This window comes from Salvia hispanica, chromosome 3 (assembly GCF_023119035.1).
Source record: "Salvia hispanica cultivar TCC Black 2014 chromosome 3, UniMelb_Shisp_WGS_1.0, whole genome shotgun sequence".
Taxonomy (NCBI): Eukaryota; Viridiplantae; Streptophyta; class Magnoliopsida; order Lamiales; family Lamiaceae; genus Salvia; species Salvia hispanica.
In genome coordinates this window covers 39,092,027-39,162,844 of record NC_062967.1, presented here as the reverse complement: position 1 = coordinate 39,162,844, position 70,818 = coordinate 39,092,027, and the positions used below count along the sequence as shown (strand labels likewise).

Here is a 70,818-nt window from a genome sequence, read left to right as displayed (position 1 = left end):
CAGGCCATTTAGTGTTGTTACCACGGTTGTCTCTCAGTTCTTCTGATTTAAAGTTGCCTTTTAAGTTTCAACGTCGACAATTTCCATTGATTGTGTCTTATGCAATGACAATTAATAAAAGTCAGGGACGGTCTTTATCTCATGTTGGTCTGCTTTTGAAAAATCCTGTGTTTACTCATGGGCAATTTTATGTTGCTATCTCAAGAGTTACAAGTCGCAGTGGGTTAAAAATATTAATAGTTGGAAGAGAAGAGGAGCATTCTGATGTTACCGACAATGTTGTATACAAAGAAGTATTTCGTAATGTATAATATATTTGTATCTATTTTGTCTTTGTTGATAATTAATGATTTTGTTAGAGTGATATCATTACTTTGGTGGTTATCCTTAACATTTACATATGTATCGATTGCTGTGTTTATTTATTTGGTTTCTATAGTGTTGAAAGCCATTTGTCATGGATATAATTCTGTGGAAATATATCATATCATTAAAGTATTTTGTTTGATTTTAGTATAAGTTGATTATTGCGTTTGTTGGTTATTTGTCTGATTCATAATTTAAATATAGATTTGTTGAAAGATATGGTACTGCTAAAGATTTCTTTCTATGAATTGAAAGATATGTTACTATTAAAATATTGTGATTTTATAAACTAATGTTAATAATTAATTTTGAATATCAAAGGTATATGTAAAAAATGTTGGATATATTGAAATAATATATCCAACTTTGATTTATAGTATAATATTTGATTATATATTCAAGTTAAAGTTAAATTTCAGTAGTCCAAAATGATTGAAAGCTCTGATGTTGCATGGACGTGTTTATCATTATCATAGATACATATGATAAAGTAGAGGTGCTCAAAATAAATTGTTTCAATTTAATGTTTATTGATACAAAATATGATTAAAGTATTTTGTTTGATTTTAGTATGAGTTGATTATTGCGTGTGTCGATTATTTGTCTTATTCATAATTGAAATCTAGATTTGTTGAAAGATACGGTACTGCTAAATATTTCTTACTATGAATTCAAAGATATGTTACTATTAAAATATTTTGATTTTATAAATTAATATCAATAATTAATTTTGAATATCATATGTATATGTAAAAAATGTTGGATATGTTGAAATAATATACTAATATTGATTTATAGTATAATATTTGATTATATATTCAACTTAAAAGTTAAATTGCAGTAGTCCAAAATGATTGAAAGCTTAGATGTTGCATTGATTTGTTTATAATCATATATACATATGATAAAGTAGAGCTGCGCAAAATAAATTGTTTCAGTTTAATGTTTACTATTACAAAATATTTAATCAAATTAACCAAAAAGAGAAGCAAAGCTGTTGATTTTAGGAGTAGGTACCTGAATGCAAAAGAAAAATACAATGTTAGTAATTTGTTAAAGAATGATGATAACTTTAGTATCATGATGGAATATCATATATTTTTATATAAAATGTATAAAAAATTTTGCTACCTGTCCTTATGGTTGAATAGCAACTCTGAGAACAATGTATGGATCTTCCAATATCCAAAAAGTGACAACTTTGCCCATTCTCAACTTATTTTCTTCGTAAAAGATTCTCCATCCATTAGTGAAAAAAATGCGGCATCCAATTTTTGTTAGCCTCATTGCATAATGATGTCCATTGATTGTGAGAAATACCTTTTGGTTTTCTTCTTGGCTGAGTTGTTTTGTCCAGAATGAGTACAGAAGTTCCTTCAATAAATAAATTTAATAATATTATATAAAATTGAGTGAGTATATTAAAAAAAAATATTTCTGTAGATTTAGCTCGGTTAATAAATAATACTATTAGAAATATAAGGTTAGGAAGTTACCAATTTATATTTGTTGTTTTCCTGAATTATCACACTGAAAGAAGGTCTTCCTTGGTAATTCAAATAGTAATCTTCATACAGCAATATACCTGAGAATTTTCAATATAAATCAAATATTTGTTAACTTATTAGAAATAATATTTCTTTAATAAAATTTTTGTTTAGTTTTAGTTTAAGAATATATTACCTGGGATGGTGGGTGGACTCTTGATACTTCCACTTGTGTCAAAGATATCAACTTTGAATACTCCATTGTCGTTGTATACTAGAACTAAACTATCTTCTTCTCTAACTTTATTATCATCAAGAAATTCTTTCCAACCATTTGTTAAGACATAATGATTGTGATTGTGATTATAATGGGCTTCGATTTCCCATTGAATTGGAGTTGAATCCATTGCTATTTTGTTGTCGGTTGGAATGTTGCAGTCTGCAAATTCTGTAGGTAGTTTCTGTAAAAGTTTAACAAATTTGTTTTAGTTAATTAAGAAAGTAATGAATTGGTTTTTACAGTTTAATAGAACAATAGAAACTGGTTTTGAATATTACCATGGTATTTCGTTCGAGTGTCGTGTATCTATGTATGCAGAATTGTCATTTTACTCCCAAGCTTGTGTTTGTTGATGATGTTTGGCTTGAAGTAGACATTTTGAATCTGTAGTTGTTTTCTTTCAGAGAAGTTTTAATAGGGGAATGAGAGTTGTGTAATTTGAAACGATTGGTTGGTAATGTGAATAGTTTGATTGGTTGGGAATGTTAATAGATTAACAGGGATGATGTAATGAGTATGTGAATATTCTGAATTTTGAAAATAGGGTTTTTGTTTTCAAATCTTATTTAATATAAGATTGCAAATATATATAATTATATTTTGTAAATTCATTTGATGTTATTATTAGTAAATATCTCGAAATTGTTTAGTGAGTTATATTTTTGACAAAATAAAAGAATTACCTTAATTTACGTAATGTTTTTTAAAAGTTATTCATATTCCATTTTAATATATGATTGTAAAAGTTATTCATGTTCCAAAATAAAAGAATTATCTTAGTAGATTACCTTATTATATGGTTGCAATTCACATTCTATTAAAAGTTATTTCCCTTTTTAAAATAAAGGAATAAAACATCCAGTTATTTTTACGTAACGCTCTTTGTATGTCGTACAATAATTGTCACTCTCATTCTTGTCCTTTAAGAAATATAACGAGAAGTTAGTTAGAAAAGTTAGTGGACTGTGTGACCTATTTATTACTCCCTCTGTCCCATTAAAAATGAAACGTTTTCCTTTTTTGTTTGTCCCATTAAAAATGAAACGTGTTTTTAATTTGTTAACTAAATATATTTATTATTTTAATATTTAATTAACACATCAAAATTACTAATATAATCTTATTTTGGTTGTACAAAATTTGGTTGTTTATCATAACACATCAAAATTACTAATATAATCTTATTTTGGTTGTACAAAATTTGGTTGTTTATCATTACTCTTTCCTAAAATGGAAACAATTCTATCTCTACTTTTGCATCTCTCTTACTTTACTCTCTCCTCATCAACTCACAGAACAACACTACATAAAATTCTGTGTGGATTCCCAAATGTTTCATTTTAAGTGGTGCGGAGGGAGTTTTTATGGTAAAAACTGTGACAATAATTTTGGGATGAACTGAAATGGAAAAGAGTGACAATTATTCTGTGATGGATAGAGACGTGGAGTGATTCCTAGGAGTACTTTTTTCTCTATGTTATTAATTTTTCAGTTCCTATATTTGTTTAACTTAAAATCAGAGTTTTGTTTTATCCATAGATATTTTAACTCAGGTTTTGTTCTTTTTGTTTTGTTTTTCATTTCCGATATTATTTAGTTTTGTTTTTTTGTTTTATTCAGAGATATTTTAACTCAGGTTTTTTAATCAAGAATAAATGCTTGTATATTTTGATTTTATGAATGATTAAATTTATAGTATATACTGTATATTTTTCGTAGCATGCATTGATGTTATTTTACATAGGTACAAATCAATTTTGACAATGCATGTATTTTGGGAAGATGTGTTTTCTTGAGGTTATGGATTGCGTATATCACCGACTAGCAATGAAAATATATTTTGGATTTTGTCAATATTGATGTGAAAGTGTAGTCAGTATGTCGTAGGGTCATAATGGATTTGTGTAGTAGGTGTCATCATTATATGTAGATTTGTTTTAGATTTGGTTAATTTTCAACATTGAATGGACTTGTATTGTTTATTTACGGAACATAAATTTAGGTTTAAAGTTAATATATATGTATTTGGAAAATTTTGAATATATAGTACTCCATATTTGATTTGTAATGGTGGTATTAATTTTATTATGAAAAATAATAATATTTTAAACAATATATATAAATGTAATTCATATTTTATTTAGCAAATCATATACTACTACTAAAATAATTAGCAAAATATCCAATGCAACAAGTTAAATATATATACATAATATAGTTACAATAATTTGAAGCGATGATGATTTTTTGTATTTTGTTAATTTTTATTTTGATTGGATGAATGAATAAATTTATACTAATAAATATTTGATATCGTAGTATATATTGATAATATTTTACATAGATATATGTCAGTTTTGACTATGCGTGAATTCAGGGAAGATTTGTTTTATTGAGATTGATCACATTTTACTATATCCGATGAGATATGAATTTTTTTTTGGATTTTATCAGTAGTTATCAATTGGCGACAAAGTCGTAATTGATTTCAGTAGTAGAGTAATTGTCATTATTATGTGTATTTATTTTAGGCAAAAATAAATAGCAAAATAGGCAATGTAACAAGTTAAATATAAATCCATAGTATAGTTACAATAATCTGAAGAAAGTTTAATATACTGAAGTTGTTGAATCATTCATACGTAATCTGCAAGATATTTGGGACGAGATGTTTTCCGAGGTACTCTAGACTGTGATGATGGAACAATGTCTTTCTTTTCTGTTGTTGTGGTGCCATCATTGGATTTTCCAATGTTTTTAGTTACTTCATTTGATGGTTGTGTAAAATCTGCAGCAAGATAGTTCATGTTAGTATATATACAATTATAAGTAAGATTATCATTAATTAATTGGATAAGGATATAGAATAGAACAATGATTAAAAAGAATCGCACCTTTAGGGAAATTAACCTTCATCCGAATACCATTGTTTTCAGAGAAATGTATTATGAATGTATCCTCACCAACATATATGAAAGTCAATAAAGTAGGAATTCCAATGTTGTTATCAACCAAAAATTTCTTCCAACCCATTGATAGATAAGTTCTGGTATGGTGGCATTTTTTCACTTTTTCTAAGTGAATTTTCCATTCTGAATTTGGAGAAATTTTTAGGATGCATTTTTCTGGTATTATATTTCCGTACATATCTTCAAATTGTTGTGGAAATGCATGTGATATACAAGTGACATATAAAAGTTATATAAGTAATTAAATCGCTATTTCAATTACCTATTACAATAATATAATGATCATTGACAATGCAGACATCATTTTAAATTAAACGATGATTATTTATATCAAATGTATGATTAAAGTTAATGTAACGGTTGAGTAATAGTTTGGTTACATTAAAGGTTGAAAAAAAAAATTAGAAAATTATTCTGCAATATAATTATAGATATTTTTTAGTAAAAGCTGATATTTTGTATGATGTCACAAATAATATTGCTAAAAAATATTTGCTGATATTTATGTAACATGAATAAATATTAAAGTTTTACTCGCGATAATCATGACATAATTAAAATATTTGTTGCAGATGAAATGTATAAATTGTAAAGCAAACAATTCTTACCATCATTTTTGCATGTCTGGAAGGGTTGTACACTTTGTGGAAAGTTGGTCTCCATTTGCATAGTATTGCTATTGTTTCAGAAGAAACTTTGGTTGTGCTATAATATTCAAAATAACAAATGTCAGGTTTTATATGTTGATATGAAATTTCGAATATATTTAAACAGATGATGTTAAACATGAATGAAGTAATATTGTAATAAAATTTTTTCTTAAATATTTAAATTCTTACCGTGTTATCTCTTCAGAGTCCTCATCTTCATCATCATATACTGCCTTCATTATTTTTTTCTTGTGATTTTTGGTTTGATTTTTGTTCCCATTTGCTTGATTGTGGTGTTAAAGTAATGAAGTCTTCAGGATTGTATGTTGCTCCATCTTCAATCCAGCCATAGCACGGGCGATTAGCTCTCGAAATGTCTGGGTGTGTATAATTTGACATTGTATGTTGAACAAATATTTTTTTGGTAGCAATATGAAGTATAAGTAGTATATTACTATTAAATAGTAGGAGTTCTTTTTATACGATGTGATTAGTTGTGAAATGACATGCGGTCAGTTTTTGCCATCATTGTAAATATTTTTTCTTTTCAATATCTCTTACAAGAGCTAGCAGTCTTTTTATTTTACTTTGATTGTTTTCAATATATATATAAGAACTTGGTCATGAATTAGATTTGTGTAAAATTTAAATTTTGAGTTAAACTTTATTTGAACTTAAAGTTTAACTGAGATTACGTATTATTTAGTTGAGGTTCAAATTATAAAAAAAATGTATGTATAATTCAAGTTTTGCACCTATAATTTTATTTATGTACTATAAAGTAGAAAACTGAAATTTGTGATTTAATTAGTTGATTTTAATCTTTGTGGATAAGTCATATTTTGATCAAAGTTAATTATTTATTGGTTGTTTACCCTTAATTTAATACTAATGTAATTTTATTTTTGATTACAAGATGCATACAATAAGATTTGCATTTATAATTTTAATTTAATGTTATTAGTAGTACTTCTGTCGTTCCAAGTAATTTAATTTCTACTACCAGAGGTGCATATAATATTTATTGGATTGAACGTGTCATCATTGAGTAAATAGAGAGTCGGGGTGATATAATTAGTGGTATACATAGGGTTCTATATTTATAGATGTAATAATTAACTGTTATTTTCTTTTGTAGGTTCAGAAATTATTCATTGTTTTCAAGACAAAATTGTATGTTTTGTTACTAGGAGTACTATTAATTATAGAGATATATAGAGAAGTGTGTATATTGAATTATACGAAGAAATATACGTTTTATGCTACCCTAGACATAATTTACTGTGTGGACATTTAAGATTGATTTTCAAATTTATATTAAATGTAAATTACTTATTTATAATTCATCCGTGTAAAAATACTTTAACTAAATATTTGTTGTAAAATATTCTTCTTTATTGTATTTTGTCTTTGTTTGTTTTAATTTATTGATTTATTCTCTCTATTGATTTCATGTGTGTTATTTAAAATTATTGGTAACTGTGTCTACTTTAAAAAGTATAGTTGTGCTCTTGCCGATTTATTTTCTCCTTTTCCTTTCTCTGTTAATAGTGAAAAACATTTCTTAGAAGATTTTCAGTTTCGACGCAAAGAAAAGCAAACAGAGTTAAAAATTTGTATTGTTTTGCTTGAGGAAGAAAATTTTGTATTCTTTACAAAAATTGGTAGTATTTCCAAGTGATTTCTTATAATAAATTTTATACGAAAAAACGCTTAAATATTTGAAGTATTCAGATTTTTAATGGATATTGTAGTAGTACTATTTTAAGTTTGTAATTGTTTGTGTAAGAAAATTTTGTATTCTTTACAAAACTTGGTAGTATTTCAGAGTGATTTCTTATAATAAATTTTATACGAAAAAACTCTTAAATATTTGAAGTACTCATACTTTTAATGGATATTGTAGTAGTACTATTTTAAGTTTGTAATTGTTTGGATAATAAAGTCTGATTTTTTGTAGTATAAAATGTCAACTTCTGATGGGGAATCTTCTTCAAGCCATACCTTTGATTTTCAGCCGAAGATCTGCCTTCGTGTGGACAGGAATTTCAATTTAAATGCATTAGTAAGATCTTAAAATTAGGATTCCAATATCTGATTATAATGCCATTTATCAAAATATTGTTTATTGAAATAATTATTTGATATTTTTTTTTTTTTTTTAAATTTTAATAGGTACTGCCTCCTAATTTTCTAAGAAGTGATTCGTGCTTAATACCTAGAGCGTGTAAAATAATGATGTTTTCCACTCAATTTCAATGGGAAGTTGAAGTTTATTTTCGTCACAGATGTTATTTTTTGTTATATGGATGGAAGAATTTTATTACTGAGAATAACGTTGTAGTGGATGACACAATAACTTTGGAGTATAAAGGTGGTGGGTTGTTCATGGTTGATATCTACGCGAGTTATGGCTTGATCAAACCTGCACCAAGATTACCAAGTAATTATTTTAACTACTTATAAGTTGATTTCAATTTAAATATGTATAATGTTTAATTATATTTAATAATTGAATCTTATTGGTGTAATTATAGGTATTTTACAAAGTTCAGCATTCCTTCAGAGCCGTTTGCATAGACCTTCTTTTAGTGTAGTCATACAAGAAGAAAAGCGTTATGAATTGGTAATTTTTTATGCTGTATGATACTCTTTATTACTATAATATATTACTCTTTATTAGTAATAGTATTATTTATGAGTAAGGTATGTTTCTAATAGTTTATTAATAATATATTTCGTTTTATATATTTGTTTATAAAAAATATGTTTTTTTTTATCAAAGTAAATCTCTTAGATTAACATATTTTGGTTGTTTCGATTGTTTTATGTATGATTAAAAATTTTAATTTGAATATTATATCGATATTTTGTTTTTCAAATGTAGGAACTACCATTTTCATTTTGGAGACAACATCTACCTGAAAGCGATGAAGAAATTCATCAAGTTGTTCTTACGTGTGGTTTGCGATATTTTTCTATGAAAGTAACAGAATGTGATGATGATTTGATAAGTTTGCATAGTGGTTGGAGAATTTTCTATGATGAAAATGGTTTGGAAATTGGGAGCATAGTTACTTTTATGCTCTTACCAGATCCGTACATCACGTTCAAGGTTACTATTGAACCTTGATATTTCAAACTTTGATGATGTAAATTATTTTCATTGTTTGTGTAATTTTTGTTTGTCATAATTCTAAGATGTTTGTGTTTAATAGTATGAGTGTTTAACTAATTATTAATTATTTCGTATGAGTATATGTTTAGCTCTTTGGTTTTGAGATGTTGTAGATGTTGGATTATCATTGTGGTCTAAGATGGAAGTTTTGGCGTTGTGGCTTATATAGTATGTTTATATGTAACAAAAGTTATAACAGATTCGATGATAATACATTTATGTTAGTCATTTATACTCTAATATTTATTGCAGTGATTGAATCTATGATATATAGTATTGTTTTATGCGTGTATGTATGAGATATATTTTTGGAGTTTAGAGTTTTAATGTATTATTTGGTTACATTAAAGGTCGAAAAAAAAAATTTAGAAAACTATTCTGCAATATAATTATAGATATTTTTTAGTAAAATCTGATATTTTTGTATGATGTCACCAATAATATTGCTAATAAAATTACAGATTCTATTTTATTATTGTAAGGTAAAAAAGGATTGAATTCTTGTGATGATATGCATAATATTCAGTGTCATATTAAATAAGTAAATATATGTTCATCTACTATATAAATTATTAAATAATTATATGTTTATGTATTTAAAAAGTTTTTGTCATTAATATTTGTCGATTCGTTTTAGATTGATTGTTATGTTTTCAATGTAGTTCAGTTGTTTTGTTTTGTGTATGTTGTATGTTTTTGTATGCAATTATTTATATTTATATTTATGTTTACATTTAATTTATATACTTTTAATAATTGGATGAATAGTAGTAGTAATATTAATTGTATACTTTACTTACAACAATTTTGAAGTAATTTCGATGGATTTAATATTATACTAGCTATTTATGTTTAACTATATGAAAATAGTAACTAATACAAGAAAGTAATATCATACTATAATAGTCAAATAAGGTATAATAGTGTATTGATAGTAATAAATATAAAAGCATAAATCTATTTTATTGGTTAAAACTTAATAACAACGGATGGTGCATAAATATTGGTTAAATAAGTGACTTCATCCTAAATTTCTCCTTAAAACCGAGAATTTAGGGTGTAGGTTATCTCTATACCATTACCATTTGATAAATATTTCTATATCACTATATTATCGAAATTTAACAAATGTTTTTTGCATTTATATGTAATTTGCAAGATATGTATTTATCCCAGTTTCTGCACTATTATTTATTTAGTTTAACATAATTCATGATATATTTATGTAATTTAGATGTTTATATTCGTAGTAAACTTTGTGTCATTAATAATTGCACCATAGATATAATACAAAATATATGCTAATTGATGAGTGCATACTGTATATTGTCTTCTGCTGGTAGAGTAGTTAATACATAATCAATTGAAAATACATATTGTTTGTTGCACAAATTACAGTTTTTGAAATCCACTTACTTGATCAGCAATTCTCCAAAGCATTGTATTTTGTCATCGTCGTCACTGCAAAAGATATAATGATAGTCTTTTTCAAAAGTTTTTATTTATGATATTGATAATGAGGTTAATTATAAAATGGAGTTAGTAAGGTATGTTTTCCTCTTACTAATGTTGCTATTAAATATTTATTTAATACTACAATAAAAAATTAAAATCTTAAACATTGTATTTTGTCATGATTAATGGAGATTGCTGCATAACATATAGTGGAAGATTATTTTTTTTATTTATCAATCAAAGAAATACATGAATTATAGACTATTTATCTTTACCTCAGCCATAGTAACTTTGAACTTGATGGTAGGGGTATTCCTTATCAACTGAAAACTCAATTTCATTCCAGTGTGGAATGAGTTTTCATGGAAGAAATTTGACCATCCTGTTGATACTGTGACTCTATCTTTAGTGGTCTTCAAATATGTTTGTCACTTTCTCCCTTGGAATTCAAAGATTGCGACTTCAACATCTTTGTTCATCACATGTGTCCTCCAGAATTGTATTGGTATGTGCTATAATGTTAATTACATTAATTTATCAATTTCAATTGTTTAGTTTATAAATCAATATACTCAATGATTATTAAATGTATTTATGAAATAAAAATGTAAATTCTTACCAATTTTTTGTGATTTGATGTTGCCATGGTTGATTTGAAGTCTGAAGATGATGGTCTGTCTATCATGACGATAGCTCCTTCTATAAAGTAATGATTAAAACATGGAATATTAAAATGTATATTAACAAAGTTGAATTTATTGTAATTTCTTACCCCATTCTGGTTGGTATTCCTTAGCGCATTGCGTAGTTCCATCATATATTTCCACATAGAAACAATTGGGTGAAATCAGATCAAAAGTCAAGATATCTCCTGCTCTCAAGTGGTTATCTTTGTGGAATTTCTGCTATCCATTGTCCAAGCACATTTTTCTGTTTTCAAGTTGTTTGATTGCTACTATCCAGTAGTTATTAAATCTGTTTTTAAGCTCGCATATTGGGCCTATCTCAACTTGGTATTTCTCTTGAAATTTTTCTGGAAAGATCTGTTGTAGGGAGTATTATTTAACATAAATAAAATTGTCTATTTGAATGTTGATGATACAAGGAATGTTATTTCAAAAAAAAAGAAGCTAAAAGTAATAAGCAAATTTCAATACATACCATTTGTGATTGTTCATCGGATGAAATTATCGTGGTGAATCTTGCGATGTTATCTTCCGAGTATCTCTCCTCTGGTTGCATAGACATTTTTTGACCACTTGAATGTTTGAGATTTACAAAGAGAATATGGAAGAAGGAAGAAGAGGAGTAATTGTGGAAGATAGAAATGGTTGTTGCCTTTATTGAATGCTAGGTGAGAAGTATTTTAATATATATTGTTCTCCACATACGTATTGTTTTCTATTGATAATTTAGTAATTAAATAATATTATAATTAGATGAATACGTAACTAATTAATACTATTATTAATAGATGTAAAGTTATTAACTATTACTTTTGCATCGTTCAAGTATAATATTGCATTTGATGTTGTTGTGATTTTTGTTTTCTATGTTTTGCCGAATTTATCTCCTAATTTGCATATTGTTTTATAATTTTTCGCAATAATTTTTGAGGGTTTGTTGGAAAGATTCGTTTATCAATTAACATAGAAAAAATTGTAGTTTTTGTTTGCAAATTATATAATAATATGATTTTGTATTTTTAACACTATAACTGGTAGTATTAATATGAAGTACAGTATGTATAAATATAAATTATTGTACAAGATCATATTAATATCGTGTGCTTTTCTATTGACATTGTTGGTATGATTTATTTTTGGTATTTCTGTATATATTTTGTTTTAGAGTACTGAAGATTGTGAATAATTTAAGGTTTATATTAATTTTCTTTGAAATAAATATTTGTCATTATTATAAAGAGTGAATGTTGTATTTGTAGAGGGATTTTGTTGTTCTTATTGATTTATAAGAAAATATTTATTCATAAATATTGTGTTCTCAAATATTGTACTATCTTTGTTTCGAATAATTTAGTACTCCCAAATTATGAATACATATTTGGACGTTGTATACAAAAGATTTGGCACGGAATGTTGTCAGCAGCGCAATGCGCTGGGGATTCACTAGTTTTACTGGAAAGTGGAAACAGTGACTCATTGAGATGAATAGGCACAATCCGGAGTATGTTTATATTTTCCAATTAGGATATTATATGTAATATATTTAAATAATTAATATATGATGTGTTACTTTTAACGGAAAAGTTAACGTTCCGTTAAATAAGGATTGAAATATACCGAATATAAAAATACAAGGACTAATTAAAATGAAAAAATTATATAAGGACCTACTAAAATAAATAATTAAAGTATAAGGACTTAAGGATGTGTTTTGCCTTAATAGTACTATCATATATATTACTTGTATTTTTACAATTGACGATGACAAAAAAGAAAATAGCCTCCATTTTGTTGGTTTTCGGATGTTGCATCATCGCTAGCATAGACTCGCAAATCGGACATCAGCTACTAACATTTTTATTTCATCAAAAATGCTGATGGCCCAATGACCAATTTTTAAAAAAAATTAAAAAAAAATAGTCGTTTATTGCCTTGTGGATATATTGCCTTGTGATACGAGGGGCCACCCTCTGGCGCCTACTTTAATTTTGGTATTATAAGCACTATGGAGTACTCATTTGTACGAATACTAACATGATATACGTAGTTGTTTAGATTAGAAGTTTTTGGATTTGTATTACTAGTTACTTATAGGTTCCTATTATCACATTATTTAACTACTCTTTTCTACGTAATGATGGATATATGGTGTTACAAACAGGCATCAAAAATGTGTAGAAGCATGACAAATGAACATATGTATACACACGAGTATATTTTGCTTCGTTGTTGTTAATTGTACCATATGTTTCTATTTGTACAGTGGGGCTACTATATGTTTGTATTTAGTCTCATGATACTGTGTTTGGCATTATATACACTTACATTGCATTTGTAGCCATATATTTATTCAAATTAAACTGGAGTTAATAAGACCATTCTCATAAGGATTTCATTACGGAAACTCTATTGATTACTTTAAAAATATTATATGCACTATCATAAATATACATTGCATATAGATACATGGATGGAAAAATTGACATGATCATTGCACTAGCAATGCCAGTGTGCAAATCATGATAGAATAATGTTACCAAACACAAGAAGAAAACTGCACCTACTCTCATCTCAAACTTCCACCAGTTGTCCCAGCGCCCATGCCCGTTGCGCCCGCTGTCTAGCTTGTTTGTCGCGCAGACTGCATGAAATCGTTCACTTGAAAGCACCAACTATGAACAAACAAACTACTATACTAGCTACTATGCCCCAATGTTATATCTACTTCTCACTACCACTTATATCAAAACCAGAAAAATCTAGTCATAATTTTGAAGAATTCTACAAGCAAAGGATTCTTAAATGATTCTTAGATATTAAAACAATTGATGATATTATAGTTGAAAAGTATAGTTAACAAACTTACTAGCAATTCATGGTCTCCCATGATCTCATCTATCAACTCTGTTAAAGGTTTGTTGGCGCTATATGGGACGAGGGCCGCAAACACAGGAGGTTCCAAACCTGAACAGGAATACACACAAAAATCAGAAAAGTAAGAAACATTACAAAGAATGAAAGAATTTTGACGCGCACACTTCAGGAAAAGAGTTCTTTGGCCTCGTGTTACCATTGCCAATCTGGTCAATTCAGATGTTTTGTAATACAGAGTTTCGTGTAAGTTGTAGTAACTGATTACCACTTTCTGGGAAGGCATCTATGAACATCATCATCTCCTCCCCGGTAAGACCAGATAGGAAGCAAATTCGCGGAACTGATGTTGCAATCTGCATTTGTTGTCTGATCGAATTAGCATCATTTTGTTCGACATTAATCTCACAAAAGTACATTAATCAGGGATGAAAATCTACATGAAAATCTACACTATAGTATTTAACTTTATCAGGGATGTTTAACTTCGAGAACTGGATATAATGTCGCATGATCTCATAGCCTTCAAAGATCGATTTATTCAGACAGAAGCTGGTAAAAAAAGTTTCTCCAGCAATAGCGGAAATCAAAAGGCGGAAACTAGCTCAAAGTGAAACTACTAAAACTCGGGCAGTGTTTTCTATCTTAGAGGTGGAAACTCAACATGGTAATATTCGACTGTACTTAAATTCAAACAGAAGAACACGCTACATTTATTGCAATCTCATATAGATGATTGAAGAAGACACTGGTTTTCAGAAACCTAACCTTCAGTGTTTCCAGATTCGATTGTCTGGTGTTCACCGCTTCCCAGAGCGAACGACTTATCATGTCTTCAGTGCAAAAAATCACCTTCGTAAACATTTCATTTGCTTGTTCACATGAGATTTTCTACTGAAGGACTCCAAAAGGAATATGTTGCAAATCAAATAGGTTCAAATTCTGCATACCTCAAGAAATTCGCCATCCAGCTCCTTCAGAAATAGTTGTATCTGTTGTCATAACACAGTAAGAATCCCGACTAAAGAATGATAGGACGCCCGAACATAAAACTACTGAGTACTGCAAGCTATATAAAGGATTAGTCAAGACCTTTGCTGCTTCTTCAACTTCAAAACCTAGCAACAACAAAGCCTGAAAGAAATGCAAAACATTTGAAACTTCAGTTTTGATGAATCATGCCAGAGATAGTATAAAGTTAAGTTAACTTAGTATGAAAAAGCAAACAAGGCTATGTTTGAAGTTCAGTATTGATGGGTTTATCCGGTTTTCTTGTAGCCGGTAAAAGAGAGTAAGCAAGAGCAATTCTATTAGTACTAAATCATCTCCTTCCTCTCCACCTAAACAAGATCATGAAAAGCCAATGGTAGATAACAAATGACATAAAACTAACCAGAACTTACAGGGGGGCCATAATTTGAATCCTCTGAAGCTAAAGGAACAAATTTGGAATCCTCATCAGTCAATTCTGGAGGTAAATCTGCAAATTGGGTCAAGACATTTTTCAGTTTAAGCATCTGAAACTAAAATTGCTATCAACTTTCATTTTGACATTGGATACCTAATCAAAGCTTCACAATGTATAGCATTCAGTTTTTTAATCCATTCAAGATGCTGCAGTAAGATAATCACACAAAAGGAGGAAAAGGGACTTTAGGAAGTGATGAATATCAATAGTAATTTCCCCAAGAAAAAGCAGTCACAAAAATTCTATCACTCAATATCCTAATCAAGACAAGAAAAGTTCAATTCTTGAAAGCCCAGCTGGAAAAATTATTCAAGAACAAGTAAAAATGCATGTAAGTAAATAGAAAGAGAGAGAGATAGACCTTCAGAAGAGGCTCTTGAAATCCTATGCTTGAGTTTAAGTTTCAAATGAGAAAAACCTCCTACTGATGAAGGAAAATTTGGAATGCATGATCTCAGATGTAACTGTGTGTTTGGTTGATGAAGAGAGAGAGATGGGAATTGGCACTGAAAATTTTGTTTGGATGTGAGTGAAGAAGCCATCATGACACCACACCTCAATATTCTTTCTCACTCCCCACTCTTATCTACTCTATCCTTCATAGATATTCTTGCTCAGTTGTTCTGGAAGATTTTAATTTTCTATTATGTGATAAAGAGTTGGGATTACAATACACCTCAAACTTACCATTCATACAAAATTTACTGATTCAACACAGCCAACACTCAAATAATTATATTAGGCCAACTTTTAGACCGAAATTCTAAACTATGTATATTTGTCACCGACCAAAACTTTCCACGCCATAAATAATGAGAAGAGTGAAACCAAATCATTTTGCTCTTGCAATAAAGTGACAAAGAAGTCCAATATTAACATATTACAAACTGCTATTGCCACACCAACTCCATCTAACCATTGGAGAACTAAGAAGGAGGTTAATTGCCGTTAATAATCGAATATTTCTTTGAGATTATAACCTCACACCATTTCTAAAATATTAGAATCACATCACCATTTATTAATAAGACCATTTCCATTTCTTAGTGAAGTAGAAACCAAGCTTTGTTATAGTATTATAGAAGGGGCAAAACGGTCTTTTGAGGTGGATTTGTTCTGGCATTAGCAATCAGAGCTGTTGACAACACAACATCTGGTGCACCCCTTCCCAAAAAGAAAACTCATCTCAAACAGAAGGGACAAAAAAAAAAACTCTCACATACTACATGGTATACATGTAAATGGAGAGCAAAGAGAGAGCTAATTGAGCTTTGTAAAATACTCCTTGTAAGCATTTGAAATTCTTCTCTTTAATGTCTGATTTATATTGTTTTCTTTCAATGTTATCTGCAGTTGTATGTCCGTTTCTACATGTTGATCCGTTCTCTGATTGCCAATGAGCTCAAAATTGCATTTTTAGAAGTGGGTTCTCTCTGAATGTCAATAGGGTTTTTGAATCTTCGAGCCACACTTGCTCTATTTGTTGAGAAATTTCGTGGTTGCCCTAAACAAAATTGCGTTCATTTTCTCCTTTCCTGTGTTTTTAGCATATCTTTTTTCTGCTGCATTAGCTTCTTGTTCAATAATTGAGTTTGAGTTTAGAATCAAAATGTTCTGCAAAATCGGACTTTGACTGTATCTGATGCAGTTTCTCATTCTAAATGGCTGTTGAAGCGAACTCAAGGCCTTTTTCTGACTTCGATTTGCAGGTTGTATTGTGTTTTAGATTGGATGTACTCTGCAAACTAAGCTCATCCGTAGATGCGTGATCTATGTTCAAGTAAGATGTGACACAATTTTATTTTTCTTGATCAAAGTTTTGATTTTTATCTTAAGCAACGGCCATGGATAATGAGATTAATCAATCAGCTGGAATCCTCATGAAACTAGAAATATAGTACTGTAGTTCACATGGTAAAATACTTGGTTATGTAATTATGTTATGTGAGCCAGCTTGAAACAGTATAGTAGATTTCTTCCCCTTTTCGATTTTGACTTATTGATTGGCTGCTTTGCTTCTCTTGCTCCTCAATGTTTCCATAATCTTAACTTGCTTTTCTTTTATGTATAAACTATAAACTTTAGTTTGATTTTATAGGCGATCATTGATCCGAATGTTGAGATTACTATACTTTTGTTAACTTACTTCTCGTGTACTGCTGCTCATCACATTAGCCACGGGCATATGGCCCTAATTAGACAAATCTTATATTGTTGAGCTAGTGGAAGGCATGTGGGGAGGGGTGGGTAGTATGCTGATCTTATGGACCTCAGATTAAGTTATGATATGCCAGAAGATTTGGGATGGATGGGCTCTGATAATGGTGATGGCTGTGTATGACTTGAAACTTGCTTCTTTGCTTTCCTTTTTCGAGTAATTATTTCCAAATGTTTTATCCAGTGATGAGGAGCCAATTGCCTTCAAGAAGATGCATGGTTTTTCCACAGTTGATGGCTTTGTGGAGATAAACAAAAATTTGACAGACATGATCAAATTTGTGGCAAATGAGCCCTCTGTGGGGCTTTACTATATCCAGCATCATACTCAGAAGGTAACCCCCAACCTTCTCGATCTCAAGAACAAAGTCACTGAAAAATCACGCGAGACTGCTTTGCATACGGAAGATCTCGACGATTCCATGTCAATGTTGAGGTCGATGAAGGAATGTGGGGTCGCGGTTGCAGATGAAATGCTTAGAGATATAAAAAAGTCCCTTTCCATCATATCAGCGAAGCAGCCAAAAAGGGGAGTTATGTACAGTACCAGCACCAGTTTTCTTCCAAGAACGAGTTCCTGGTCTCCGGCCTCTTGGGGTCGTAATGCAGTTTTCCCACAGCAGGATGGTGATAGGAGCCCCGGTTACCTGTCTAGTGCTTTTAAGTCAGTCACACAGCGAGCTCAGAGCTTCAACCGGTCTCAGACGGGCTCTGAGGAAGCGTTTGAGTCTAGCAACGAGAAGCTTCCTTATGATTTTAGTCCTGCAGCCGCGAGCACATCAGGTAGTAGTCCTTCTGCAACGGTAGAAGAGCCGGAGACTTTAGATTCACCGCTGTTGGATGAGAATGGCAGGGAGCTGCAAGAAGAGTCACAGCTGAGTAAGAGTCTGTCTCATCAGCATTTTCTGGCATTGCACGAGAACTACGACGAGTTCAAGGCCAGTCGGGAAGCGAAACTGGAAGAATGGTTGGGAGGAGAAGGTCGTGAGGATCGAAGAGGAGGGAAAAATTTGGACAGATGAGCTTTAGTTCAGCAGCACTTGGTTCCATGACCACCACTTTTTTCTTCTTTGTATTGTTGGTTTTCTTATGAGATGAAATCTTTGTATGAGAGAGAGAGAGAGGGAGAGAGCTATACATGTATTCTGCTCGCTAAATAATTATGTGAATCTCTTTATTATGATGATGTCTAGTTATTAAATCACAAATACTAACACAATATGTCACAGATATTATTTGGATTCAAATGTGATTATTGTTGATTTCTTTCTTTTACGGGTACTCACTTGGTGTACAACACAAAAAAGGTTTTTTTTATCAAATGTACAGGATCAATTTTCAACTTCATTCTAAGTAGAATTCCTGGACAAGAATTTGGGCGTTGTATATGTTATTTTTTCCTTTTAAAAAATATTATACTGATTATATCTGCTTAGTTTATAATATTGATGATTTTGCAATGTTGCCTATACAACATAATTTGTAGAGATTAAACCAAAAACTGTTCCATCACTCAGGTTCAGCAAGTTCCTCCAAAAATTCAAGCTCAGATTATCATAATAAACAAACCAATTAAATGTAACATAAACTTTCAAAAATTAAATACAGAGGTGCAACCCAAAGGCCCTAAGAAAGGAAGAGACAATCTTTATAAAAAAAACAATGTGTAGGAACTAACCATCCTAATTTAAATAAGCTGCAGCAAGGATTGAGTTGGAGAAGGAAAAACTAAAGCATTCACTACAACAATAAGTAAATTACATCTCTACATAGGACAAAATCACAATAGACAACCTCACATCTCAATATAGAAAGAATAAAAATCATGTAGTGCAAAAGGGAACTTATAGGAACTGCTACATATCTACAGGAAGAAATGGAGTTTGTCTTTGTCTTATACTTCATTCAGTCACACTGCATAATTTAGGAAAATCAGTCATCAAACAAGGAACTCGTTGTGCAAATGAATGCATTTATTTTCCACTGGTCAAAAGATAATACCAGATTAGAAGAATGATGTGGTTAAAAATTACCAGAGAAACGAGTGTCCTTGACACCGACTTCAACTCCTACAATTTTCCTGTGAATTGCCAAGTACTGGAGTTTGTGCTAGAAGGAGGAAGCAATTCATTCAAGATATCTTCAAAAATGTTGTCTTGATTAGATATGCAGCTAATACTATCAGCAATATCCATAGCACTGTCTTGAGTCTGAGGGCCAACGCTGTGAAGATTAGAACTAGAAGGTGCCATGCTGCAATTTCTGCTTACTGCTGTAGCCTCGATTTCAGAAGACTGACAACCAATCAACTGAGTGTTGGAAGCACTGGTATCACCCGGTAAGCCCATAAGAACATCCACATGTGGCAGAGACAGATTGTCTGTAACACTTAAAACTGTCTCTAAGCTGCTTGAACTGGCAGGAATCAGGCTGCTGCCAAGAAAGTTCGAAGGGGTAGAACTTTGTTCGTCGGCCAATATCAGCACATCATTTGAATCCGGGGGTGCAAGGCTGTTATCGCTGCATGACGCCATTGACCCGATTGGAAGACCCAAAGGAGTTGCTATACCATTATTATGCCCATTATTTTGAGAGATAGGGCATGTACTTTCACTAGTAGAGTCAACACAGTCAAGTGAGTTTGGAGGAGGTTGGTCTTTATTACTCATAACTGCTCTTACTCCAGTATCTGAGCCATTACTATTGACCAATATCCTAGACTCTGCAAGACTGCCACTGCTGCCAGCTTTACTTTCGATATTTTTGCTTGGGCTGGAAAATATGTTGTTGTTGTGCCGTATAATTTTAGCCTTCCTATTTGAAGGATAATTAATAAATAAGAGAACGGAATAGCAAAGTTATCAAAATTCAGAAAAATACAAGCCTTTGCTCATACCTAATCTGTCTAGGGTTGGTGGCAGCTACTCGCGGCTTTGGCATTCCTTCACAAAAGAAAAAAACAAATAGTCATCTTTAATTTTACTTGGTTCAAATAACACAAATGCAAAACAAGTTACTCCGAGATGAAAGGCGTTGCTTCTTGTGTCAGATATTGAAATCATGTTTTCACAACCATATAAAACATGAGAATGTTCTAACTCAAGCATAATGGAAAAATGCAGAGTGCCGGAGCCAATATCTGAGTTACATGAGCTAAATAACATCATATTCCGTTCAGCACAGTGCTTAAGTTGAGAGCACAAACCAGATAAAGAAGGATTGCGGTTACGGCTGCGCCTGCGGCTGCTCCTCTCAGCCTTAACCGAAGCAATTATGGAATCCGCTGATGGCCCCAAACCCTTTCTTCCAATCAGCTTGACACCAACCTTCTCAAGGTAATTTAGCCTAGTCTCATCACCTCCCCTTACCTCTCTCAGCTCGAGGGCTTGTTGCTTAGGTAGCAGTGTGTAAACATGAAACTCCTGCTGCTGATTAAAATGAGAGTGAAGTTGCTCAAAAAGTAACTTGTTAGAAAATTGCTGATCCGGTTTCTTTCTGTGTCCACCAAATGTAACCCTCAAAATAGCCATAGGATCAGCATTTTTTCTACTAAATAGCAAGGCAAAACTGCCAAATTCCACATCAGGCTGCCTGAATAAATCTGCAAGAATAGAAGCACATGTGTGTGCATTTTGTGATGGAATCTTCTCAGCTTTTATTTTTGATGCTCTAACTTTAGTATATTGAGCCATATTGGCAGCTTCTCTGAACCCACTAAGCAAAGCGCCATGCATGGTTGCTGGATAACGCCGATTGGTAGCTTCGCCAGCAAAGAAAAGTCTCCCGTCCCCCACACTTTCTGCTAAAATATCATAATCATCTCCTGATGCCCCAACTGAAACATTCGAGTAAGAACCACAACTTAAGGGGTCACCTCCCCATCTTGTACAGACAGTTTGAATAGGATCTGGGACTTCAATGCCTTGTGGCTCGTATATGTCTGCATGAAAGAGGCTAGAGATTATGCTAGAGCACATCGCAAGCTTGAACTAGGATAGATTACATAACTCCCGAGTCCTGAAGAACATGTTTTAGCTTTTCAAATAAAATCTAATTCAAAAACCTCAATCTTTATGCTCATAGATCCTCATTTCTGTTCATGATTTATAGGAGTTGGTATATGTTATTATTTGCTTCTTATCAATGTTGCAGAATTGTACAGTAAATAAGTAATCAAACACAAAGACAAATTAAAGTGGAACATTTGGTGTATTTATATGTTCTTGCCACCAAACACCTGCTCAAATTAAACTACCACATTAGAAGTATTGTGCAAGAGATATGGAATCAGATGGTGACTAAGGACCTTGACCAGGTAAATGTAAATCTGCTTTGTTAAAATGTAAACGATGTGTAACCAACATTAGTTGCAGAAGACTGTTTTCAGAGACAAAACAAAGGTCATAAATCAATGCATAAAACAACACTAATCAGAAACATATAGTAGTCCTACATCCACAACCATGTTCGAGATCTTCTAGTTAGAGTGGTACCCCTCATAACCAAGCAAGCAAGTAAAAAACCATATTATGCCCCAAAAAGGCAAAGATTTATTCATAAGCATTCATCTTAAGAAAGAGAAAAGCGTAACAGTTTGAACCTCTTAGAATCCGAAGCACTCTTTGCACAGAATCAGTAGGATCTGCAGTCTCAAACCGGTACGCAGCTTCTCCTGCTACTAAAGCTATCAAAAGTGGACCACCAGCAACGGTTGCATAGCTATAGAAAAGAAAGAACTCTCCTCGACGGCTAGGATGATCAGAGAGATGGCCAAATGTATCTAGATCAGTCCCCCAAAATGCATGGGGAAAGAGCAACGCAACCTTGTTTAACAAGCCAAATCCCAGTCTCCTTATCGCATCAAGCTTCCTCTGAGGCAACTCAGGGATAAACTCAATAGACCGACTTTTCAGAACCCCCAGGGGTACCGTGCAAAGAACCATATCACCCTCATAAACTTGGCCTCCACCAACAACAACCTGCACCCCATCACTGCCATAACGGATGGCCTGGACAATTTTGTCATAATGAATAGTAACGTTCTCCAATAATGCCTGAACCAGTCTTCCATTTCCACCAGGAAGAAAGCAATGGTCCCCTCCCATATCATATGGATCATCTTGATCCCAAAAGGCTAATGAAAGCCTAGACAGCAGACTGGCGTTTGCATATTCCAAGTTTGCGAGATGCCAGTTAAATAAGTTCATTTCCTCTTCATCTAAGGGATCCCTGAACGTCTCCAAAGCAGCCCCAAGAGACACATCCTGCGAAACCTCCCCCATTAACTGCCTGTTTTTACTTAATTTGTCTAAAAGCTGATTGAAACCAGCCTCTACTTTCCGATCTGATACAGGATCAACAGGTGTCCCATCCACTCTATATAGAGGGCACTTATCCCTCACCTTATGAAGTGAGAACGACAACTGCCTAGCCAGAATCCCAAGTGGATTCCCCAGAGTGCCTGTTAGCACACTCCCCCCCAAATCCACAGCTGCTACCCTATTGTTACCTTCTAATTTCTTTGTATACACTCTCCCTCCAGCACGCTTCCTACCCTCTAAGACTGTAACCTTAAAACCAAAAGCCATCAACTGCCTTGCAGCAGCCAAGCCCGCAAGCCCAGCCCCAACCACTATCACACTTGGTTGTTTCGGGTCAACCAGAATCCTCTCCTTTATTCCAGGCGCCACCCCAAAGTTAATATACCCGTGTGTAACTAAGTAACCATAAGCCCTATCCAATAGTGCCCCAAAATGCTTTGGCACAATGTCCACAAACATTTCCTTCGTTATCCAACTCGACACATTCTCACGCCACTTAGTAATTATATGATTCCTAATCAATATATAGTTAACCTGTTCTATTCCTCCCACCACGGAAACAACCCCATAATCTATTTCCTCATCAGTAAGCGAATCAGCCGGGAATCCGGATGTAAGCGCAGTCAATGCCTCAGCAGTGGCATCCTTATTTATCACGATGATCTCATCAGACATGTCGTCCACACTTTTCTTTGCCGGAGTAGCATAATTTGAACTGGATCCATGTTTCTTCGACGCTAGACTGCCTCGGCTATGCAGCCTAGTCCTAATAACCTGGCCTGAACTAGAACTTTCCAAAGAAGCCCCTGTAGTACTCACGCCGCTATTGAGAGACAGAGAAGACAGCCTTACATGGTTTTGGTGTGGTGTCAGGTTCCGGGGCCGGCCTCGCCTTTTGCCTTTGGGTATCGCCACAAAAAGAAAGTGATCATGGACTGAATTGGCATCTGAAGTAGGGTTTTGCACAATGTTGGGATTCAAATTGGAGTGACGAGCTGCGGTGGGGTTAGAGCTTGAAGGAATGGGAGGAAGGGCGGATTGGAGAGAAGCATCGACCTGATTAGAGGTTGGCGAATTAGAGTTTTGGCTTGATGAATCCATGAAAAGGTTTGCAGTCATAAAATCAAAAAATCAGTTGCAGAGAAACGCCATGGGAGGGAGAGTTTTGGGCATTACCCTTATTGGGAGAGCGTAATTGAAATTTAGGAAATTAGGGCGGTTTTCATTTGGAAGGGAATTGCAGTATTTTAACATTTTTATTTTTTTAGACTATCTATTTTTGATATTCTTATAAAATATTTTTTTTAATGATTAAACGAACATAGAATTAAAGGCCGTGCTACGGAGAATTCGAACTCAAGATATTTGATCTCAGACAATTATTAATTTCGCTATTACTTGGCCAACTCACACACACATAAAATATCTTTACTTTTGTTGGTAGGTGATGACAAGATCTTTGCGAATATCAGCAAAAACATCGGGGAGGCATGTGGTTTCATTTGCAATTTTGCAGTGTACTACACTCATATTTGATAAATCTCAGTGAAATTTTTTATTTTTCGATAAGTGGAGATATGCGTGTCGTCGACATCACATGAAGTCAAGAAGATAAAGAGACTTGAAACCTTTTTGGAGACAATGTATTTATTGGGTAGGATTATTCGAAAAAATGATGGATTGTTTTTAACAAAAGGGCATATCAATTGGAAGAGCCATATGATCTTATCTTAACCATTGAACTAATTGCTTCTTACTAAGTTGTAGTAGTATGATTTAACAAAGTAGAATTTGGGAAAACATATAAGAAATTGAAAATAATGAGATGATCTTGAAGAGATTTTAGAAATAATGAGAATAACATGAGAAAGATGATGATTTTAATGTACGAATGAAATGGAGAAAATATTTTTGAATTATTTAAAAAAGAATATCGGTATATTTTTATAACTGAAAAATGGTCAATTTGAAGGTCACTTGTATGGTCAATGTGTCTGCTACACGTGTCGCACATTTGGCCGAGATGGGTGCGCGTGCATTACACGCTGTCACGTCAGAGCATGCCTTCGTGTTGATTTCTCAGCCTCCATCGTGGACCGACTCCAACGTATCACGTAGGGGCATAACACTGCTTTTGTGGATATGGATACCCTAACTATATCGCCACACTTTGGTGATTACTATTTTTATAAAGCAATAATGAAACTTGCATATTTTCTCCAAACTCCAAACTATAATCTACCGTTAGATTTAAAGATTTAATGTTAATAAATGACAAATAACGTCAATTAAAAATGTCAACATAAGTTAATAGTCCAGATCATGGTTTGAAATTTGCATTCGATTACGTCTCTTTTAAAAGCGTGCATCATTGTAGTATTCAAATTAGTTTAGCCGAAGACTAAGTTATAAGAGAAATTTTTTGTCTTGCTAAATTGTTTTCAACTCCATTTAAAATGATTTATATTTTGTCATTACTTGCCAATTAATCATATTTTTAACTCAAATGACAATTTTGAGATTTTTGACCTGGACTTTTCATCTATGTGTCATCATCTTCTTCTAATTTTTGGTTTTAACACACTCCCTCTTAAATTTAATCTGGCATAGAATTCGAAATTTAACTACAAGGTACAACACCGCAATGCATGGACTGGAGGAATTGACGTCTATACCCTTATGGCTCGATCTCACTCGTTTTCCATAATCAAATAGTCTTATTATTGAAAATTCTAAAATCAAATTTCGGAAACAATTTATTTGCAGAAATTAAACCAATAATCTGAGCTATTTCTTCAAGCTATAATTTGACAGATCCAGTAAGCATGTTTTCTCTTCCATTATTGCGTCTCTCTGTGTATATGAGTGTATACATACATACATACACCCAGCTGTATCTAACTTCTAATGCTTCCGATTTTCAGTTAATCTCAAGAATTTGGAATCTGATATTCTTCAATTTCTAGGAGCTGTAATTTAGCTGATTTGAATTGAGATGTCAATCTTCGACGGGCTCCCCATTCCGAAAGATAAATCGGTGAGTTTTTCTCCCGGTGTGTACGTTTAGCTTATTTATGTGTGTTTTAAGTGTAGCTTAGTTGCCATTTCGTTTATGCTTTAATTAGTGATGTAAAATTGTATCAATTGGGCGCTGGATTGACTTATTATGATCATTTCGTATGCACTGGTAGCTTCCTACGGTCAAAATGCTTTTAGTTCTCTGGATAATTTAGAAAAAATGGTAGAAAAATGTTTGGTAGTTTGATAGCGCCTCACTTGATTGGGGTTTTGGATCAATGTGCTCTTTAGCTTCTTATTTGATTTCATATTTTGCATCAATTAAATTTAATCTTTAGTGAGTCCTTGAAGTGGTGATTTATGAGTTTCCAAGTTTGGACTATACAATGCCTCTAAATAAATACTCCTGTACTGTTATGGCTAAAGTAGTTGGGACTCCACTGTCAATTTCCTCATTTCCCAGATTCTATTGAAGACATGTAACACTAGACAGTTACTGTTAACACATAAGATTTTCACTACTTCGTACACCTAGTGATAAATATATAGTGTGATTCCCGCTACAGAAGTGTAGCAACTGGAGAATTTTTCTGCTTTGGCCCCTTTGTTATGTGTATTTTATTCGTGGTGACTTTATTTCCATCACAATGTTGAAAGAAGTGGCTTTACTAGCAAACTTTTCTAGCTGAAAACTGAACTGCCATATTCTGATTTCGTAAATGGAAAACGTCATTAGTAGATTGGATGGATGCTTTTGCACATATTGGTACAATAGATAGCTACAGATTCTTAGCTTCAATTTGTATTTAACTGATTTTGGATTGGGCAAACAAGATCTTCATGCGATTGGACACACTCACACACATGTAGCTCTTTATCGCGCATGGAGGCTGGTGTCCATGTAACTTAACTTTATAGTTCACTAACTTCAGTTCAGGGAGAAGATTGCAACCTGACCACACATTGTAGAATTACCTAAAAGTTACTCATTTATTGAGTATTGACTATTTGATTATCAGCGCCTGACTTGCTGGCTTCTTTATCCTCTGCGTGTCCTGTATAAGTAGCTACCAGGGTACTTTTTTAATCACTTATATTGAAAAATTGAAGAACTCCATATGCACATCTTTGTGTTGACACTACTATCCATTCTGATCTTAGATAGCATATTAGTTATTTACGAAAATTATAAGTTTTCCTGTCTCTTTTCTCCCCAAGTTCCTACTTTTTGGAGTTTTTTTCTCCAAGTTTTTTGTCATCTAGGACATCTCATGCTGTATTGATGATGCATCAGCATTACAACAATTATGTTTGGGCTGCTGAAAGTCTAACTTATTATTGTGCCATGGTATTTGCAGTTTTTAAAGGAAGAACTTTCTAGAATAGATGAAAGTTGGGCAGCAGCGCGCTTTGATTCATTACCTCATGTTGTGCACATTTTAACATCCAAAGACCGTGAAGGGGAAGTGAAGGTCTTAAAGGAGCAAAGTGATATCATTGAAGAAGTTGTTGATGAAGTTGTTCATGCATATCATAGTGGCTTTAACAAAGCAATTCAAAATTATTCTCAGGTTTCTCTATAGTTATTTTTCTGGGTTCCATAATCCATCTATTTATATTTGTGATAGCTTTTTGGAGGTTGTTAGAGCATTTGCGAAGTAGGGTCTATGAAGCAATGTTTAAGTATCATATGGTCTAAGGAAGTTTAGATCATATTGCAATTCATCGGCCTTTACCTATGACCTATGTATACCAATGATGTTCCTTTCTATGCTGTATTACTTTTATGGACTTAAATAATGCATATTGTATGTTCTTTTTTTCTTGTTTCTTAATCGCCAACCTGAAATAAGAGAAAATATGTGTGGCAAGCTGTAGGACATCTTGCCAAAATGGATCTTTTACACGATCACTTCTGATTTACCCTTATTCTATTATAAATATTGAATTCATGCAAATGAAATTTATGCAAGAACTGCAGTCTACTTTTGTGGGACTTAATATAAACTGCTAACCCTATTGATCTGAGGCACTGGATCCTTCTTTCTGTCCCATTCTCTCTCTTTTGCCTTTACTCTTTGGTGGCATGATTACCCTTGGACTAGCCATATAGTTTTCAGGTATGCTTAGAGTTATAACTAAAATATCTCGGTCCTTCAGATTTTGCGCTTGTTCAGTGAATCTGCTCAAAGCCTTGGGGAATTGAAGGTTGATTTAGCTCAAGCAAAGAAACTTCTCGGTGCCCATAATAAACAATTGCATCAGTTGTGGTACCGGTCTGTTACTTTGCGGCACATAATCTCATTATTAGACCAAGTTGAAGGCATAGCTAAGGTCAGTATGTTCTTTTGACATAGTATTTTGTTTCAGACAGAAACATAAATGTTTTTTTTTTCATTGTGTTAGCTCCAGTTTGCTGATGGGGGATGATTATAAAGCTTTTTTTTTTCATGGATTTTTAATTCTATTCTGCGATGTTTTCAAACTTATAGGTCCCAGCTCGTATTGAAGAGCTTATTGCTGAAAAGAAGTTTTATGCGGCAGTACAATTACATGTCCATTCAAGCTTAATGCTTGAGAGAGAGGGCCTCCAAGCGGTTGGTTTCTTTTTTCTATTTTTATGCAAGTTTTGTTAGTTTCCTTTTAATAAACATAATGAATTGAAAGGAAATGTTTTGAGAAGTGATTATTCTTATTGATATTGTGAAGCCGATACATCATACAACAGACTTACTGAAGAATCCTACTTGTTAATTTGTTAAGTCTTTTGTTGGTTGATATAAGGTCTACTGTAGTTGTTGTTCTTTTCCAACCTTGCATCTGTTAGAGTTGTAGCCTATGACTTAACTAGAATTTTTTTATCATTTTTTACTGAACACCACAGTTTGTCCTCTATTTCCAAAATTTCAACTTCTGGTTCAACTTGAGAGCAAAAAGGTGGTATCTCTAATAAGGCAGTATCTGATGGCTGATGATCTCCTCGGGTTTAGGTGGGTGCTCTTCAAGATGTACGGACAGAATTGACGAAACTGCGAGGAGCCTTTTTCTATAAAGTTTTGGAAGATCTACATTCTCATCTCTACAATAAGGGTGAATACAGGTAATTATCAATCTATTTCGTAGAAAGTAAACCTCTAGACATGCAAAGCCTTTTCCGTGCTTGGTTACTACTATCACCGTGCTAGTAAACGTTAGAGTGGTGGCTGATGGCATATTGCATTACATGTTTGAAGAGCCTTTCCTCTGAGAACCTATGTAATTCGACAACCTATCATTTTTTCTCTTTTTAAGCACATTTTATATATGATGCTTAACCACGATAAATTTGGGGATAGCTGTTATGGTTAACATTTATGTGCTTCACAACTTGAGGGAGTTTGCATTTTATTTTTGTTGGCTTTTTTTCATTTTGCTTTTGTACATGTAAGTAGCTTTGTTTTAAAAGGTTTGCCTTTTTCTTTGTGTTCTTTTCTTTTTGGTATATTGCTGGATCATCTTATTCTTAATTCCAACTTTCCTTGTGGCAGCTCAGATGTCTCAAGTATGCTTGAAAGTGATGGTGCAATTCCAACTGCTACAGCTACGTCTTCCATGAATTATTCACACTCTCTCTCACGAAGAACCAGGTTGCTGAAAGGAGATGGGGATGGAGTGTATAGGCCCAGTTCAGTTGATGGGAGGTGAGATAGTCTTAGTAATCATTTTTGCTTTTTAAATATCGACCTGGCAAGAATTATGTTCGACCATGAGATATCTTATATCAATCACATTATTTAGTTTGTGTCTGCAAATTCAGTTTGATTTCTCTTTCAAATTGGATATTGTGGTAAATGTGATTCTTATGGTATGAAGTGAGCTATTTATATTCTGCATATCCTGTATGTTGCAACAAATTTGAGCTTCTTTCTTCTGATAATAAAAGAATTATGGGCAGAACAATACATAAACGTGTCAGCTAGTCAGTTAGCAGTCTTAAGAAAAACCTGTTACTGGTTAGTAAACAACAGAAATGAAATGATTAAAAAGCACAAAGAAAATAATTTTACTAAAGAGATTTTTTTTATCTTCATCTAGTTTAATACTCATCGGTAAAAGAAAAAATCTTGCATCTCCTTCCCGATAATGCATTCGTTTTTCAGCTTTCTTAATTCTTTACATTTATACACATTAACATATTGAGTATGTATACATCCGATTTGACTAGATGAGGATGTCCACCAAGTAGGAACTTTTTCAACGAATTCTCAATTAGTCAATCCTCTTTATTGTCTTGATGATGTTCCAAACTAAAATGTTTATGTATAAGATGTCTTAGGGTGTTTGTCAGACTCAGTCTTTTCTCTGTGTTCAATGCCAGACCCCAGCTCTCGCTGGGCGATGCATCTTTTTTTAAATTATTACTAATATTATCATATCTAAGTAATTCTAGTTATGATTCTGAAATCCGAATTGAATTTTCCCAAGGCAGATGTCAGAGTTTATGCAATAATTATCCCTTCTTCTGAGATTTGTCTCCTTTCTGCTTGTTAGTTCATCATATGATGGGCACAATGAGGATGGCACCTTGGATATGCATGATGATACTGCACCTAATGGGTATACTCCTACAGTGAAGGCTAATGGTGGTGATGCAAGAATATTTTCTCGACAAATTCCAGTGTGGCTATCAGATTCTACTCCTGATGAATTTGTCGTATGCTTCCATTCTTACAGTAAAATTGCTCTTGAACTTAAATTGGTTCTTTATGCCTATAAGGTCAATTGCATGGTATTTGATGCAGGAAGCAATGAGAAAGAGTGATGCTCCAGTGCATGTAAAGTATTTGCAGACTCTGGTCGAGTGCCTTTCCATGCTTGGAAAAGTTTCTGCAGCTGGTGCTATTATATGGTATGCTGTCAAGTTTGAATCCCATAGGATTTGATATACTTGTGTTTGAATAGACTTGCATTATTTCAGTATAGTTCTACATTGTGGATGCTACCCACTAGTGTAAATAGTCAAATCCTACAGATATATTCCTTGTAACGTCTTATCCTAGCAGTTAGATATCTTGTTTCGTTTCTTCATTACGTAGATATATGCAGAAGTATAGAGCTATTTCTTCAGCATTCTTCTGTTGTCAGTTTTTTGCAATGTTTTTTGAATCTTGAGAAACAGGGAGTTCACTTGATAACCTCTATATACCAAGATTTTAGTAGTATACATGAAAAACTACCCCTAGAGTCATTTTTTTTAATTATTGGAAGTCATACTATAGGGACTATGAAGCTCCAGGGCTATTTAACTTCGGTAAATGAAGGTGTGACTGGAATAGGATTTTTGTATGAATACTTTCTTTTTGATGTGCTTATTAAGTCATTTCATTTTTTGTTAAAGTACACTTCGTTAGTTTTTCTACTTATTTTCTGCTCTGTTCTCATGTCTCCATGGTCATAGCCAGCGGTTACGCTCAACAATCCATGATATCATTACTGCCAAAATCAAAGCACAGGTAGGACGTGTCAGTAGGCAAAGGCATGGTCTGGGCCACACTGCCTCGCCTACAGTCACAGGTCTACACTATCTAAAGGGCCAGCTGGAGCACCACTTAGCAAAACAAAAACGTCAAAATGGGATATCGCCAAATGGAGCTTTAGCTGTGAGCCCTGTCTCTCATGTAATGTCTCCTTCGGGAACAGCCCAAATTTCAACACGGGACCTACTTGATTCTATTCTGGACACAGTTGTTCGGATATTCGGTATGTTATTGCTATAAAAATATCTGTAAGTTATATACTCATGTACTCTTTGCTGTTATCTTCGTATTCTTGATGGTGGAACAATTATTCAGAAAATCATGTTATTGTTGGAGAGTTACTTGAGTCAAAATCTTCACAGCAACTTAATATGAACACACCAAAAACAATGGCTGCTGACGTCAGTTGGAGCAATGACTCTGATGTTTCTAATGATACTGGAGGCTTTAGTGTTGGTTTTTCCTTAAATGTTCTACAGGTTTTCACTTAATGACCCTTTTTGTGTTTCAACCTCATGCTACTCAGAAAGTTGTGAGTTTTCCCTAATATTTTCCCAAATGACTGTAGAGTGAGTGCCAGCAACTTATATGTGAGATCCTACGAGCAACACCCGATGCTACATCTGCAGATGCTGCTGTACAAACAGCCAGACTTGCCAGCAAAAACCCTTCTAAAGACAAGAGGCAAGGGCATTCCATGTTCTTTCACTTTTGTGCACCGTTCAGCTTGTTCATGTGCTTAGTATCATTTTCTTTTACTTCTACATTTGGGTTTCATGTGAACAACGTTTTCAACGCGATTGATACTGATGTTCGTATTATTTTCTTTGTTTCCGCAATGCACTCATTTTAATCCCCATATGATGATGATATTTTTACTTGAATTTCACATTATATATGCAATTAATCTATAGATGAAAAGGATCCAGTGAGAATGGTAAATATTGGTGAGAGGTGAGAATAATTCAGTCCTTAGACTACAGAGATTTACTATGGATGCATCTTGTTTGAATGCAATTAGGAGTGAAAATTCTATGTTTGTTCATTGATTTTATGCGTTTATTCGTTTTTATCATTTCTACAACAAATCTAATTTTCACAAAGTCCCTTGGTTGGGATCCAGTGAGAGAATTTTATGTTTGAAATGAATATATGCACAAACATGAATTATACACGCACAATAACAAGTTCCATGGACCCGAGATGAACAAATTAATACAACACATGGACAACCATATTCAACTAATGTAGTTTTAACATTGGTTTGTTCATCTCGTTTCATGGATTTGTTCATGTATTCTCATTCGTCATGGAAGAAGCTCTATATATTATCTATATAGACGTGGGTTAATGTAAAAACTCAATTTTATCCTGAAAACTAAGAACACTAAAAACATTGCAATTAACGCATAAAATCACTGCATTCAGAGTGAACTTTACTACACTCACAGAAAATGAAATTAAATGAAAATTCCGCCCCTTATGGGATTCGAATACTGGTGTTGCACTCATCAAGCAAGAAGATGCCACCGTAGATCTCCATGATTGATGGTTCTCCGTTCTTATTTTAAATATGACTTCTCATTTCAAGTTTTGAACCTCTTCCTGTGCTATATACATGTATGTAAATATATATATTTCTGCATCTGATGCCATGACTGATTTGGACGTCGATATTAAAATTCTGTTTTCACCATATATATTCCATGCTGCTGGCATGACAAGTTTGGTGACATCGATAAGTGTTTGGAAGGGTAATGAATGGAGTATATAGAGAACTGTTGATGAAATTAGTATTTTGCAAGAGGATGGCTCTTCTGCAGATTTTTCCATTGACAAGAACTGCTTTAGTTGGGAAGGCATTATCACACTGGAATGATAGCCTTCCCTGCATCATTTTGATGATATACATTAATCAGTTTTTTTACTGTTTGAACTTGTACTCCGATACAAGTTAGTTGGGAAGGCATTATCATATTGTCTATAGAATAAGGTAATTAACCCTTTTTACATCAATTTGGTTACAGAGATGGATCAGAAGATGGACTTACTTTTGCATTTCGGTTCACTGATGCTAGTACTTCCACTCCTAATCAAGGTAAGAGAAATATGTTTCATGCCTACCACCAACCTCACCCCTTGAGGTAGCCAAGCGGCAAGTGGTACTTTATTGATTACACATACGATGTCAGCCTGGGCATCACCTTTCAATGGCTTGACAGTATGAAAAATCAGTTGGAAATGTTATCATATTTATATAAATACATGTTCTCTCATTGAGCAATAACCATTTTGCCAAAAAAAAATAAATAAATCAACCAACAGCGTGTCTTCCTAAGGAACCTAGTCTTGATGACGTCTTCTTTTTTATTTAAATATTGTGTGGAACACAATCATTTTCTAAAATTTTATCCCGCAACCCTCCTAAAGGAAATGGTTAGTTGCATTTTAAATCATCATGTTTCCCCCAATTTACTGATTCAACACAGTTTTATACTCCCTCGGTCCCTAAAAAATAGTCCATTTTTGCCGTTTCGGTATGTACACAAAAATTAGTACTTTTCCAATTATAGAGACTACCCCACAACATATCAATTTATTTATCCTTTCTCACACATGGCCCACCAGTTTCTTCACTCACATTACATTTATTAATCATTACTAACACTGACCCCCTAATTTGGGACCCTTTTTCAACTCACAAGCGCCAACTATTTTTTATTAAAACTCGTGCCGCACCCCATTAGGCCTATTAATTGGGGACGGAGGGAGTGAGTTGCGATGTCGACAACTTAACAAGTAACAGCAAAATTAAATTTCTCTATAATTTTAATAATTGGACACAATTGCAGTGAATGGATGTTTACTTTTCATATATTAAATGCAATCATTCTTCAGGCATTTATCCTTGCAATTTATTATAACGTTGTCTTAAATTTGGCCAAAGGTCATATATATAATTTTGTCATTGAATTAAATAGCATAAATTCGTAGGGTCTGACCTTAATCGCCAAGGATGGAGAAGACCAAATGTAGTCCAAGAAGGTTATGGAACTGGTGCCGTGCTACCAGAGCAAGGGATATACTTAGCAGCATCAGTATACAGGCCTGTAGTTCAGGTATGGATAGAGTGCAATCAAAGGAAAGTAATGCTCGTCTGTTCTCCTGGTCACATGACTAAAATGCAGAATTTAATTTCCTTTTTCTGCCCTTACTTGCAGTTTACAGAAAAAGTTGCATCCATGCTTCCTCAAAAGTTCTCCCAACTTGGGTGAGCACATTCAGCTCCAATTTCTAAATCAGCAGCACATGACATGCAGTGTATAATTGCTTAGAATAATATTAACTTAGAAATTACCCTAAGCATATATAAGCCTCAGATATACTCTTGATCCCTTTTAGATTTCGGTGACATACCATTAGTCAGCTCTACAACTTCTTAATACGTTGGTTGTGAAAGTGAAACTATCAAATATCTTTAGCGATGTTGTATTGAATAAAAATAAGGGGATTTTGTGTATATGTTGTCAGACCTTGGAGGTCTTAGGTTTGCTGTTCTTGCAAAAAGTCATTTGTCAGGAGATCTTGGTTATCTCAAGTTCAACCTATCAGTTCCTTTATAAACCATTCTCTGTCACTCACGATCGAGATTATCATGAAATAGCTGCTTGGTCGTTGAGAAAACTGATATTTTCATATTTTGAAATAGTCACAATATGATTAGGAGTCTAGGACTTGGTGATGTTGCTGCCCACTGTAAGTATTGGGGTGTGTAGTTAATGAAAATCGTGGGACAAAATTAAGTTTGGTTCTGGATTCCCCCGAAAAGTAACAGTTTCAAGGCTGTATGCTTCTACAGCTGGTGAGACTTTTAATTGAACATAGCTGGAATGATTTAGAACTGTAGTATTTCATCTTAAATAGCAAAGTTTGATTGGAAGAACACAGTATCTTCTTGATATTTAGTTGAGATACTCCTGTTAGGAAAATGATGAATTTTATTCCCCACCCTTGATTTTGTCATGATTTCTCCTTTTCCATGAAATGATTATTTCTCCATCAATTGTTTCCCATAACCTTTTCCTTTACTGAATTTCATGATCTACCCCATATATGATTCAGCACGAGTGAATCTTTTGAAGATGTTTGTCTTTCTGTTTCCGCTCCTATTATATCTATCCATCCTTTCTTAATGCATCTTTATGTTGACCATCTATCCACTAATGAATGGATTATGCAGAAATGATGGATTGCTTGCCTTCACAGAGAACTTTGTGAAGGATCACTTTTTGCCAACTATGTTTGTAGATTATCGGAAAAGCGTACAGCAAGCCATATCAAGCAAGTCTACGAACTATTGTCTTTTTGCCTGGTTATTGATGAATGCATTTAGTTTCATTATTTCCTAACACCTTACGTCCATTTTTGTAATATGGATTGAAGTGGATCAAGTTCGAGTTTGATTTCATCAACAGTAATATACTAATAGATCTCATGCATTGTCTGTTTGTGGCTGTCTGCTAAGTAAGTGCCTGCATATGATGACTCCAGTGATTGTTTGATTCTAGCTGAGCTGCTCATTAAACTGTGTTGATGCAGACTGACACAAATCTAGTAATTTATAAGCAGTAATTACAGAGGTATAATAATACTCCCTCCGTCCCATTAAAAATGACAAATTTCCTAAATGAAAACAACATCATCTCTACTTTTTTCTCTTTCTTATTTAATTCTTTACTTAACTCACAAAACAACACTACATAGAATCCTATGCTGAAAAGCAAATGTTTCATATTTAATGGGACGGAGGGAGTAATATCTATGAAATTTAGTACGCCATCTTCTTCTTGTTCGAATTTAGGCCGAGGCTCTTTCAATTACGCATGCATTCAACATAATTATATGCCTTTCAGTAGCTTTATTTATTTTTTACAAAGTCCCACGTATATATTTACATTTGCCTCATTGTAGCAGATAGACTTAGATAAATTATAGTTTATTGCCTGAATTGATTCTGTAGCAATAGGGTGGAATTGGATGTATAAAAGGTGCAATGGGTAAATATGGTGCTCAATTTAAGTATCTAATTCTGGTGTATTTGCAGTTTTGCTAATCACGGATCATGTACTGATAATTTCATTAGCATACCCTCAAAATCTGATTTTGGGTCTCTTCTATAAACAGGTCCAGCTGCATTCAGGCCACGAGCTAATGTAGCTGTGTCATACACTCCATCAATTGGAAAAGGACGACCTGTTTTACAAGGATTATTAGCTATCGATTGCTTAGCAAAAGAGGTATATTCGTGTTTTTGCCATTTGTTGAGAAGAGAAATAAGCGCTCTCTTTGTGCTCAACCTTTACATGATTTATTTAGGTTCTTGGGTGGGCTCAAGCTATGCCAAAGTTTGCTGGTGAGTTAATAAACTATGTCCAGACATTCCTGGAAAGAACGTATGAAAGATGTCGAACGTCATATATGGAGGTATGTTTGTTACTTTATCCTCTTTTTTTCTTCTTCTCATTTCACCCAGTCATATTTTTTAAGCTCATTTAAGTATTTTCAAATAAAGGGAGCATCACTAAAATTTCTTTCTCGTTGTACTGTTCCTTGTTTCTCTTGATGATATGTTGCTTTCTGCAACTTTATCACTCTTGAATTGTGTGCTTGGTAAATCTGGGAGCTGATACTTGAAGAACTTGGACTATTCCTTAAAACAAATTAACTATATCTGTATGAGAACTAAGTAATGCCTTTAAATTCAACCTCCAGGACTAGTGACTTCTTTCTGGGTCTCTGCTTGGTGGCTACCTTTCTCGATGGTGAATATGCCACCGTAGTTATTTACTAGATTTCAATGGAAGATGTTATACCAGCCTTTACCTGTAAATTCTTAATGTGCATACCATTTGAAGCTCTAAGCTTTAGGAACTTCGTAATGATGGAAACTGAAAGGAATTGTTGGTATGATGTAAGTTTGTAAAGAGAAGGGTTAACCTCTACAGGGCACAGGCTCTACTATGAAGCTTAACATTTGATATTCTACTGGATACAACTCCTATTCTATTTGTTTTCACTTTGAAATAATAATCTCTTTTTTGGTTAAAATATCAGGCAGTTCTGGAGAAGCAAAGTTACATGCTTATTGGGAGACATGACGTAGATAATCTCTTGCGACTTGATCCATCCAGTACATGTTTGCCAAATTCATTAGATGATGGAATCCTAGAAACCAATGATTTGGATGCTGGATCAATTGGAGTAGAAATGGAACTAAGTGATATACTACTGAATCTGAGACCTATTAAGCAGGTATTCATGCCCTTATGAAAATAGAAGCCATTTTGACACATCTAATCTTTGTTTTGCACCTTGTTTTACTCTGGTTAATTTCTGCAGGAAAACCTAATACGCGAGGATAACAAACTTATCTTATTAGCTTCATTGAGCGATTCATTGGAATATGTTGCAGATTCCATAGAAAGGTAACTTTATGTATCTTATTTTTATCATGGTCGATTTGGTTGATTCTTGTAGCTATCTTCTTTCATGATCGAATCTTGCTCAAGAAAGAGTTTTGAAATTGTTTTATATAGTCCTGAAAAGATGTGTTTTTAAGTTTTTAGCTCAATTTTCTAGATTGTCAATTAACATATTGGATGACTGGTCCCTGTGATTGTCTGTTGTTTTGATAAAAGTCTTAAAGTAATGTTAGAAATTAGAATGCACTTTCTGAAACAATGGCCCATGACCTAGTTTTCTGTTGTCCAACTATTTTGGACCGATTGGAAAGTATCAGGTATGTGCAAAAATGAAACATGTAAATACTTCAGTATAATTCTTTCTCATGTAGGCTAGGGAAATCATCTTCAAAAGCTTATAATCACGTAGAAGAAAATGAACCGCATCATTCTAGAACAAGCAGTTTGCCTCCAAAAGATCTTGAATCATTTGCTGAAGACTACAGAAAACTGGCTATTGATTGCCTTAAAGTTCTACGAATAGAGATGCAGTTGGAGACAATTTTTCATTTGCAGGTACGTGAAATTTGTGTACATATTCTACCAAAAAGTTGATAAGGTGATGACGCCTCACTGGAAAACTGTACTTCATACAAAATAACTCTTGCTGCAAAATGCGAACTGTTATAGGAGATGACAAAGAGGGAGTATTTGGATGACCAAGATGCAGAGGAGCCAGACGATTTTGTTATATCATTAACTTCCCAGGTGAATTCTCATCTTTAGAGCATTGTGCTGGTTAGCTTTGGCTTAACCTTGTGATCTGGTGAAAATGCTTTGGCTAAACCTAGTGCTCCATTTTTTCATGTTGACGTCATTCCCCTGCAGTCATGACAATTATATAGAACATTCCTTGAAAGTTAAAACATATACTCCCTCGGTCCCTTATAACTTATAAGTGCTCCCATTTTACCATTTTAGTTTGTCCCTAAAAAAGTGTTCCTTTTCCACTTCAGTAAACTACCAATCACTAACCCCTTATGTTTTACCCTCACTATATCAACTTATTTACAAGCCCACAAATCATCAACAAAATTACCTAACATCTACAATAAAGTACAATACCCTTATAATAAACGCGGGCCCCTTTTTACATTCATCTACACACTTACCTAGTGTTTAGTAAAATTTAAAACCCGTTGTGAAAAGTATGGGAACACTTATAAGAGACAGAGGGAGTATTTCTCTTATGCATTCTATTTTTTAAAAATATATAACTAAAATTGAGTTTCTTGTTTGCATAACTTTATACCTCAGCTATTGAGTTAATTGGCTTGATTAACTTTCCTTGATATTGACAAGGTTGGTGTAGCATGATTGGAATTTATGTCAAAAGAGTTGATCTTTTTGTAAATATTCTTTGACACGGCTCTTTATTTTGGGGATTCTGTTCCTTAGACATTGCACTGTCTGCAGATGAATTAGTGTATTGTTTTGAAGACTTATTTACCAATATACAAGGCCTCTGTGAGATACCCTGATTGGTCACGCACGTGAATGTTCAATGACCTGATTAAGAGGGAGTTCGTTTATAAATTTACACCGGCCCCTACCATATAAATCTTCAGCTACCCAATAATAAACTAACTTATTAAGGGCCTCAGATTACTATACCTTTCGTCTCCTAAGGAAAAGAACAACTAAGTTATTATGCCTATGTCCTTTATCATCATGCTTCAGATTAGTAATATTTAAGCACTATGAAATTCATCAAAAAGAATTGGGTTCCCTAACACTTGCCTTGTATCTTTTCTTATTATCTTTGGTCTCTTTATTTGTACATGGTTTAGGCTTCTATTCGTTAAACCGTGAAATAATAAAATATAACTGGCGTATTTGTCATGTGGCCTGATCAATCTTGCAAAATAATCGTACAAATACTGAAGCTTAAATTTATGCGATCCAGATAACACGCCGAGATGAGGAAATGGCACCATTTGTTGCGGATGTGAAACGAAATTACATATTTGGAGGGATATGCCCCATTGCCGCCAATTGGTCTATAAAGGTTTGCTTATAATTGTGCTGGGTATTAAGAAATTGCACCGGAAAGACTGGTCATTTTTATGTTTGTGAGGAAAATAATTGTTCCCACTCAGGCTTTGGCTGAAATGAAGTCTATCAACCTCTTTGGCGTTCAGCAGATTTGCCGTAACTCAATTGCGTTGGAACAGGTCCGTGGTCTTTTTCACTCTTCCTCTCTTTGATCTCTATCCCTTTCCTCCAGCTCTTCCACTACTTCTGGGGTCTCTTAAAAAATCCTTCTCATGAATATGAACATCTAAGTCTAATAGTTTAGATTGTTAATTGTTATGCAAACAAGTCCTGAAGCATGGGTTGGAAGAATGAAATTTCAATGTTAATCTGTCAATATTATTACATGCATTTTATGTGAATAATAGCTGTTATAGGTTTTCAATAAAAACATCACTGTCATAATGTCTGGTTCTGTGCCATAATTTGTTTGAAGTTTTCTGTTTTTCTATTTCATTTCTAGATACAAAGTATTTTAGTCAACTTTTTTGCTAACACTTCTTGTAGTCAGAGATATACAACTTGCAGCAACAATTGTTTGAGAACTTCTCTTTTCCCATGTTCAAATCTTTTTAGCAAAATGAAGAGATGTGCGTGATAAGGGGGCATTTCTTATTTGACTTAGGCATATGGTTTTCTCACCCTTATGGAATGAGCACCAGTGTGAGAACTTGTAAAACATAGTAGTAATTAGTAACATAATACGCTCAAGCTATTGTGCTTGAATTTTCATTTCGCTTTTCTATATTTTTGTGGTGATTGGAGGTGGTGTGGGCCTAATGGAAATAACACTATTTTCTGTTCCAAACGCATTGCACGGGTTATCATGACAAGGACAACTGCTAATATTTCTGAGCTTCATCAGGCTTTGGCTGCTGTATCTTCAATTGAAAGTGAAGTCGTACAAATGAGATTAGATCGTGTTCGGACATACTATGAATTACTAAACATGCCCTTCGAGGTTAACTATCTGATACTACTGATTTCAATTTCTACCTTATTTCTGTATTTACTTTCTTTCCCACAAATAATCATGTTTCGTTGACAATTTGTCTTGTGTTTTCTCCAGGCATTGCTTGCATTTATCCAAGAGCACGAAGATCTTTTCTCAGCTGCAGAGTGAGTTATCTTTACAAGTTCAAAATTGCCACAAATCCCAATTATACTATCCCTCATTCATAACCAAACATTTTGTCTGGCAGGTACCTAAATCTGCTAAAAGTCTTCGTCCCAGGGAGGGAAATTCCCGAGGACGCTCATGATCGCCTGGCACAGATTTTGCCTAGTTGAAAGTTGGAAAATTTGTGAGCCGTTCTCGCCCTCGCATCTGCAGTGTTAGTATACATATTGCCAGATTCGCTATTTTTGAGTGATTCTTTCAATTAGACAAATATCAGAGCCTCCCTAGGTCTTTTCTTTCTTCATTTATGTACATTCAATTTTGTATCCTTGGGTTTTGTTTGGCATCAACTCAGATTTTGTTGACAGTACAGTATATATGGAGTTATCAATGCTTATTTACATTACATATACGTACATTCTAAAATTTGTTTGTTTTAACTTTTTTACTAATTGTCCCTTTAAAGGAGAGCTAACTCACTCTCTAGTTGCTAACTTTAACTAATTTAAGACCATAGAATTTTAGAAATCTAGTGGTCTAAAATTTGCTACGTGTAATTTTCGTTTTTATTAATTAAATCGAAAAGGATAAAAAAAAAACTACTCCCTCCGTCCGTGAATAGGAGTTCTATTTTTTCATTTTAGTCCTCCGCAAATAGGAGTCTCGGTTCACTTTTATCATAAATGGTAATAGGGTCTCACCTTCCACCAACTCATTCCACTCACATTTCATTTAAAACTAATTTATACAAGTGTGACTCCTATTCCACTAACTTTTTTCCACTCACTTTTCTTAACATTTTTAAAATCCGTGCGTGTAATCTATGAATGTGACTCCTAATGGTGGACGGAGAGAGTATTTCCTAAAACTCGTGCCGGATCAAATGTGAAAATTTAATCGCGGAAAGAGGGATTAACATTTTTTTCCATTTTGTATTTGCCATTTAGTGACAATGTGAATTTTGGAATGGAGTGGAACTGCACATGTGTTGCTAGATTCTGGTGGGAGTCCAATAATTTACCAAACAATCAGACATATCACGAGCGAGTGAGTGTACCTTGAGAGCATCCATATCCGTGCTCTTAAATAAGAGTACGGAGGTGGGTTCGAACCCACGTTTACTCCTTGTCCTTAGGCAAGAGCACAACACCCATATTCATGCTCTTCCGCAAGGACAAGCTCAAGGGTCCCACCATTCTATTATTCAATTTAAATACTTCAATTACTAAAACCATTTCTACAATATAAAAATACATTCAAATATAAAAAATACATAATTAAATCCTAAAAAATAAAAATTACATAATTAAAATCCTAAAAAATAAAAATACATAATTAAAATCCTAGATAATAAAAAAAGACATAATTAAAATCCTATAAATTAAAAATTACATAATTAAGACTAAAAAATACCCCCGTGCAAGACTAGTCCTCTATCCCCAATGTTCTTCGGAAACCCCGTATCTTTGCCACATGTGTTGCAAGTTGGTCGGGAGTCATGTTAGACCTATCGGTCACATTGAGTTGACCCAAGAGGGTCCACAGCGAGTTGGTCGGGGGTTGAGGTGGCACAAAGGGAGTGGAGCGGGAGCGAGGACGGATGGAGTCGGGGTGCGACGGCGGTTGGCCGTCGCCTTCTTCTTTCCTTGCGCCGGCGGGAACTGCTCCGGCCAGTGTCAGGGCTACCCAAGTTAGTTCCGGCAAGCTGGGTAGCCACTTCATCGGAGGCGCCGTCGGATAGGGCTAACGACCTCGACCGTTTGTTAGAGGAGGATGCTACTACGCCACCCTATACTTCTCATGATGGCACGCCTCCTGCCATAAGCTGAGGTACTTGAACGGTTTCAAGTTCAAGGATTGGTAGGTCGCTAAGGCGGCACTGATGATGTCGAGCTCGCTCTTGCCGCTCCCCGCCGACCGCTCTTCCTGGAGGTAATACCCCTGGAACTTACCGATTGCGTCGTTGGCTCTGTAGATGCAATTGCGCACCATGCTATCATTGCGATTGATTATTCCCCCGGGTCAGTTTTCATTGTACAGACGAGTGATGCGCCACCAAAACGTTTCCTCGCTTTGTTTCGTGCCAACGTCCGGCTCTTTGGAGACTTCCAAGTAGGCTTTGAACATCTGCATCATCTCATCCGGAGTGTACGGGGTGCGGGTACCACGAGTAGGAGGAGTAGGAGTAGGAGTAGAAGTAGGAGTAGGAGCAGAGTTGTCGCTCCCTCCCGATCCGGGTTCGGGTGCCCACCCGTATCGCCCATCGGGGGCATCTTGGTCGTCCACCGGGTAAGGCCGGTAGCCACCCGGAACTTGAGAACCTTGGGTTTGAGGAGGGGCCGAAAATTGCGTTTCCGGACTAGAGAATGGCTCGGAGCCGAACCAATCGTGGTTCCAACCGTGGGAGCCGGAGGGGTGATCATCGGAGCTGGACATTGTGTAGTGTGGTGGGAATTTAGATGAGAGAATAGATGAAAAAAGGTGAAAGAATAGATTAGAATTGATGAGAAAATAGATGAGAGAATTTAGATGATAGAATAGATGAGAATTGTGTAGTATGGTGGAAATTTTTTTGTGTTGAAGTGGGATGGGGGTATTTATAGATGAAAATGTGAATTTTGGGGAAAAAAAATTGAAAAATAAATTAAAAGTGTGTAGAAAACGGATATAAATTATTGGGAAGTGGGAAAATATTTTTTTTATTTAAAACTTAAATTAATTCCAATTTTTTTTTTTAAAAAAAGAAAAAAATCAAATTTGCCAACGGCTATGCAGTTGGCCAATCAGGAGATGCCACGTAAGGCTGCTCAGCGGCACGGACGTGCTCTTATTTAAGAGCAGCATCGTGCCGCTGGCACAGACGGACGGCTCGCAGCGGCGGGGCATGCTGTTGGCATGGACGGACAGCAGCCCGCTGCGGATGCTCTAATGTTTGTTTTACTAAAAGTTTTATTTCAGGATGACAAATAAGTCATTTGGATTGTCAAACCACGTAAATTGTTTGACATACTCCTTTGTCCGAATAAAAGTCTGACAATGTGGTGTGTTTTCACTTTTCATTAATGTGTCAAAACATGAACATTATATATGGTCTAAATTTTAATCATAAACTACCTAATCCAGGATGTTTTATATCATTTCGAGGCTGATGATCTAGGCCATTGATTTGAATATCTAAGGGCTATTCCCTCTGTTCAGGATAATTCGTCTCATTTTGACTGGACACGTGTCTTAAAAAATGTAATGAAAAGTGAGTTGAAAAAGTTAGTGGAATGTGAGTCATAATTTTATATAATAGTTTTATAATAAAATGTGAGTATGAATGAGTTAGTGGAATATGAGGTCCACTACCAAAAATGGTAAAAAGTGAAATAAGACAAATTATATGGGACGGACCAAAAATGAAAAATAGGACATATTATCTGGGACGGATAAAGTATTATTTAATTATAGTTAGTAATTAAGTATTAAATTAGTAATATAACATTCTTCTCCCTTTAAAACTCTAAAATTTTGCCTATATATATTTCCCCCCTTCCCGTATAAATTTCTGGCTCTGTATGGATGAGATTTGTGAGGTGATATTGAAACGTGTTGAATAAGTAATCGAGGAATGCTTGTGTTTCGTTGAGGAAAAAATAGAAGTTACTTTTAAGAGTACTTGGAATAACATCATATTGGACCTATCAACTATTTTCAAAGAAAAGAAAACCTCTATACATACAAATATTTGACGTAAAGAAAACCTCTATATATACAAATATTTGACCTATCATCTATTTTCAAGCCCAATTCCGTTTTAATTGAAGCCCAATTCGTTTGTACTAACATGTATTCATAATTGTTTATCTTGTTCAAAACTATTCATTTTGTTCACATTAGATCTTATTTTTAATACGGCTTAAAAATGTTATTTTCTCGTACACTGCTAAATTATTTTTTGGGTACTAGGTTTAAAATGTCACTCCTACTTATTACTGTATAAATTACCTAACTATTAATTTTATCTTATTTTATAACTTTACTATCAATATTTGTGCTAATATGGCTAACTAAAAAATCGATGTAGCATAATCGGCGATAAATGAAATGTCGCACTATGTCGGATCTCGTTTCACCGTAATTTTCTGCTATAAGACTGTGTTTGGGAATATGGAATTGAGACTATGGAATTGGAATTGGAGACTTGAATTACAATTCCATTGTTTGATATCTAAAAAATGTATTGAATTGGAATTGAATTATAATTCCACGTTTTTCAATTCCCCAATCCCAATAATGGAGTACTATTTTTTGGATGAATCCTACAATAATAAATAGATTGCCTAGCTATATATCTTGATACAAATATTGTGTGATCACATGTGTCTAAATAAATATAATTTTTAGTTTTTGATTATTTGTTCAGTTTAATGTGAATTTCTAATTATTTCAATACAATGCAAATTTTAGTTATTTTAATACTGTGCAAATTTCTAGTTATTTCAATACACTGCAAATTTATAATTATTCTAACACTGTGCGAATTTCTAATTATTCCAATACCGTGCGAACTTCTAGTTATTCCAATACAGTGCAAATTTATAATTATTCTAACATTGTGCAAATTTCTAGTTATTCCAATACCGTGCGAATTTCTAGTTATTCCAATACAGTGCAAATTTATAACTATTCTAATACTGTGCAAATTTCTAGTTATTCTTGTCGTAAGTATGCAGTGGGTTTCTATAGAATTCTCTCTGGAAAAGCTCGAAACCTTCATGGTTTCGTGAGGTCAAATGTTAATAAAATCGTCCTTTATTGTATTATGAAGTCAAATGCATATCAAAATAGTGTACTTTAACTACAATCGTGCTTTATGTTAGCAATATTAAGGATATGATACCAAGTTAATCACTATCATAATCGAAAGATCAATTATTTTTCCAGTTAAAGTGATACAACAATTTTTCAAAGCATTAATTGAAATGAGCAAAGAACAGAAACCAACAACTTTTTATTTCTTTGCTTGCAATTCATATGCCTCCTAGGTAAAAGTGCTTATATATCACACAAAATATTTGAAGCTGAATCATGTTCATATATACTAATACTCCTTTTAATTCAATTCATTGGTGTATATTTATTGTTCGTGCCAGATTTTTTGCTTTACGTTATTTTGAATTGTTACTCCTACCAACATTTATTGTTAACTGCATTAGCTTAATTGCGTCCAACCTCAAGGAAAGATAATTAATCAAAAATTTTACTTTAGGACATAAGTCACCTGATTAAAAATTTTAAAGTCTATATATGTATTGGTGGTCAAAAGAGTTTAAAATGGCACAATAATTATGTGTATTATTCCAAAACTGTATGGAATAGGCAATCCATGAATTTTTTATGTTACCAAACAGTGAATTTGGAATTGTAATACAATTCTACGTCAATTATGTAATAATATCAAATAATGGATTTAGAATTCAATTCAGCCCAATTCAATTTCATAGAATTCCAATCAATTCTAATTCCGTGTTCCAAATGCACCCTAAATGATTTTGATTAATATTTGTGTGTTTATTTTGGTAACAAGCCGCTTTCTTTTTTTTTTTCCTTATTGGCTATCACTTCCTATCCCGACAAATCGTTTTTCATTATCATTTATACTGGTTAAAAATATTTGTCCAGAAATTATAGCATTGCACAAAATAACTAATTTGCCATTTAGCCCTAGTTTATAGTAGTCTTGGTTCTGTGTGTATATTTTACTCTTTAATTTTTTATTTTATTTTATAAGTAATTAAATTTTAAGCTTTGTAGAAATAAGATAAAATAAAAAAAAATTAAAGAACAGAATATCACAAATCTCAAAAATACATATATACACACATAAAAAATGTACTAATATACTGCTCCATGATTTAATATATTTTGTACTACGAGTGCCTATTATAATACTTTAGTGATCTATTTGAAAACTGTTATGATAGTATTTGGTTATTAATTTGAGATGTGAAGATGTACAAAACTTTCCATCAGAAACTAGGGGCATTTTAGTTGAAAAATATTAAAATTGCACTTCATGTAAATATATCAAAGTTGAGATTTTTTATAATATTTTTTTTTTCCAAAAATCACAAACGTGCAAATTCAATTTCTTGGGACTCTATTTATAATAGAAAAAATGGAGAAGGAGAATAAATACATTTATTTATCTATGAATTTTGTTAGGTTTTGACAGGAGGAAAAAAATACGACATTTCCTTAGTACTCCTTGAGAAGGCACCTCCAGAGGTGCATGTTGTAGAGCTTTACAGTTAGTCTTTGGCTGCACCTTCATATGCTCCATAATGTTCATCTACACTTTGGATCTAACTGATCAAAAAAGAGAGAGAGAATGAGAAAGAGAGAGGCAATGAAGATACAATCCATTCAAAACACAACATTCAAATCAGGACGTGACAAACAATGAAGAAACAATTCCTTCAAACCTCAACATTCAAAGTGAGGTGCATTAAAACCTAATTTTCAGCCAGAAATATACACGAAAAGGCGTTCGAGGTACCTTCTAGTCAGTGAGACTTAGGTCACCGTCACTGAGGTTGAATCTTTGAATATTCAAAGGTACAGTTTTCTCCAAAACTGAGACATTGATGTTATTCCAAACATCTGACTTTGTAGGAAGCCATGCGATTTTCTCGGCAATCGCCATATCTTCAGGGAGTACAGAACCAAACACGGTGTATCCATTTTGCCACTCTTCATGATTTGCAAGGCTGATGAAGAATTCAGGGCCGGATCCAACCCATGCCATTGAACCCCTTCTTATGGTTGAGCTGTGCTCCGATGGAATCGGGTCGAATGTGGCTTCTTGGGCTTCTAGTGTTCCTTGAATAAGAGCAAACGGAGGGCCATATGAAGCCTGACAAGTTTAAAAGTAGGAAATTTTGAAGACTCTTAACAAGAAAGCAAAGTAGTATACTTGAACTTTTTCTAAAGGTTTGTAAGAAGAAAAGGTTATAGCCTTACATCTTCTGTGTGGTTTCCCTTAATATCCCAAAACTGACCCCGGCCTTCGGCTCGATAAAAATGGCAGCCTGCACAATGTCGCAGAGCCAACAACTCTAGCATGTATGCAACTGAATGTGGGGAACATTCAGGCAAAAGCTGTGAGAAAAATAGAAAAATCATCAAAAACAAAAGAAGGATTTCACAAAATGAAGCATTTGAATTAGAATCAAGACTTCTGCTCAGCCATGGTGTTTGGTTGACTTTAAAATAGACTTATTTTTGTGGGAGCTTAGTGTTACAGTTTATAAGCAGTTTACGAGCTTGTTTTTCCAAACACTTCGCAACAGCTTATAAGCTCGTTCACAACTTGTAATCTCGGCCAACACTCCCTATATCAAGTTGGCTGTCCCAGTTTGCTTAACTTATTGTCTGAAGTCTGGCGTTACTCAAATCAGGCGAATGATAATATGAAAAAAATTTATACTTATATACGTAACATTTATTTTCTCCAAACTCATGTAAAGCACAAAGCACTATGCACTATGCAGCCAGAGGAATAGCATTATGAAGCACTGAAGCTCTTCTTTTATTTAAATAGTGTAATAACTTCAGCAGTTGAGGTTTTGATAAAAACAAGTCTAGTTTTACTTTTACCGAATACAGAGGACATAAGATTTTACCTTGATGTGAAGGTTCCCATACTCCGTCTCCAATGCAATAATGCCCTTTTAAGAAGAAAGAGAAGCGAATTGTTAGCCCTAGGAACCATGAATCATAAACTCGTGCGGTGATAAGAAACATTAGCTGCTTAGAAAGAATGCAGCGATGGTGAACACAAGGAATTAAACAAAATGGCGTACATTCCATACGACCAAGAATATACTGAGCTTAATAATCATTTTAAGATGCACAGAATGCATATGGCGATTGTTGTCAAACCACCACATGACACTAGGCTATCGTGCATACCTCCCCTCTCCCAAAGACGAGGCCCGATGTCCACATGACTTTGTTTTCAGTATATTGTTTTTCGGGAAGCAGGACATCCTTTTGTTTCTTCAACCAGCACTAAACGACATAAAGCAAACAGAAATAATCATGTCAATTTCATAGTTAGAAGTGTACAAAACCTCAGAGTTCTAAATTGTAACCTGCATTTCATAGACAATCAATTCGATTTTACATACAAGCTATCACTATATGTCACTTATTTCCCTTCAATGATGTAATCCGGGACAAAATCATAAGCGATAGCATGCTACTGTTTGCACTCAGCTGGATAATCACACACACAATACTCAATTACGTAAGAACAGAGTAGGAATTGTATTGATGATAATCGAATGGTTACAACTGAAGAGCAGAATAATAAGAATGCAATTTGCTCAAGATCCCCAAATCTCAGCCCGACTTCACACGCTCAAATCATGCCTCTCATATGGTCTTTCCCCTTTTTATTCTCCTGACTTCCTTCTCTCTCCTAGCTGCATTCGGTTAGGATTCCATTCTTATAAACTGACCTGGCTCAAGTCTCCTAAATTCCTAATTACCTATCTCACTAACAAACGTGCTACTGCACTTCTACATTTCGTGCACGTTTTATTCGTCTTCCTGGTGTGCTTGTCATCAATTGATAGAATGCAACAGCTACTATCTTTCAAAAACAAACAAGATTCAAAATTGCTCTAACTTCTGAGATAGCCAACTGATGACCACAACAAAAGATAATTCATCTACCAAAAGCTCATGAAACAGCAACCAATCCAAGATCAACACAGTCCAAATTATCATTCAAGAACACAAGACAAGAAGCAGAACTAACAAGCATGACATTAAAAAAAAACTCCAAAGTACTAACCTCACCAAATTTCTCCCCACAAGCCTCCTTATTCCCACAGAACACCCACGAATCACAGAGGCACGGCCCGTCCTTCCCCGTGCACATCGCCTTGCAAGAGCTGCAGCACTGCTCGGACGAATTGAACTTGAAATCAGTCCCCCACTTGACAGCATCACCCCACAGCTCCAAATTCGGAATCCCACTGCAACAACCCCCACCTCCACTCACCTCAGCCTCCGAATTCCCACCATCACCAAACCCTAAAGATCCCACCTTTGAATCACCAGACGACGAGGGGCTCATCACAGTTGCCATGAAAATGTAGACCATGCAGAAAGAGACTAAACCCATCAACAGAAGCACCATAGACCCAAACCTCACCGGCTCCACTTCACTCCCCCTCCGACCCATTTGATACAGAATCAAGAAACCCAGAAACCAGAAAACGATTTCTTTAATTCTTGCCGACCATATTTCGTCACCTTTCAATCAAATTCACCCATCTCTATTAAGAGCTCTCACTGAATACTTACATTTGTCAAGAATAATTTTTCAAGAAAGAGTGCTTGATTGATCTTACTTGAATTTCGCTCTCCAACGAGCTGCGCTGGGATTTCTCTAATTTCTTTACTTTTTGGGTTTTTTCTTTGTTCGTGTTTTGTAAATCAGTTATGAGAATATAAAATCTGAATTACTTTTAAATGAAATCAACGTATATTAGTAAGTATCTTTAGCAAAGAGGTTGTCTTTAAAACAACAAAAAAAAGCATTGTACCATACTAATTAAATAATTAGTATACAGTTTAGGTTGAAAATATTTTTGTGATGTGAGAATCGTTTTCCACGTATTGATGCATCTTCTTATTAAGAGCGAAAACATCTTCTTATTAATTCTTTGCAACCAAGATATAACAAATTAAATTGTAGTACTACTATTTTCTATTCATCTTTTCATTTCGTTTCTTTTTTGAAAATGGGTTCATTTTCTATCTCGACAATGTTTTGATGATGCGCTAAACGTTTCAATCCGACTGATTTACTTACCATCTCAATAATTCATAGTAGTAAAAGACATATTGCTTACCTTTGTGTGAAATCTTTAAAGTTAGTAAATAAAGTTGTTACAGAATTTCTATTTTGGAATTCCCGTAGCAAATATCGAATTTTTCGTTAATTGGCAATTTGAACCACCAGCGAATGAAAATAAATAATCTCTAATTAACAATATATCACTCCATAGTCGAGACCTCAACTTCAGTAACTTAAAATTGACAGCGGTAGTTCGATCATAAGCAAAATAAATTAAAAGGATCGATAAAGAGAATGCCAAATCCCACGATTTTTGTTCTTATGAATAATGGGTGGATTTTTATTTCAATCTTGTGTTTGGAGGCAAAAGTTGAAAAGGAGGAGCAAATCAAATACTGCTCCAAACTGTAAATTAAAAATACAAATAAAGTAAATATAAAATGAAACTATGGACCTTTTTGCGTGGTGAAAATGGACCAAGTAGATTTCAAGAATGTGTACCTGTAATAAAGAAGACGAGATTATGATTTCTGATTTAACTATATTTGTCACAATTTAATAGAAGAAGTAAAGTAATCAATCCTACATATAGTAGTATATTATTTATGTTTGCCATCGTGAAATTGAGCATTTCTTGACGACTTAAAGGTTTCCAGAAATTCTTGAGCCTTTTGCAGTTCCTGATTTTGCGTTGACTTATCCCATTCGTGTTCCGAAGCCAATATCTCGATGATACGGGGCACTGCCCTCCTGGCAGCATCAGTATCAAGAAAGGCAAGCCGAGACCTTCTGGCTATGAAGTCGACAGCTGATTCGCAATATTCATGCCGAGCACAGTATGCAACTTCAGCCTCCAGGATAGGGTACCCGTGGGCTAGTCGCTTGCCCAGGTTTTCATTCTGATGCATATAAATACTAAACAATTTAGGCTAGAGCAGCAAATGTGTGAGTCATGTTAAAAGCCTATTCGGGTTTAGAAAATTATGCAAGACATGTGTGTTTGCAGGAATAATGGAGGACCAGTAAACCTGAGCGATGGCAGCTACTCGTTCAGCAAAAGTGCCATAAGCATGTGATAAATGCTTTGCAGCAGCAGTGTCCATTGCACCAGGCACAACCTTCCCACCATATGACGTCTTCATGCGCACATACTGCTGAGCTAGTACGGTAAAAGAAGCAGGATCCCATCCATCTGCGCCTATAAGTTGAAGGTTGTAAGTCACGCACTTGCTCGCTGGGCTCAACTTTCCAGATCCGATAGCTACATTAACAGCATCCTCTGCCATGCTGGAATAGATTTGAGTAAGTAACAGATGCTAACTGGGAAATTCTAATAACTGAAGGATTAAGCATAGATGAATGGTTGAAGAGAGCAGCAGGGATGCATGCCACTTGTTCTGATTGTAATCTTTCACCAAAAAAGTGGAAATAATGAAATGTTCAGTCACTTTATTATGCAACTATTGATTTACCTTCTATATGTAGTCCACTTTCCACCGGTAATTGTGACCAAACCAGGTAAATCTTCGCATACTACGTGATCCCTGGAAATGCTCTCAGTGCTTTTGGCTCTAGGATCAACAGCCAATGGTCGAATGCCACTCCAAGCAGACAAGACATCTGTGCGTCTTACCTAAGAATCATTCTTAAACATTACATTCCCCTTGAAGCATAATAATTGGACAATAATATTTAATAAGGCTGGCGGGAGACGGAAAATAAAAGGAGAATCATTCGTGCATATTCACTAACCAATTCCACCCAGATCAATACTTCTTCAAGCTTTCAATAGTAGTATGATTGAAAAACAAAATATTGAAAATTCCTTTTACCCCGAGGACGTGAATAAAGCCATGTCATGCCTACAGACTCTTCAGGGATGACCGGAACTGGATATCATACAACCAACCAAAACAATCTAAGGATATCTTACAGACTAGATAACCAAGAAGCAGAATTTCAACTTGATACACTGAACCAGCACATAATATCGACATTAATGGCTGCGCATCAAGCAAAAGAGCAGCAAAATATGGAAACTAGTGTTAAGGGTTTTAAGGTCTAATGTGAAATATATTGGAATTTATTACTGTCAATATATTCAGCCCCTAGATTGAACCAAAAGAAAGAAAAAGAATTTAATTAGCTGTGAAAGAAAAAAAATGAGATAAATGATTTAGCAAACTAGCAATGATTAAAGCCAAAGACGAATGATAAACACATAAAAACAATAAAGTTAAAAAAAGTAAGTTGAGATTGATTGGAATCGGCATTTAAGCATATGTGATGCACGAACCTTAACATTAAGATAATCAGAAATGGCATCCAATATGAATTCAATCTCATCCTCATGCGGCTCTGGTAGCATTGTAATAGATGTATTCGAGTCAGTGGTGCCAGCAACTGTTCTTCCCAACCATGGAAGCATGAAGATAACACGGCCATCCTTGGTCTTGGGAACAATCAAGCCCATTCCTTCTGGAGAATAGTAATCAGGAAGCACTATATGGACACCACTACTGGGGCAGATCATTTGCTTTGCATCTTTGTCTGCCATCAACCTGACAGAGTCACAGAAGGGACCAGCAGCATTTACTACAACTTTGGCATATGTATCAAACTCATTGCCTGCAAAGGTTGACATAGCAAAATATGAAACGCCAGACCAATTGCAGCAGAGGCCCCAAGATAAGCAAATGAAATAACAGTAAGACATCAGATGCAGAAACAACATTAGAGTTAGCATTCAGGAATCAAGGATCCCAAGGCAATAGAAAAATCCACTTTACATACTCTCTCTTGGATTCATATGCGTCAAAACTGCAGTGCAAATATGTTACTATATAACTTTCTACACTGATATTCATGCAAAGTCTGGTGTGGGAATAAAAATAAAAGGTCAGAGAAAAATGTCACAGTGATGCATAAAGTCCATCAAAGACACTTTAATTGAGGATTGATCATGTTTGAACATGTCATAAAATAAATCAAATCAAGAAAATCATGAAACAAAAACTAATGGTTAAGTGAAATTGATACACGTACCTGATAAATTATTTCTAATCCGAGCTCCTATTATACGCCCAGTACCATCATCCCTAAGAAAGGATATAACTTCAGCATGATTCACTACAGCAGCTCCTGCCAAAGCAGCAGTACACGCTAATGCGACATTTAAACGTGAATCATTCATTTGTCCATCATAATAAACAACGGTTCCTTTCAAACTCCGGTCATTCCCCTTTCTTGCTAAAGTAGGAAAGAGTTCGACAGACTCCTGAGCTGAATAGTATCGTGACAGGTGGAGTAAATGCCTGCCAGCTACCAGGTCATACATTTTCAAACCCATCCAGTAGTACACTGCCTCAAACCAGCTAAAACACGGTGTCATACAAGGTAAGGCATTGCAAAGGTGGGGGGCATTCTGAATAACTTGTTTGCGTTCCTCTAAAGCATGAAAAACTAGCTTCAACTGCCCATAATCCAAGTTAAAAACAGCTTTCTCCAAATAACGGACTCCTGAAATAAATGACGGTTTAGAACATATTATGGGGTCCTCTAAACCCATAGTAGGCAACAAGGGACATGAACAAAGAAGGGCATAATGTGAAATATTGTCGTTCAAACTAATGGCAATCGAGGATTTAAAAGTAAGTCATAATAACAAAATATAACATATAACTTTAATTTGATGCCGCTGAAGCGATAAAGGTTAAATTGTGGATTTATGTTTAAAACCATCTCTAAGAAACAATTAAACAGGCACCTTCTGTGTGAATCTTCTCATTAGGCAAATAATTCCTCTTATCACTTTAAGAGCATAAACCAAGTGCAATAGTTAGGAAATAAGTACAATAATTTTTTTTAAAGCATAAACCTAGATAGTCTCTTCAACAACAATAGCTTCGTAATTCCACAAAGTAGTTATATTACAATTGGCTTAATTCTTATAGTAGATGGAACATGGAACTAAATTGTGTATTCCACAACCGTTCCAGCGTAACAACTTTCATATCTCATTTGCACTAAAAGCTTTTATCTATTCCACAGAGTCAAACAGCTATTGCACTACAAAATTCTAATCAGCATTGCTAAAGTTTTCCCGATTAAAATTGTGCTACAGCATCAACGACCTACTACTACAAAAGCATTTCACAAATTATGTGAAAAATTGAGATATTAAGTTTGTATTCAACACACAAACCATCTCTATATGAGTACTACTATAAACAAGCTAAAACAAAATAATTTTTTTTAGCAATATGCAATAGATTACAGTTTTGTTCACGTGAAAGAACAGAATAACTTCTTACTTTTAGCAGACAGTCACAGTTACTCCATGACAGTTAACAAACGTGATCAATGCATCCTCGCCTCATCTCATGCGGTAACACCGTACAATTCTAACTTCCCAAGGTACAACTCAATGCAGAAAACGCAAAATTGGAAGGCAAAAAAAAACGCAGACCTCCATGGATGAGTTTGGTAGACCTCGAGGAAGTGCCGGACGCGAAATCCTCCCTCTCCACGAGGCCGACGCGAAGGCCGCGCGTGGCGGCATCCAGAGCAACGCCGCAGCCGGTGGCGCCGCCGCCGATTACGAGGATGTCGAGGGGATTAGCGGCGCTGGAGGCGATCAAGGCGGACTCCTGGACATCGCGCGCCGGCACGGCGGCGTTGGGGTCGGCGATTCTCCGCTTGGCATTGGTGAGACCGCGGTCGCCGGCGGCGATTGGGGGATTGCTGAGGATGGTGAAGTACGCGCCGCCAGCCACGGCGGCGACGGCGCCGAGACGCCGGAGGCGTATGGAGGGTGCCATGAAAGGGGAAAATTGCGATCAGAATAATGTAATTTGTGCGATCAGAGCAGAGTATGGGAAGAGGAATAAACGGATTGCATCAGTTATGGGACTCAACACTTCATATATATATATACTGCCTTGAAATTGCGAATCGAATATACTCACTTTATATTATAATTATTATAATAATAAATAGGGAGGTGGCATAGAAATGTCATTGGATTGTCACATACAGAAAAGTATACTGTTTTTTAATAAAATGGGTATTAAAAGTAAAAACTTATAATTAAAAGTTCATACCGATGTTGTGTCAATACTCAATAGCTAGGAACCGCCGACGTGTCACACAAAGAGCTTAAATGGGAAGTGCTGATGTGTCACACAAAGAGCGTAAATATATGGTTGAATAGAAATATTAGACTATGCTTAAAGTTCATAGCTTTTTCAACTCTTACACGCTTATATATTTAGAGCATCCTCATCCGTGCTCTTAGCTAAGAATATGGAGGTAGACCCGGACCCACTTTTACTCCTTGTCCTTAGCTAAGAGCACAACACCCACATCCATGCTCTTAGCTAAGGACAAGCTCAATGATCCCACTATTCTATTATTCAATTTAAATATTTCAATTACTAAAAATATTTTTACATTATAAAAAATATATTAAAAAATAAAAATTACATAATTAAAATTCTAAAAAATAAAAATACATAATTAAAATTCTAGAAAATAAAAAAATACATAATTAAAATCCTACAAATTAAAAATTCCTATAACTAAAGTGTTATGGGAATTTTTTGTGTTGAAATGTGGGTATTTATAGATGAAAATGTGAATTTTGGGGGAAAAAATTGAAAAATAAATTAAAAGTGGGTAGAAAACGGATATAATTTTTTGGGAAGTGGGAAAATATTTTTTTTTATTTAAAAACATTTTTTTAAATAAATTTCGAATAAAAAAAAAAAAAAAAAATCGAATTTAGCCGTTGGCCAATAAGAATACGCCACGTAGGGCTGCTCAGCGGCACGGACGTGCTCTTAGCTAAGAGCAGCGCCGTGCCGCTGGCACGGACGGACGGACGCCACCGCTGCGGATGCTCTTATAGCATGGATAAGGGAAATTGAAATGGAAATGAAAATAGTTAACGATATCATTAAAGATTAGTTTATGTTTACTCTTATATATTAAAGTTTAAACTGCTTATATAAACACATCTAATAATAAAGTCTTAGCTACAAATTAAAGTCCTCTTATTAAACGTGTTTTGTATTTTTATGTATTTGAATGTGATCTAATTTTCATGAACTTTACTATTGTGTGATTTTTATTATAAAATTGTAGTTAGTCAATTCATAATATGATATGCATTCATAGTATCCATATTTGTCAGTAAGGCATGTTGCGATCCTAACAACGACCAAATGATTTTTTTCTCACAATGATTTTTTTCTCACAAAACTATAATCACTCACGATTCGAATTTATTATAAAACCCAAAAAAACATATATCCTTGTATATGTTTGGGTGGAATAAAACATTTTATCATAGTAGTAATATATAATGGAAAAAAAAACTATTCATTTGTTGCCGGTTTGTATCCTTGGCTCTGTTCTCACTCCCGATACTATAGTACTACTCCCTGTATTTTACAAAACAAATGCTATCGATTGGGATATTGACCCCTATTATCATGGAATTTTTTAAAAATTGGATTTTCCCCACGAACTTTAAAATTGACAAATAATATCACGAACTTTACATTGGGTTTGTTGTTTTTCACCGGTGAAAAAATTCTGACTATATTAATAGATTGAAGAACAAATTTGGAGGGTGTGCTTCAAAAAAACTATTCTCAAAGATTGTAAATCTTGAAACTCTCAAAGTTGTTGTCGAGAAATTACGAAAAAAATGCGTATCATGATATTATTTGCAGGAATTGTTTCATTGGTGAGAAATAACAAATTCGAGGTAAAGTATCAATTTCAAAGTTTGTGGAAAAACCCAACTTTTTGAAAGTTTCATGATATTAGGTGCCAATATCCCTAAACTTTAATTGTAAATTACATAACAATTGATTTCATTTTGTTTTACAATTATAAAAAGATTTTAATCAATGTTAAGGATAACACGAACAACCAAACTTTTAGGATTATTTACGTATGAGTAGAGGTAAGCATTCGGGTTTCGATTCAATTTTTTTTGTCAATTTAGAACCAAATCCGAAAGTCGAATTAGTACAAAATCCAAACTGAACCGAAACTGAAAAATCAGAAAGAAAGAAAAACATACAAAACCATAAATATAACTCCGTCCTAGAAGAATATGCACTTTGGATTCGACACAGGTTTTAATGTAAAATTAGTAAAGTAAGGAGAGGTAGAGAGAAAATGTAAGTAGAGAATGAGTCACGCCTCATTAGAGAAAAAAGAGTTTCCAAAATTATAAAGTACATATTTTTATGGGCTAAAAAGAAAAGAGTACATATTTTTGTTGACGAAAGTAGTAGTAATATATAATTGTACTCCATAATATATTGTATATATTTGAATGTACAATACATAATATAATACTATATAATATATTATATAAATGCTATTGCACAGAATTTAATATATATACATATAATATATATACGGTATATAGAATATATAATATATATGCATATAAAATTAATAGAATATATATATAATATTAAAATATAGTTCTGTTTTTCAGGTTTTTTTTTCATCAGACAAAAAAAATCGAACCGTATTTTAAAATTTCGGCTTGAATCAGTTCAGATATTAGATTTTCAGCTTATTTTTTTCTCACCCTATATATGAATAATTGTAATCATCACCAATCAGGATTGAAATTGTAAATTTGTAATGATCGATCGCTATATAGTTTTTATTAATGGGTGGTAGAAATTCCAACAACTGCACAATATAATTTTCTTATTATAAAAAATTCATAACGATGTTTGTGTCAATAGCTGGGCCGGGAACCGCCGAAGTGTGACACAAAGATGTTAGACTATGTTCAAAGTTAATAGTTTTGAATACATTACCCCCTTATAAAATTTATAGCGTGGATATAGGAAATTGAAATTGAAATTGAAATATTTAAAGATATAATTAATGATTAATTTGTGTTTAGTCTTATATGTTTAATCTGTATATATTTATTGTCCGCGTATACTGTAATATACAATTAATAACATTTAATACAATATACTACTGTAGTATATATTATATTATTGTATAAAAGTCTATGATGTACCTTTCCAACGTGTTTTGAATTTTATTTTACTTAAAATGTTATTTGAATTGCATGAACTTTATTATGATGTGATTTTTTATAATTCTTTTGTGTATCTAGTCAATTCATAATATGATACAGTGGCAATTCATAATATCGTGTCTCTAGTTAATTCATGATATTGATGATAGTATATATAAATCTAATTTTGGACCGTGACAATAATTGATTTTATCTCGCATTGGGTTCTGGAAATCAAATTTCAAAAATTATAACCCAAAAACACATATGCTTGTATATATATATGGGTGTCATAGACCATTTTCTCATAAAATATAATGGCAAAACTATTTCATTTGTTGCTGGTTTGTATCCTCGGCTCTGCTCTCATTACAGGTATTATTTGAATATTTTACAGAACAAATACTACTAATATAAACTTTAAAATATAGTTGTAAATTACATACTATTAATTTCAGTTTATTTTGTAATTATAAAGATTTCAACTTCAATCAGTGCTCATGATAACATGAATACAGAATTTTTAAGATTATTTACATTTAAGTATATAATTGTAATTGTCCCCAATTTTTCGAGTATTATAGGATGTCTTGGAGCTGAAACGTGTGATTTGGAAATTGGAGATACGTGCGACGACGATTATCCCTCTACATGTGATGACAATTGCAGGCATTATATGGGAGATAGATTCTATCATTCACAATGTTTAAATAATCAATTTCAATTTGATTATTTTCATTGTAAATGCTTTTATAGATGTCCGCCTTAACTAGACTAAATGGACGAATTAAATAAAAAATGAATCAAGGCTATCTGGATTTGTGTGAGATTTCGTTCCTATAAATATAATCATTTTGTTTCATGTGTGTTAACTGTTAGAAGTTTAATTTCGTATTTTAATGTTTAAATCTACATCAGTCTTGCAAGTTAAGTACTCCCCAAAATACGAAAGAGGGCTGGAAAGATAAAATGTTAATAAATGAGATAAGAGAACTGAGTTGTATAAATATATAAATAACATACTTAAAATCATATTTAATAAAAATGGTCATGATTCAAGTTTAAAGTTTATAGATATCCAACAAAATAAGTTAAACTTAATTTGCAGCACTTAGTCCGACAATTAAGAGTATTTAATAAACTTATATTATTCATTCACAAAAGTACATATTAGTATAATAAAAGTAAATATCTAAAACTATTTATTATCACAACTAAAATCTATACATCAAAATATGTCTCACACAAATTTGAGCATTATTCAACTCATTATCTATATACATCAATATATTTACAACTTATATCATTATAGTCCATTATTACAACTCATTAAACAATAATATGAGTCTTATTATCCAGTACCACTACTTTAACTACTCTCATCATCTTTTATTTTACTTTACTAATTGTATCAAAAGCCCATTTTTTTTTATGACAGAGGAAATAATTTTTCTTCTTGTTTTCAATCACGTGATAATTAATTTGTAAGAAATCACATTAATAATATACAACTCCCTCCGTCCCAAAGAATATGACCTATTCCTTGGGCGGCATGAGAATTTATGCAACTTTATTTTGTGTGTGAAGTGGAGAGAGTAAAGTAAGAGAGAATGAATAAAGTAGAGACGTGTTTCCATTTTTAGTGAAAGGTCATCTTGGTTGGAACAAACCAAAAAAGAAAGTGGGTCATCTTCAGTGGGACAGAGGGAATGTTATACAACAACCACAATCAAAATTATTGAATTTTAATTATGGATGATAGTGGTATGAAATGAAATATCAGTGTATAGATTTTAAATATATGAGATAAAATAAGTAGATACAATTTAATTTTTTATTAGCGTATAGATTTTAATTTTCGACATTCACGCCCTTCACCAATATAAAAATCTTGGTAATAAAGCAAGTAATACTAAATCATAAAATATTAATGGAAGTTAACTAAAACAAAAATACATTTAAAATAAATGGTAACATAGAAACATAGTGCAAGCGTGAATGAAAATAATTGCAATTTTAAAGAACACATAGTATTAAATTTTGCTGCCAACTAATTAAAGAAAAATGTTACTCACTAATATATTTATCAGGTATACAAGAGAAATTGGAGCACCAAATTCATTTCTCTGCAGTTTTAGCTTCCTTAATCTGTTTTGAGAATACATTAAAATTAGAGACTCAAAAACAAGTTAGGATCCAAGGAGATTGGCCGACACATGACTAGGAAACTACTGCCGTGGCCCGTGAGTGTCTGCATCCGATCTTGGTGACGCGTGATGTACATATAGCAACATGCAACGAGGCAAGAAGCACGTTAATGAGCCCGTATTAGAATTCTTTTGGGCAAGATTTGTGAGCAAATAGACTAAATCAGACATTGCTACTTTAGAGCAGATGGCTTAGCTGAAATCATGCTTGCTTCGTTATATGCTATGTGAAACAAAACAAAACTTATATAGTTATATCCCAATTGATCAAAGTCTAAGAATATTTTGGTTATTGTTCATGTGACACGATATGTATATGCTGAAAAAACAAATTCCATTATGGATAATATCTTTAATACACCATAGCCATCATTTTGAGCAAGTAATTGAGCTATGTCTTTTTGGAAATAACAAAGATGATACACAACTTCCATGGACAAACAAAAGAAGAAGGGCCTCTTCACCTATCGAAGCTTCTCATCGCAACCACCTCAACCTCGCTAAGATACAAAAATATTCAAATAACATTTTGCAACTTATCACTAAATATAGTCAACCCATGTTAACGAAAAAAGCTCAAGAACTAAGTGGCATGTGAAGAACACTCTATTCAAGTAGGCAACCAATCTGATAGAAAAAGGCATTCAGTTCTGACAAGGTTGAAATTACTTAGATAGACATGATGTTCACCTCCTTAGCCTTCTACAACCAACTCCACCTTTCTTCAATAGTAATGTATTATTGTCTAAACTTATTGCTTTTGGGATATTATTTGAGAGGCATACAAACTTCGCCGTGATGTCTTACTTTACTTACATGAATACAACGATAAACAATGTTGATAACGTAAATGTGTTGCAAGAGAAAGGCAAATAGTACATATATGTTGGAAAGCAATGAAGAGGTGACTAAATTGTTTAAAAGGATCGATACTTTCAAGCAATTTAGCAACATCAACATTGGTTGCAAAATAAGATGTACAATGTGTCTTTTCTTCAAAACATTACATCACTAGCATTGTTGATCGGCATATTAATGAAATTAAAGGTAAGACATTACGCTAAAGTCATAATTTATCTCAAACAACATCATAAATGCAATAACAATAGAGAATAGAAAGAAGATAATAACATGATGTCTATCAAGCTTATTGTAAAGTCCAGTTGATTAAAAGTAAAGCTTATAGTATCAGTTTTCTTTGTATGTATCGAGAACTGTGTGGGGGTAGGATGCAGCCTATGTGTTCTATACTTGCATAGGCTTTTGAAAGAAAATACTATTATACTATTACACAATATATATATATTCTATTCTTCCAGAATATCTTCACAGCTCTTCCCAACGCAATTAATCCTTAAAAAAAATATTAATAATATGTTAGTACTCATACTTAAAACCTATAATGTATACATTTGAAATTATGAGTGAAATTGTACCTATATATCCGGGGCAGGGAATAAAATCATAATTTTAGAAAATGAAAAATGAGAAAAAAAAAATCATAATTTTAGAATATGAAACATGACATACAGAGAGAGAGAGAGGGAGAGGGTGACAAAATATTAAATGTTCAAAAGTCTTTCCTGCAAAGCAATAACAATTATCTATTTCCAATGCAATTTATCCTTGAACAAAGTTAAATAATACTATGTTAGTATTCATATTTAAAACCTATATTTAGAATTATCAATGAAGCATTTGTGAAATCCAGAGTGAGAGAATATAGTCACAATTTTAGAACATGAAAAAAAAGGGAGAACAAAATTAAAATTTTAGAACATGAAAAATAAGAGAGAGAAAGAAAGAGGCAGAGAGAGTGGGACAGAATATAAATTTATAAATCTGTTGTAAATGAATAGATACCATACAAAATGAAAAACCTATCAAGTAGTATATATATTTTAAAAACTAAGCATTGAATTCGTTTGTGTAAAGAAAACTGGAGACATAATACATCCTATTAAATAAATTGATGATAGGATTTGCAAAGCATTCTAGAACTAATATTTGCAAAGAGTAGTAATTGTATTTGAAATTTGACTCTAATAATCTATAATACCTTATCAACATTATGCTCATGTAAGTTAGATATGACTATGTTGTCAAATATAGATATAGGACATAGCTTGAAAAGAAAGAATTACATACCTTTTTTTAATATCGTGATGTCTTGATGCAGTAGAGTAGGTGTTGTAGCCGCCCATGCTTGCAATGTTATCATCTCTCTATAATGATTGTAGAGTGAAGAGAGAGAGCCGCTTTTCTTTTCCTTCTCTTTCCTGTTTCTGAAGAGTGGAGAGTGAGAGGCAGTATTATATTTTTAGGATGGGTTAGGTTTTGGTTTTTTAATACAAGTGGAGTTAATAATTGCTTAAATGAATTGGGCCTTAAATGACCTTATATGGTTGCAAACTTATGAAATTAAATAGGCCGAATTTATGAAACATGAATCTGTAATATTTAGTAATATTTAACTTATATTCGTATTAACATTAATTAATATTAATATTAATATGAATATAAGTGTAAAAGACTTTGTATTAATATTTGGCATGCAAGTTGTTAAAGTATTTTAAGTATGAATATTATTATCAGATGTTTTTTTAAAATAGAAAATAGTTATTAAGTGGAAGGTCTCTCATGATTATGTTTTTTTGGGAACATGCAATTTCCCACAAGCATGCTAAAGAGGTGAGCACTATAAATAAGTAAATAACCTACCACTCACTCCTTCAACACTCTCACTAAACTCTCTCAACCAAAATCATTCAGCAGAATCATCATCAGAAATAGTTCAGAATCTTTCTTCTTCTTAATTCATCTATTCTCACTTAAATCACTGCTCATTTATTGTTTATCTATTCTTCTATGAATCTGCAGTCTTTATTCCTAATGTATTTCTTTCAGTTTCTGCTATTTCTGCTTTATCACTAATTATTTCTGTTTTAGTTTCATATTATGCCTTAATGTTACATTATGTTTTTATAAGTTTCTATAACTACTTAGCACAACACTATGAAGGTAGTTTTCTAACCTGTATTTGTCATTGCCGTGATGCACCTCATCTGTGAAATCTTGAGTGCTATCTCTCATTCATATTTTGGATCACAAAGTTCCTACAACTAATGAATGAAATTATTTGTTCCTGTTTCTGAACTTAATACACAGTCTTATTCAATTTAAGTGATTGGTTGATTCTCATAAAAAGGCACTGACCTCATTTTACAATTTCTGTTCAATGATTTGCCTTTTTTGACACATCTATTTGCAATCTATTGGGATAATTTCCTGCACAAAGTAGGCTGTTAGTTTAAATACTGCAGACATTCTTTAAATTAGTCACTGATTTTTGAATATTTCTTTTCAATAGAAGAAAGCACTGTATCTCAAACAATGGCACCATTCATTAGTTGCAGGACAATCTTCTACCTAAAGTTACAACTCTACCATCAATGTCCGTTGCATCCGTGTTTATGAATACAATTCTGGAGACAACAATGATAGCACTTTGGAAGTAGTATTCCATGATAGGCTGGTATGTTTACCAAAATAGAATACATGAAATATAGAAAGTTATACATAATATATATGTTTCTATTTACTAATTTTATGTTAATTTTTTGTTTATAGGGCACCAGAATTCAAACTTCTCTTCCAAAGAATGCATGCAAGAAAATTGGTTCACAAATATAGGCTCATAGATATTCCAAGCATGCATCATTGTATTCAAAAGCACATGAATCATGCAAAGTAAATTATTTGTTTTCAGAATTTGCTTATGCTTTCTACAAACTGTCATATTGACACCACATGAATCATGCAAAGTAAAATATTTGTTTTCAGAATTTGCTTATGCTTTCTACAAACAGTCATTTTGACACCAAAATGACAACATTATCACAGTTATTAGCAAAGTATGGCATACATAATTATATATTAGGTAATTTCTAAGTTACCTTGACTTCACAACATTAATTTTAGTCTTTTTGCACTCAGAAAACATTGCGGAATATGACAGTAAAGTTTATATGTTAATTAAAAAAAAAAATTTGAACATACAAATTACAGAGGTGTTGATAAAATTCAGATTATAGTTTATTTTCGTTTAAAATATCAATTGTAGTTTATTATTTTAATCAATAGTTAAGAATATTATCTATTTTGGGACCAAACTGACCACAAACTTCTAAAGATCAGTCAAGCATGGTCATATATATTGCAAGCTTGCATGAATGCATTTAACAGCATATGATTTGTGCAAATTAAATTCTTATTTTTCAGAATTTGATGCATGCTTAAAAATAGATACACCCATATTGACACCAAATAACATTATCACAGATATTAGCAAAGTATGGCATACATATTAAGTTACTATTCTAAGGGTAACAAAATTACCTTTAATGCACAACACCAATTTTAGTCGTTTAGTACTCTTAAAACCCCATTCTCTTCCTCTGCAGAATATGAGAGTAAACTTTAAGTTAATCAAACAAATCTATTCATGATGATATAGGATACTAAACCAATGAAAAAGAACCAGACATGAAAATTCACAGTTTAATATTAAGTGGAATGGATATTGTGGGAATGATTTTGCAAATGAACTTCTCAGATAAAGCTCAGATTTACCTAATAGTACATAACATCTATACATACTATCTATTAGTATCATGCGAGTACTACTATTTCCATGCCTGCTACAAGGCCCAAGTGAATAGATTTCTTTATATAGTCTCAAAACAACAACACAACATCAGTGACACCGAAAGTAAACAATTACTAGAAAACAAACACAGTATCTCACCTCTAAATATATGTTTGAATTGCCATTCATTTCCATGTGTATCCTTAGCAATCAATTCCGGTGTCCGTAACTCAGAATCTGTTGGCTCATATTCTGATAGGAGAGCAATCGTTGTCAGCGACAGCAAATATAGGAAATTAGCACTGAATACATATGTATACAGCTAAAGGAAGCAGATAAATAGTTACCAATGGGGGAAGACACTCATTTGCATGTTTATGAAAGACAGAAATTCACCATGAGTGCTGGTATCAGATGCAGTCAAAACTAAGCAGGACGAATGAACTGCAGGTCTAGGAGTCCCATCAATTGGACTATCCGAACTTATCGGCTCGCTTTGCTACAAATTGATTAACCCAGTTACATGTTAAGTTGCAAACCAAAAAGATGCCTGCTTGATTTTGAGCTAGGCACAATGAAAGAACAAACATGATGATTTTTCCAAAATCAAGGAGCAAGCGAAAATCAATTAGGTTTAGTAGGGTTTAGAGTTTTGGGGTATTTGTCAAAAATCTGACGAGGAAGAGAATTTTTGGCTCAGATCTGTTATGGTTTTGGCCAATTTTTTAGAATCATGTAGAAAAATTAATTTCTCTAGTGTTTTGAAAGGGATTCCGATTACCTTTTCGATGTTGAAGTTCGTCGCTTATTGCGCGTTCACACTGTAAGCTCCACTGACCTCGCATCGGCGCTTTCCGGAGAAATGGTGGAGGGAGACATCCACACCGGCGGCGGATTTGTGAGGGCGGATCAGATAGATCTGAAGACACTCGACGAGCAGCTCCACCGGCATCTCATCCACACAGAGAGAGATGATGAGGCTGAACAAGAAATGAGAAATGGGCAGCGGCGACGTCTGGAATACGGCGGCGGCATCTCGGCGTGGAGGTGGCCACCGTAAATGAAGAAAGATTGAGATGGTAGGTGAGGAGAGAGATTGAGCTGCAATAACAAGTCACCCATCACATTTTATTTTTTCTTATTTCTAATTTTAAAATGGACTTTTATATTTTATTTATTTCCTTACTTTTATTATTCCATACTAAATCGTGTAAAAATTCGTTGATTATTTCTTCAAAATTTTCTAAATTTAGTTCTATAATTTAATATTCCTTCTGTCTCACAATATGAGTTACATTTATTTTGTGTGAACACAAGTTTTAAGAATTGTAAAAAGTAGTGAGTTGAAAAAATAAATGAAATGTGACTCTTATTTAGGGACGAATTAAAATAGCAAAATGTGACTTTTATTTCGGTACGGTAGGAGGTAGGAGTATTTCAACCATACTATTGATATTAGTATATTTTTGTTTTCATTTAAACTATTTAAATTATATTTTTTTCAAAGGAAGAATCTTTCCAGTTGATAGAAAAAAAATTATGTAATATTATTTCGAGCGTTCATTAGTGAAATTAAAATAGAAATAAATGTGTATTCTGTTTAATAATGAATTATTTGGCTGCCACTTTATGACATTTTTAATCTACCATAAATTAATAATGCACTGGGCCTGTTTTTATTTGATCTATTTATATTTCTAACATTGTTTTAAGTTAATAATTTTGCTATTGTTATTAATTATTATAATAAATTATTTATAATATTTCTTATTTGAATTACAAATTATTAATTTAAATATATTTCCTTGTCTTCGATCCTACTAATTGATCAGCATAATTCATATATTGTGAATATTAATTTCCATTCGTCGAAACTCATACTCTTTCATCCTTATTTACACATGTTCCCTTTGCCATTTATTTTATTTTATTTTACTCCACTCATATTATAAATTAAAGTTGTATAAAATCGTTTGTCGAATGTAAAAAATGTTTCATTTACAGTGAGTTAGGTGTTTATAATATTGTGAATACTTATTGTAATTAACACATATTCTTAACCATAGTACATTATTATATTTTTATTGTCCACTTTTTTAAAATTTACTTTACTTTATAATTTATCCTCATTATTAGAATATCTTATGTCTCGTGCATAGAAGAGATATGTCTTGGTGTATAGAAGAGATAGGCATAATGGAATGTGCTTCGCTAGCCAAAATTCATAGGATTGTCTACAAATAACAAATCTCACACTCATATGTGTTGCTTTTTTTTCTGTCACAAAATTATTTTAATTTATTGAAATTTATGTAAATTGCAATAACCTTAATCACATAGAAATATGCTTTCAATCAAAAATATAAACAGGTTTATATTTATCTTCCAAGATAAAAATATAATGCTCACCACATTTCTCCAACATCTGGTATTGTCAATACTTCATCAATAGGTGGTTAATCATTTTTAAAATGTCTCTGCAAGAAAATTAAAATAGTCAGTCACCTTCAATATCACAATTTTTTTTTTCTTTTTGCCTATTTAATTCAGTAATAAAATTAACTTGGCTTAAATATCAGAATCCACATCCATTAACTCACAGCACAAGAAATTATCAAATTTTCTAGGTATAAACTTTCGGAATTGGAAATAAATTGCAATTTCGACAAAATAAAGTAATTAAAAATACAGAAAACATATAATTCTTGTTTAGATCTATGATTATTTTGTAGATTTAAAACCAAAAGGTTGAAAAAATATGCGTAATTTTGCATTTCTGACCAAATAAAAATAGAAATACCAAAACATAATTTGGAATTCAGATTTACAAATAAGTATTTTTGTAGATCTAAAACAATGAATGATGGAAAACAAGTTTATTTTCATACACATTTCGGATCTGGAAGTATTTTCTCAGTTTTGAATCTATCAGCTAACAAAACGCAACAACAATTGAAAAAACGTAATTTAGAGATTAGATCTGCAATTATTTCGTATATTTCGATCCATAATTTAGAGGAATTTCTAACCTACATCATATGGTGGTGATGTAAATCTGTTGAAATTCGCTATAAAAAATAGTACTTAATTGAAAATGGCTTCAATCTACCAATCTATTTGCATTCTGTTGATCCTTTCTTTTGTCTTAGGTAAATTATTTAGTTTTTCACATATTCTACATATTATACAATACTTCTAATTATTAGCCAGTTTTAATCTATAGTTTGAGTTATATTTTTATTATTGTTTATAATTTTTTCTAAATATTATTTGTGTCTTATCCCGTATCCCATAATTGGACGGATATGGTCTATGCTAAGTATCATAAATTTTTTAGTTCTTATTTTTAAATGTTTTAATTTATTTTGTGGCACAATCAATTTATGATGTGTGACGTTTATGGTTATCTTTTTGGCAGCTGAATTTGGAAGAGCTGAAAAATGATTAACTGGACTGGGCACATGTGGAGATGATATATGTTGTGGTGCAGGAGTTTGTAGTGATCAATGTTGTCAAATTAAGTGTCAAGTAAGTTACAGTTTGTTCTGGAGTTGTTGGCCCCAGATTGTGTATTTGCGAACATGATTGTTAGTTTAATAGTTTTTATAGTAGCAACTTACTTTTCATTTCCAAATAAAATGTAATGTTATTTTTCGTGTTATATATTTTGGGGGGTTTCAAGTTATTTTTATAGTAGTATATTTTAATTAAGAACCTTCTTTATTAAGTTTGTCTACTTTTATATCAAAAAGAGGCTATGTAATTTTGACATTATGTGCCTAAATAGCTTATGTAATTTTGACATTAAGAATGTTTAGTTTTGTAATATGAAAGGAACAATATGATTGACTTGAATATGAAATGAAATGATGAGATATCATAAATCTGTTTTGTGTTCTAGCGTATATATGTGAATCTTTATACGAAAAGTTATTTATACTCACGTGTATAATCTTTAATTTTGGCAAATATCCCTAATACGCCGTAAAATAGTTTCATGAGTTGAGTAAACTTATCCAATAATCAATAATAATATATTTCCATTGTGATTCTTAATTCTTCCATAGCTAATATTATTATTTTCTAATTGTGATTCTTTATAAAAAAAAATAGATCTATAACTAATAATCATATATTTTTAAAAAAATTTCACTGAGATTCGTTAGTATTCTTGCATTTAATACAAATTTATACCGAGAGGAAATAATTAATTACTTTGTCTCTAAATAAATTAAGGAGGGGAAATAAATGAATGGCAATCAAATCGAGAATCGAACGGTCATAATTGAGTTCTGGTATCAAGGTTTTTGTCAAATAGGCCTGAAATTTGTATCAGCTTAAATTTCTAAAGACTTGGTAATTATGCTTAAGTGGTTTAATTGCCAGTCAAGTTTAATCTATGGTTTGAGTTGTATTTTAAAACTTGTTTGTACGTATTTTTGTAAAAAATATTATTTGTTTCTAATCCCGCATCAAATGGCATAGGAACATGTAAGAAATAAGGGGCTCTGCCAAGTTTTTTATTTTTTAATTCTTATACTATAGTCACAATTCTTGTATTTCATTTTCATGTAATCATTGTGCAAAAGCCTCTACAATTAATCACAACGAAACATATGGATACATGATATTATTGTTTCAATATTCAAAACTCAAAATGTTGATTACATCTTATATCAAAATCAACAATTATAATAAGAAAATTAATGACATTAAAGAAAAGCAAAATCAAAATCAAAATACGTGCTTTGATCTCCGATTGCTTTCTTTACTCATAAAACGTGTTTTAAATTATACTGACATGGTTTATGCTATGTATCATAAATTTTTAGTTCTTATTTTGAAATAATATTTTAATTTATTTTGTGAGACAATCATTTTA

General features: G+C 33.3%; 6 protein-coding genes and 2 long non-coding RNA genes across 18 annotated transcripts; 3 read left to right on the top strand and 5 right to left on the bottom strand.

Annotated features, from left to right (window-relative positions):
- Nucleotides 1–13,480: 13,480 nt before the first annotated feature.
- On the bottom strand, nt 13,481–16,083 carry LOC125212094. Of its 2 annotated transcripts, XM_048112139.1 has the most exons (8): nt 15,772–16,047; nt 15,346–15,422; nt 15,035–15,076; nt 14,893–14,934; nt 14,711–14,794; nt 14,211–14,298; nt 13,938–14,035; nt 13,481–13,712 (listed from the first exon to the last, which is right to left on the bottom strand). In XM_048112139.1, the coding sequence occupies exons 1-8, from the start codon at nt 15,953–15,955 to the stop codon at nt 13,692–13,694; spliced, it is 636 nt and encodes a 211-aa protein (XP_047968096.1). In that variant the 5' UTR covers nt 15,956–16,047; the 3' UTR covers nt 13,481–13,691. The 2 variants fall into 2 exon arrangements, with proteins under 2 accessions (XP_047968096.1, XP_047968097.1); XM_048112140.1 differs by lacking the exon at nt 13,481–13,712 and having other exon boundaries at nt 14,142–14,298; nt 15,772–16,083.
- A 465-nt stretch (nt 16,084–16,548) lies between these two features.
- LOC125209822 lies at nt 16,549–18,813 on the top strand. The gene is made up of 3 exons (XM_048109403.1): nt 16,549–16,697; nt 17,120–17,190; nt 17,812–18,813. The coding sequence occupies exons 2-3, from the start codon at nt 17,183–17,185 to the stop codon at nt 18,647–18,649; spliced, it is 846 nt and encodes a 281-aa protein (XP_047965360.1). The 5' UTR covers nt 16,549–16,697; nt 17,120–17,182; the 3' UTR covers nt 18,650–18,813.
- Nucleotides 18,814–19,162: 349 nt separating this feature from the next.
- Nucleotides 19,163–24,148, bottom strand: LOC125214209 (protein FLOWERING LOCUS D). 2 transcript variants are annotated; one of them, XM_048115130.1, is made up of 5 exons: nt 22,228–24,148; nt 20,833–21,567; nt 20,524–20,569; nt 19,661–20,441; nt 19,163–19,541 (listed from the first exon to the last, which is right to left on the bottom strand). In XM_048115130.1, exons 1-4 carry the CDS (start codon nt 24,065–24,067, stop codon nt 19,697–19,699), a joined length of 3,366 nt encoding a protein of 1,121 aa, XP_047971087.1. In that variant the 5' UTR covers nt 24,068–24,148; the 3' UTR covers nt 19,163–19,541; nt 19,661–19,696. The 2 variants fall into 2 exon arrangements, with proteins under 2 accessions (XP_047971087.1, XP_047971088.1); XM_048115131.1 differs by lacking the exon at nt 19,163–19,541 and having other exon boundaries at nt 20,170–20,437.
- A 1,524-nt stretch (nt 24,149–25,672) lies between these two features.
- Nucleotides 25,673–41,569, top strand: LOC125214415 (exocyst complex component SEC8). 4 transcript variants are annotated; one of them, XM_048115434.1, is made up of 27 exons: nt 25,673–25,767; nt 25,873–25,985; nt 27,325–27,537; nt 28,127–28,300; nt 28,459–28,563; nt 28,957–29,066; nt 29,494–29,646; nt 30,497–30,659; nt 30,748–30,854; nt 31,404–31,705; nt 31,798–31,961; nt 32,051–32,166; nt 33,510–33,580; nt 34,477–34,601; nt 34,704–34,753; nt 35,723–35,823; nt 36,667–36,779; nt 36,859–36,966; nt 37,597–37,794; nt 37,882–37,967; nt 38,336–38,519; nt 38,634–38,711; nt 39,910–40,011; nt 40,103–40,177; nt 40,903–40,998; nt 41,107–41,156; nt 41,240–41,569. In XM_048115434.1, exons 2-27 carry the CDS (start codon nt 25,944–25,946, stop codon nt 41,325–41,327), a joined length of 3,174 nt encoding a protein of 1,057 aa, XP_047971391.1. In that variant the 5' UTR covers nt 25,673–25,767; nt 25,873–25,943; the 3' UTR covers nt 41,328–41,569. The 4 variants fall into 4 exon arrangements, with proteins under 4 accessions (XP_047971391.1, XP_047971392.1, XP_047971389.1 ...); XM_048115435.1 differs by having other exon boundaries at nt 25,749–25,767; nt 25,915–25,985; XM_048115432.1 differs by lacking the exon at nt 25,673–25,767 and having other exon boundaries at nt 25,784–25,985.
- A 5,752-nt stretch (nt 41,570–47,321) lies between these two features.
- On the bottom strand, nt 47,322–50,641 carry LOC125216016. Of its 2 annotated transcripts, XM_048117617.1 has the most exons (7): nt 50,568–50,629; nt 50,006–50,469; nt 49,117–49,215; nt 48,828–48,872; nt 48,166–48,303; nt 47,702–48,058; nt 47,322–47,511 (listed from the first exon to the last, which is right to left on the bottom strand). In XM_048117617.1, the coding sequence occupies exons 2-6, from the start codon at nt 50,396–50,398 to the stop codon at nt 47,705–47,707; spliced, it is 1,029 nt and encodes a 342-aa protein (XP_047973574.1). In that variant the 5' UTR covers nt 50,399–50,469; nt 50,568–50,629; the 3' UTR covers nt 47,322–47,511; nt 47,702–47,704. The 2 variants fall into 2 exon arrangements, with proteins under 2 accessions (XP_047973574.1, XP_047973575.1); XM_048117618.1 differs by having other exon boundaries at nt 47,322–47,507; nt 50,006–50,641.
- Nucleotides 50,642–51,321: 680 nt separating this feature from the next.
- On the bottom strand, nt 51,322–55,894 carry LOC125212674 (glycerol-3-phosphate dehydrogenase SDP6, mitochondrial-like). 2 transcript variants are annotated; one of them, XM_048112903.1, is made up of 7 exons: nt 55,485–55,894; nt 54,062–54,535; nt 53,313–53,644; nt 52,489–52,649; nt 52,045–52,303; nt 51,603–51,915; nt 51,322–51,517 (listed from the first exon to the last, which is right to left on the bottom strand). In XM_048112903.1, exons 1-6 carry the CDS (start codon nt 55,834–55,836, stop codon nt 51,616–51,618), a joined length of 1,878 nt encoding a protein of 625 aa, XP_047968860.1. In that variant the 5' UTR covers nt 55,837–55,894; the 3' UTR covers nt 51,322–51,517; nt 51,603–51,615. The 2 variants fall into 2 exon arrangements, with proteins under 2 accessions (XP_047968860.1, XP_047968861.1); XM_048112904.1 differs by lacking the exon at nt 51,322–51,517 and having other exon boundaries at nt 51,524–51,915.
- Nucleotides 55,895–61,131: 5,237 nt separating this feature from the next.
- On the bottom strand, nt 61,132–67,048 carry LOC125215335. Of its 4 annotated transcripts, none has more exons than XR_007175248.1 (8): nt 66,718–67,048; nt 66,284–66,435; nt 66,096–66,188; nt 65,687–65,745; nt 64,505–64,576; nt 64,323–64,410; nt 63,437–63,573; nt 61,132–61,343 (listed from the first exon to the last, which is right to left on the bottom strand). It is a non-coding gene; the product is annotated as an uncharacterized LOC125215335 (long non-coding RNA). The 4 variants fall into 4 exon arrangements; XR_007175246.1 differs by lacking the exon at nt 61,132–61,343 and adding an exon at nt 61,604–62,641; XR_007175247.1 differs by lacking the exon at nt 61,132–61,343 and adding an exon at nt 61,604–61,788.
- Nucleotides 64,354–65,056, top strand: LOC125215336. Its single transcript, XR_007175250.1, has 2 exons — nt 64,354–64,823; nt 64,919–65,056. It is a non-coding gene; the product is annotated as an uncharacterized LOC125215336 (long non-coding RNA).
- Nucleotides 67,049–70,818: the final 3,770 nt, after the last annotated feature.

Excerpts from the sequence above, each read along its gene's own strand:
- LOC125216016 (XM_048117618.1), bottom strand. The coding sequence starts at position 50,398 with ATGGGTCGGAGGGGGAGTGAAGTGGAGCCGGTGAGGTTTGGGTCTATG. Across the intron at positions 48,873-49,116 it reads TCGTCTTTGGGAGAGGGGAG|GGCATTATTGCATTGGAGAC; the intron begins GTATGCACGATA and ends TCTTCTTAAAAG. Across the intron at positions 48,304-48,827 it reads ATGGGAACCTTCACATCAAG|CTTTTGCCTGAATGTTCCCC; the intron begins GTAAAATCTTAT and ends TTTTTCTCACAG.
- LOC125212674 (XM_048112903.1), bottom strand. The coding sequence starts at position 55,836 with ATGGCACCCTCCATACGCCTCCGGCGTCTCGGCGCCGTCGCCGCCGTG. Across the intron at positions 52,650-53,312 it reads CTGATTATCTTAATGTTAAG|GTAAGACGCACAGATGTCTT; the intron begins GTTCGTGCATCA and ends AATGATTCTTAG. Across the intron at positions 51,916-52,044 it reads GAGTAGCTGCCATCGCTCAG|AATGAAAACCTGGGCAAGCG; the intron begins GTTTACTGGTCC and ends TATATGCATCAG.
- LOC125212094 (XM_048112139.1), bottom strand. The coding sequence starts at position 15,955 with ATGATGGCTTCTTCACTCACATCCAAACAAAATTTTCAGTGCCAATTC. Across the intron at positions 14,935-15,034 it reads AAGTTGAAGAAGCAGCAAAG|ATACAACTATTTCTGAAGGA; the intron begins GTCTTGACTAAT and ends TTATGACAACAG. Across the intron at positions 14,795-14,892 it reads TGGATGGCGAATTTCTTGAG|GTGATTTTTTGCACTGAAGA; the intron begins GTATGCAGAATT and ends ATGTTTACGAAG.
- LOC125214209 (XM_048115130.1), bottom strand. The coding sequence starts at position 24,067 with ATGACTGCAAACCTTTTCATGGATTCATCAAGCCAAAACTCTAATTCG. Across the intron at positions 20,570-20,832 it reads CCGCAATCCTTCTTTATCTG|GAATGCCAAAGCCGCGAGTA; the intron begins GTTTGTGCTCTC and ends TCTTTTGTGAAG. Across the intron at positions 20,442-20,523 it reads ACCAACCCTAGACAGATTAG|GAAGGCTAAAATTATACGGC; the intron begins GTATGAGCAAAG and ends TCCTTCAAATAG.
- LOC125214415 (XM_048115434.1), top strand. The coding sequence starts at position 25,944 with ATGTCAATCTTCGACGGGCTCCCCATTCCGAAAGATAAATCG. Across the intron at positions 28,564-28,956 it reads AGAGAGAGGGCCTCCAAGCG|GTGGGTGCTCTTCAAGATGT; the intron begins GTTGGTTTCTTT and ends CCTCGGGTTTAG. Across the intron at positions 40,999-41,106 it reads TACTAAACATGCCCTTCGAG|GCATTGCTTGCATTTATCCA; the intron begins GTTAACTATCTG and ends TGTTTTCTCCAG.